Source organism: Numida meleagris, chromosome 1 (assembly GCF_002078875.1).
Source record: "Numida meleagris isolate 19003 breed g44 Domestic line chromosome 1, NumMel1.0, whole genome shotgun sequence".
In the NCBI taxonomy this organism is placed as follows: domain Eukaryota; kingdom Metazoa; phylum Chordata; class Aves; order Galliformes; family Numididae; genus Numida; species Numida meleagris.
This window is the reverse complement of record NC_034409.1, coordinates 139,115,005-139,183,749: the sequence shown is the minus strand read 5'-3', so window position 1 is coordinate 139,183,749 and position 68,745 is coordinate 139,115,005. Positions and strand designations below refer to the sequence as shown.

Sequence of the window (68,745 nt, the reverse complement as noted above, 5' to 3'; positions counted from 1 at the left end):
TGGAACAGGTTGCCCAGGGAGGTTGTGGATGCCCCCTACCTGAAGGTATTCAAGGCCAGAATGGACGTGGCTCTGGGCAGCCTGGTCTAGTGGTTGGCGACCCTGCACTTGGCAGGGGGGTTGAGACTCGATGATCTTTGAGGTCCTTTTCAACCCAAGCCATTCTATGATTCTATGATTCTATGATACTTCTATTGCGAGGATTATGATGGATAAATTTTTCCAATTTTACAGAATCTGTATCTAGAAGAGAAAGGGGATTAAGGTAAGCTTTATGTTGAATCACTGAGGTTGGAAAAGTCCACTCAGATCACCTAGTCCAACCATCAACCCATCACTAGCATGCCCACAAAACCCCATCCCTAAATGTGACATCTACACATTTCTTGAACATCTCCAGGTATGGCTATTCCATCACCACCCTGGACAGCCTGTTCCAATGCTCTACCACTCTTTCTGGGAAGAAATACTTCTTAATATTCAACCTGAACCTCCTCTGGTGCAGCTTAAGTCTATTATCTCTCATCCTCTTGCTGTTCACCTGGGAGAAGAGGCTGACCACCTGATCTCGCAGCAACCTCCTTTCAGGTAGTTGTAGAGAATGATAATGTAGAGAATGAGCCTTCTCTACTCCAGACCTAACAATCCTAGTTCCCTCAGTCTCTCCTCGTAAGACTTGTGCTTCAGACCCTTCACCAGCTTCATTGTCCTTCCTTGGACCTCAATGACTTTTTTGTAGTGAGGGCCCAAAACAGAATGCAGTACTTGAGATGTGGCCTTACCAGTGCCAAGTACAGAGGGACAATCACCTCTCCGATCCTGCTGACTGCACTATTTCTGATAGACACCAGGATACCATTGTCCTTCTTGGCCACCTGGGCACACTGCTGGTTCATATTCAGCCAAGTGTTGACCAACACCCCCAGATCCTTTTCCTCTGCACAGCTTTCTAGCCACTCTGCCCTAAGCCTGTAGCATTGCATGAGGTTGTTGTGGCCAAAGTGCAGAATGCAGCACTTGGTCTTGTTGAACTTAATCCCATTGGCCTCAGCCCAGTGATCCAGCCTGTCCAGATCCCTCTGTAGATCCTTCCCACCCTCAGGCAGAGGGTGTCATAGAAGGAGATGAGGTTGGTCAAGCAGGACCTGCCTTTCATGAACTCATGCTGGCTAGGCCTGATTCCGTTTTTTTTCACACATGCTGTGTGATCCTGCTCCATTACCTTCCCTGATATCAAGGCCTGCAGTTCCCTGGATCCTCCTTCTGACCCTTCTTGTAGACAGATGTAGACTTTGGTAAGTCTACAGTTATCCGGAACCTCCATTATAGACCAGGACTACTGATAAATGCTGGAAAGTGTCTTGATGAGCACTTCCACCAGCTCCCTCAGTACCCTCAAGTGGATACCATCTGGCTCCACAGGTTTTTGATAGTATAGATAGAGTAGCAGGTCTCTGTTTCCTTCTCAATTAAAGAGAGGAGGATTATTCTGCTCCTCATCCCTGTCTTCCAGCTCAGGAGGCTTAGTACCCTGAGGATAAATGATCCGACTATTAAAGATAGAAGCAAAGAAAGCACTGAGTACCTCAGCCTTTTCTTCATCCTTGGTAGTAAGGTTCCCCATCATATCTAATAAAGGGTGGAGATTCTCCTTGGCTCTCATTTTGTTGTTAAGGTATTTGCAAAAACACTTTTTGTTATCTTATGCAGTGGTGACCAGATTAAGTTCTAGCTGGGCTTTCGCCTTTCTGATTTTGTCTCTGCCTATCCTAGTAACATTCTTGTACTTTTCCCAAGTTTCCTGCCCTCTTTACCAAAGGTGGTAAACCCTTCTTTTTTTCCCCAAGTCTCAGCAAAAGCTCCCTGTTCAGCTAGGCCATTCTTCTTCCCAGCTGGCTTGTCTTACAACACATGGAGACAGCCTTATCCTGTGCCTTTAACATTTTCTTCTTGAGGAATGGCTTCCTTGACCCCTCTGCCCTTCAGAACTGTCTTCCAAGTGATTCTCCCAACCAGTGTCCCAAACAGTCCAAAGTCTGCTCTCTGGAAGTCCAAGGTAGCAGTTTTGCTGACCTCCCTCCTGACTTCATCAATAGTAGAGAACTGGTTGCTATGCTCAAAACATCTTCCGACTACAACACCTCTCACTAGTCTTTCTCTGTTCATGAACAGCAGGTCTAGTGGGGCACCTCCCCTGGTAGGCTCTCTTACCAACTGTGTCAGGAAGTTATCTTTCACGCACTCCAGGAACCTCTTGTTTCCTCTCTTCTGTATTATATTTCCAGCAAACACCTGGTAAGATGAAGCCCCCCACTAAAATGAGGTGTAGTGATTGCATGACTTCTGCCAGCTGCTTGCAGAAAGTTTCATCTGTATTCATCCTGATTGGGTAGTCTATAACAGAAACTCACTGGGATATCAGTTTTGTTGGCCTTCCCCTGATCCTCACCCGCAATGACTAGACCTTATCATATACCAGCACTGAGCTCTACAACATCAAAACACTCTCAAACATACAGCACTAATATGAGGATTAATATCAATGCCCCAGGTTCACTTCTTTGAAATGTTGGACGGTATTTAATTGAAACAGTACTATACTACTTTGGAAATGTACAGTCCAGATATAATTAGGACTGTTTTATTTTTATTTTGAATTACAGGGGAAACATATTTCAACTGAAAACAGTAAAGAACCTCAAGGTTTGCTATTAGTACCACTTTCTCTTACTCTATAAAAGGTGAAATGCACCACTCTGTATAACAAACAAATCTATATTTAATAAAATTAATCTTTATTAGAATACACAATTTGATCAAAATAGGATACAGTTAAAATTCTGTGTGATGGCCTTTTACTAACAGAAAATAAATGAAGGTGAAGTCAGACATTGGTAAATTCTCTCTCTAGGAAATGTTTTCACAGCAGATGGTCTCTAACTGTGTAACGTACAAGAAATATATCTCCTGGTAGTAATTTCTGTAATTTAAAAAAAAAAAAGAAGAAATAGACGTATTACAATTATAGACCCTGAGTGACTAGAACACCCCTCAAATGGAAGCAGAACAAAGCAGAGAAATGTGAATGATCTATACCTAAGTAAATAGTGCATAACATATAGTAATTGTATATTTTTCCAAAATCCCATCCAAATATCATATACTTTTCTCATGTGTCTGAAATGACTAAATAACTAAAGAAGACTAAAATTTCTTCTATTTAAGCCCTTGGTTTCTCTTTATGTGTTTGTTTTCTTTTAATTCATTTTATTCATGAAGTTTTTTTCTAGCATCATATAAAAACACTATACTTCAGGTAACTTTGCCAAAAAAACTCCCAACATACACAGCCTTACAATCTTCAGCTGTCTTAAATATTTAATAAGTGCTTTGTTTCCATTCTGACTAGTAGGTGTGGAGCTGAAAGCTTTGAAGACAAGATCACATAACCTGTTATGCTGTTTCTCAGTGTTCCAAAGGAGGGAGAATAAAGATGTTTTCATCATTCCTGTGGTTTGGAATGGTTTCACTGTTGACATCACATTTGTGAACATTTACATCATTCCTGTGGTTTGGAATAGTTTCACTGTTGACATCCCATTTATGAACATTTACAATTATTTACTCTCTTCAGAGTGAAACTGTTTATGTGTCACTCACTCCCATTGTGAATAGAACTGACTGTATTTCTTCAGTAGCTCTCCTGATTTCAACTTTTTAACTTTATGCTTCAAGTCTAAGCCTAAAGCCTCTGCCTTTGATGCTTCCTGTTGTGGTTTAACACTAGTTGGCAGCTAAGTACCACACAGCCTCTTAAGGCTCCCAGGCATTTTAGACAGGCTAACAGGAGCAACTTTAACTAGAGTACAGACAAATTCCTGCACCAGGAGGCTTTGTCTCCTCCTGTCCAAGATGTCTTACTTCTACATCTTGTATGCTCACAGATTTTAAGTTTTCCTTGCAGGGTGGAATCATTTTTACATTATACATTTTTGCTGTGCTCAGTGGGACACTGAGAAGTGTAGCTGATCTCTAAGACCTAATAGCATGTGGTATGTTTTTAAACTATCCAGCCACCTCATTATTCATTACATTTCATGTACCACATTTGGCTCAGTAGAATGTTATGGTAATCTGACAAATATAGAGATATTAAGGTGTTTGTACAGTTAATATTTCCTTTGATGTATGATTTTTAAACTACTGTTATAAACCAGAAAGGCACTAGCAAGATAGACTAGCCCCCTTTCCCTCCCCCCCAAAAAAAAGAAAAGGTATGAATTTCAGGACCAAATACTATGACAACTGGTACAAAAAAAATATAGAAAATAAGATGCATACATTACAACAGCTGCACTATACAAGAGCTTGGTCCAGATTTTAGATGTATAATACGGTAATTAAAATAACTGGCAGGCAGTGGCCAATGAAGACATTTATGAGGAAGAGCATGTAGGGTAGCACAGGATGAAAAGAGGTCTGAAAATAATAATAAGATTACCAAGGAAGAATTTCAGCACAGAAGAAATTTCTGTTTAGCAGCAATGCATGCCTTGAAAGTTAAATATTGTCTTGATAAGGTTTCGCATTTCTCCAGTTCAGTAGCTGTTATCCCATTTTAATAAGATTAAACTGCTTTTAACTTTAAACATACCAAAAACAGAAGTAGAAAACTATCCAAATAACCCTCCCAAGAAAGACTGAAATCAAAGTCTGAAAATATAGGAGTTTTGATGAATTTTTGATGTCTTCCAGACTTGTAAACAATTTTGCACAATTCTACATCTATGTCTAGAAAAGTTTCTTTATTTCTCTCATTTAAAAGGCTTTGATTGCTGTGTGTTCATTGCTGCATTCAAGAATCATGTCTCTAGTCTAGCTACAAGTTGTGCGCTTGCTGTGTGCCCTGGGGCTTCCCATCCCCTCACATGCCCCAGTCCTTCCTGTTGCAGGTAAAGCCCAGATGTCAGCTAAGTACAACACAGCCACTAGCTCACTCTCCCCAGGTGGCTGGGGAGAGAATCAGAAATGTAAAAGTGATAAATATTTTGGGTTGAGATAAAGACAGTTTACTACGCAGAGCAAAAGCCACACATATAAGCAAAGCAAAACAAGGAATTAATTCATTACTCCTACCCTTATCTTTCTGTTGGTCTGAATACTCCTTAGAGATCATTACATCTAAAGACTGTAATGAATAGACATCTCCAAGGGTCTTGCAGATTAGTCTTCTACCCACTACACCTTTTGCAGCCAAAAGCAAATGTGTCTTTGCAAGCAACAAACTGCAGGGATATGATATCTTGTACTGGGGGAGGTGCTATCAGCCTCACAAACTGTTAGTTATTATCATAAAAAAACATGGACAGCAAGTATGTCAACAGATTTGGAACAGGTAGCAACAAACTAACAACCATAAGACTTGAGAACTAGTCATTGTGTATTTCTTTATATATATATATCATTCATTCATTTGTACAAACTAAATGAATCTGCTTTTTTAAAACAAACTGAATAAATTATGGTCTGAACAGCATGATGTAATAGCTGGCACATTTGGCAAGATTATATTCAAATCTCCCAATAGAAAGCAAATGCAATAAAACTTTTTGAACAGATTTCAAAGCATAAATTTCATAGCATTTTCTGCAGGTTTTGTTTCTTTTTTATAATGATCTTCTTATTATACTAAGATATAATTTGCAGTCATGTTAGTTTACTCTTTACAATGAAATCAGTGTGAGACTTTGGTGTTTGTCTATCCAAGATAAACTGTTGTATTCTGGGGGAAAAAGAAAGGTATGAAAGAAAAATGCACTTGAGAATTACTAAATATATATAGGCATTCAGCCATGAATTAAGTCAAGGATTTGACTATAACTTGATTTATAGTTAGGACCCCATCTACATCTAACTTTTGTCTAAATTTTATTTGCCCAGTGCACTGGTCCTACTAAGCAGACTTAAGTTCTTCTTAAGTTGGTGGAAAGTGGATTTTAAAAGCTGCCAAAAGATAAAATTATTTTAGTCTATCATGGAGGATTTAAAACACTTTTTTTTTCAATTTCCTATAAAGTGCTAATCAAGTGATGATACTGTCTGTAGGTGCTGGATCCCTTTGCTGAAAGTGCAATGTGTTACAGCTCCTTCACAGTCTACACATTAGGACAGATTACCATTATTGATTTTCTATATTCTTCTTTCACACGTAATCTCAATAGACATGGGCTCTATAACTATGTCTTTGAAGGGAGAAGCTGATGAATAATCCACATGATCACTGACCTGATAAATAGGGTTTATGTGGCAATGTTTTGGTAGCAGGGGAGCTGTAGAGGTGGCCTCAGTGAACAGAGCGCAGCACTGCCCCATATCAGAGCAGAGCCAACTCCAGCTACTCCAAAGGGAGCCAGCGCTGCCAGAGCTGAGCCATGAGCAATTCTGGGTGTGCTCTGGTAGAGCAGATTTAAGAAAGGGAATACTGCTGTACAGCAGTAGCTGGGAGAGAAGAGTGAGTAATATGGGAGAAGCAGCCCTGCAGGCATCAAGGCTGGCGCAGGAGGAGGGCAGGAGGTGCTCCAGGTGTAGAGCAGAAGCTCCTGCAGCCCAGGAGAGGCCAGTGGAGAAGCAGGCCGTCCGCCTGCAGCCCACGGGCACCATGCGGAGCAGATCTCCACATGCAGCCATGAAGGATGTAACAGTGGATGAGGCCTGGAGGAGGCACAGCCCACGGATACCCCTGCAGGAGCACCCGGCCCAGAGCTACAGCCCTGGGGAGGGGCCTGCATTGGGGCAGGAGGGCTAGGGGAGCTGCCACCCAGGGAGACCCATGCGGAGCAGCGCCTGAAGGGTGGGTCTGGCTGTATGGAGCTGTGTTGGAGCAATTATGTACTGATCCTCATCCCTTCTTCACATTCCGCTGTGGTACTCAGGAAGGAGGTAGAAAAGAGGGGATTGGAGGGAAAGTGTTTTTATTTTACTTTTAGTTCTCACTGCTATAGTCTGTTAGTAAAAGGCAATAAATTATGTTACTCTTGCTTACACCGAGTCTCTTTTGCCCAAGGCAGTAATTGGTGTGTGATCTCTCTGTCCTTATCTCAAACTATCAGCTTTTTTTCATCATATTTTCTCCCTCTATCCATCTGAGGAAGGGGAATGAAAGGTCAGTGTGAGGGAGATTATTTGCCCATCAGTGTTAAACCACCAAACCCGGGGCTATCATTATGCTAATAATAGTTTGACACAGAATGATTGGCCAGATCACAGAACCTGAGATTTTGTTTGGCTTCTATGGTTCGAGATAAAAGCTGTCACATTTTCCATGGCCTGCTACCAAAACTGTCAATATTAGAAGAAAAAGTATGTATTGCTCCACTTGTACTAAGAGCTCTAGAAACACATCAGATTTTTGTCTCAAGTAGATAACTCTTGCTTAGAGCCAATAATAGGAATGGAGGGATTACTAAGTATCCCTCTAGTCCACCATCCATCACAGTGGGTCTAAGTATCCATCTCAAATGTGGAGCTGTCACACGTGTAGACATTTAAAATTGATGAAACAAAGCTCAGAAGCCCATATTCTACTGTATTATTTCTTTTACATTATCCTTTTAATTGCAATTCAAGCATCTTCTCTTATAAAATTGTGCTAAATGAGAGTTGCAGATGCTGGAGGGAGTCTATCCTTTAATGTCTTTCCTGTATCTCTACAACAGGAGTTATTATCACATTACTATCACTGGTGTAGAAAAGACTAGTAATTTTGGTGACAGTGAGTAGATTATAACAGCCTTTCTGGCTTGCTGCACAGAAAGGGGTCCAAAAGAAACGGAAGCCAACTGTGAGGCTTTATCCTATCCTGCCATACTGGGACTTTCCATGCAAAATTTTCATGTATTACATTAACTGTTAGAGCTGCTGTATTTAAAACCTGTTATTTGTTTCTTTCTGGACAATATGTTAAGAATAATTGCACTGTAGACAATGGTGAGATACCTAGTTTTACATGGATTTCTAAATCATCATGCCCTTCAGGCTAGACAACATGGAGATCTTCATGTCTGTATTGCTTAGGAACAAACTTTAATCTCAAACTTGCTGTAACCACACTGTATATCCTTAAGCTACAGCTCCTCTGACTCCAAGCAGTATCTCTGAAACATGAACGTTTTGTGATATTTTATTTCTTTGATTTGTGTTTTTTTTGTTGTTTTTGTTTGTTTTAATGTGTCTGAATTTTTATTGTCTTGTTTGTTTTTTAGTTCGTGGATTCTAGCATAACTATATTATGATTCATTGGTTTTACTGCATGAAAAAAATTGATTTGGTGTGAGCGTATGAGGAGGCTTTTGAAGATGCACACCCTGCTGACGTACATTTTGGGAGACTTGGAAAGGGAAACAAATCCATAGTTGATAAAATACCATCGCAAACAGAATTGGGCACCTCCAGACCATGACCAGCTATTGTCCTGAAGAGAGTTTTTTTGAACAATGCAAATGAGACAGGGAGTAAAACAACAGCTAAGTGGTGTGAAGCAAGAATTTCAGGCTTGGGCTTCTACTCTGACTCTCTTATTTATTACACTAGTACTCATGATGTCTCACTATGTTAACATAGTTCAGTACAAGAAGTCTGAAGAAAAGAATTCTTTATTTCAGGAAATCCAGATAGTAAAATTATTCTTTATAAAAAAGAGTATTTCTCGGGACAGAAAAACATACCATAAAAAAATATAATCAAAAAAATACTTTTTTTTTTTCCCCAGAAAAAAACTCATAATTAGTGATATATTTAGTCCTACAAGCATATCAGTTAGCAAGGTTGTTAATAGGCGAGTACACACAAGCAAAATTACTGTTTTCTATTAATTGGATGTGTTATATTCATTTAAAAAATAATTATTTGTTATTTTTACAGTGGAGTGAGAAGTAAGGCAGTAAGAGACTGAATATATAGGATATTGTGACTTGAACAATTTTGGCCCTTCATGAATTAAGATAACATCAAAAATGTTCACCACATTTGTACTAAAAAAAAAAAAAAACTGACTGAAATATAAGACAAGAGAATTGAAAAATACCAAGGGAATCTTATGAAGCAGTATTTTACATTTATGATTATTTCTTATTAACGGTTTTGTCTACAAATGGCAATATACATTCAATTGTGATTATAAAAGCCATCAGTTACTATTGCACTTGATTATTCTTCTTTGTTATTTCTTAGGCAATAATTATATTATTATTATTATTATTATTATTATTATTATTATTATATTATTATTATTATTATTATTATTATTATTTTCTGAGGCAATAATTGTAAAGATATAAAAGTATTGCAGGAGTTTAAGGCAGAAAAAGATGAATACACTGGTCTGCCATGTCCATTTGGAGCAACAAATTTGAGTGGGTCTATGATAGTCCGATGCTGTGGAGAGTACTATTTTTAACAAGCAAAATCACCTGAAGTCTCTGTTTTTGCTGATTTTCTGCAAATTAGATGGAATGTGTTACTGTAGGTGTTCATCAAACTTCTTGTAGAAAAGATACTTACTAAGCCAAACTCTCCCTTGTTCTATTTGTGCCCAGATAAAGTTTTGCCACAGAATTCATTAGATTTGTGGCTAACTCTTTTAGAGAGAGATTGAAGAGACTGGCAAAGAATATCTCTTTTTGTTGTTTGTTTCCTCATCCCTTTGGTAATATAGGGAGAGAAGGTTAATGATTAATCACTATCACTAGCACACAGGCACACACATTCAGTTGTTTGGTGCATTTATTGGCTTTCATTTAAAAATGTGACTGTGAAACGTAGGAAAGATGATGTGACAATTTAGACTTGTAGTACTGTACTGCCTGAACATAATGGTTCGTTTTTAGTCTGTTGTATTAAATGTGTACTCCTAAAGAGCGGTTGATCAAAAGTACTTTGTAGTTTTAAGAGTAGGTAAAGATTACTAACCGATTAATCTTTTGTGTCATTTCAGCTACATTTTACACATTATTTCTGAACTAACTGGTCATTTTACTCTGCAGTATAGATCTAGTTAATAACATGAAAAAATGAATGCCCCAGGCCAGCCATAAAGTGAGACAGTTTATGATTATAATCTAATCAATAGGATAAATCAATGTGCAAGTATTTCTTATGATTACACACTGGAATAACTATTCAAAATCACATTTAACCTAGCACACATTTAACAAAAGTAGAAATTCCACCTACTTGTTTTTCTTTTTAATTCCTCATTGCCTTGGGGGAAATGCAAACAACACTTTACCATAATCTTAGTTGGAGTTCACTTACTCTTCTGTCCTCCAAAGGACTTTCCATTATTCACCTGTTTTTAAATATACCTAGCAAATAAATGTTTCCATGTGTTTAGAAATGCTGACAACTGCTATAACTTATAAGAGTTGTCCTGGTTTGAAGAACTAGTGATTTTAGAGGTCAGTGTGTCTTATCAGATAGTGAGATGTGTTCCCTGCTGGTCCTAGAATCACTTTCTACTTGGTCATTCCTCTTTTTGTGACCTGCAAAGCTAGTTTCAGCAAGCCTTTGAGAAAAAATAATTGCTTAGATTTCTTAGAAGTCTTTTCATGTCTCTGTATTTGTTACAACTTTTTTTTTTTTTTTTTTTTTTTTTTTGTCTCTATGGCCAGAAGTTGTCAAAAAGAGTATTGCACAGTAAAAAGATTAAAGACAGACCTGCACTGTATTTCTAAGAAAATGCCAACACATTTTTAAGATAGCATATATATCAACAGTTTATAATTAAAATATAGAGAAAACTTCAATATAAACTGGAAAGTAAAATTAAAATACTTGTAATTCTTTTTCTTTAAAAAAAATTAAATACCAATACTGCAAATACACAGTTTTCTTAGTTTGTAAAAGATGAACTCATATTAAAAGTAGACGTAATCTGTCCAAGTAAAAAACTGAAGAAATAAGGTGGAGTTTATTTTCATTACTATCTATTTTAATGCTAAGAAAAATAAATTAAGGTGTCCAAAGAGATGAATTCTTTTCTGTACTCTGGTTATAACATCTAGTAGTTGACTCAGTTTGCATCTCTACTTTCTTATTTTAAACAAACAAAAACATCCAATAACTGAGAGAAGCTGAGATACTGGGTAAAAAAAAGAGAGAAGAATGGAAGTATTTTTATATTTAATCTCTAGTTTTGTGTTTCTTTAGATAATAATTGACATGGATATTTTGCTTGTTATTTTAGTAGACAAAACCCAAAATGATTAGAAGAGCTTGGACTACAAATAAAGATACAAATTTAAAAATTAAAAATTAAAATCTAGAAGATATATACAACTACTTTGAACTACATACCCCAGAGGACTTTGCATTTTTCTGTTTCCGTTTTCCATTCAGAGGGAAAGATAAAAACTGTCCACATGTCACAAGACCGCTTTTTTCCCCTTCTTCTCATCTTAGCTGCATTTCTGCTCCCTAGACATCTCGCCTCCAGCATTAGAGTAAGGCCTTCGGTTTTTGGACACTCTTTCTCTCATTTTATTTGATTTATTAGCTTTGATTCCAATTGTATTGTATTATATTGTGTTATCTTGCATTCCGATATTATATTTAGTAAATTAGCTTGTTTATCCTCAGATCATTGCCACTGTTTTGTTTTTAGGTCCATCTCCCTACCCTTTCCCCTTTTCCCCTTTCCCCTTTCCCAGGGCGTGGGTTCATGGGTCCCCCCACCTCATTAGTCACGGAACCAGGCCGAACCAGGCCGTAAACCACTGACAGTTTTAAAAATACATTAAGAGTTAGATCATTTGACATTTTTGAATTCACAAAACTTCCAAAGTGTTAAGAGGCAGGAAAATAGAACATGTTTTTTCTGTCTTCTCTGTATTGTTTGTTGTTATTATTTCTAAATTGTCAGGAAAACCAGAGACAGATCATTGTGCTAGATATGAAAGATTAGAACAAAAGGACTGTCCCTGGTGCAGTTTATAATCCTACCATAACTGATGAAAAGTCTTTATTTGATTTAGGCCTTCCCCATTTCCAAAAACACCCCCAAACTTTTGTGTCTCTTGATACATGATTTTTCCCCTATTTCATCTCCATTCCAGTCTTCCCTGAGCATTCTTAAATTCTTCAGAAAAGATATGACCAAGTATAAATAATCAGTGTTGTGGAAGAAGGCAGATCATTGGCTTGTGTGATTACATAACTCTATTCCATTTGGAATGAAAATTCAGTTTTGGACCATTCTTGGAGCTGTATTGATGATGCTCCAAAAAATTCCTGTCCTAACGAAGGAAGGTATTTGCAATGAATTGTTGCAGTCTTTGGGTGCTCCACTAGCATCACTTTTCTAATCTCAACTTTCTGTGTCAATGTAGGTGAATGCAGGCTGTTGGCTCTTGAACACTCTCAGGCAAAGTGGCTGCTGGATTTAGCCCTTCACATCCAGAACCCATGTAATCCTAGTAGATGCCATCATGTTGGGTGGGCTGCAGGAAGACCAGAAAGTACAGCAAACAAAAGGGTGTACTAATGCATTCAGCTTCTCAGAAGTATGGTTTATTTCAGCATAACTGGAATGGGAAAGACTGATTTATTTCTTTGTGACTTAGTACTTCTTACATGATTACATGAAGCAATGTTCACTAAAAGTGCCATGCAGCAGGTATTGCTTGTGTATCTCAGACACAGCCAGGCATACACCTTTCTGATTCTTCTTATCTCATATTTATAGTATTTGTAACAAAACACTAACTTCACAGACAGAAAACAAACAAACAAACAAAAAAAAAAACACAGAATTACGTATATCCTCTTACATGTGTTTTCAGTTTTTATTTTTTCCCCCTCCCCAAGTGAGCATCCTGGTAAATCAATAAAATAAATAAATAGAAATCCTTAGACAGACTGATTTTTTCAATTTGCCTTATTTCATTTTTTTACATGTTTTTCTTATTTATAATAAGACTGCATGAGACCTAATGCTACTGTTTGAAGCCAATATGAAACAACTTTTGTTTTCAAAGCAAGTTGGTGTACAAAATTCACTTATGCTATCACCCTACTGCTTTTCATACTGCTGCGTTTTCTCAGCAAAGGACCTGTAACTATCAGTATACCTGATTCCATGATACGTAGAGATACAGTTCTTTTAATTGCTTACCTTGCTTAAAATCTCAGACTAACTCACTTTCATTTTGGAGCACGATCCCTTTTGTTCAGTAATATTGTTTTAAAGATTGTTATATTCCATCCATCCCATCTCCTTCTGAGACAGTTATGTGATTTTACCCTGTTTGCCTCATTTTTAATTTCTGTCTAATGTCAGCTTAGTGAGTTTGTGGCCAAGGAAGCTAAGAAATGCTACTTGTGCAGTTACTTGTCTACAAGTACTATTTTTACTACAGTTACTTGTCAGTAACAGATCTTTCCAGTAGCAAGTTCAAAAAGCCTTTTGAATTAAATCTTAAGGTAATGTTTGCCAAAAAGAAATTTAGAGCACATAATTTTATACTAGAGTGTATATATTCAGTGTGTAGCCATCACTTTTTATCACTGATTATTATTTGAATCTGTCCACAGTCAACTGAGGCTAATGCATTTTGGTGCTGTTTAACATGTTCTGGTGTTGTGAAATACAAAATAATACCAGATTGTAATACTGTATGGTAATTATTATACATATTATTTATTATATTGCTGATCTAAGTCATGTCATAGAAATTTAAACAAATAACAGTAGAGTGGAATGAAATACAAAGCTTAGTAAAAAAATTAAGATAATATGCCAACAGTCTAGAAATTTACTTTTTTGAGGGAAGAAGAAGGAGATGGGGGAAAATAAGAAAAGAAAAAAAAAATCAGCTGCTCAAAAGACCATAAGAGGATAGAGAGTCATTTCTGTTTTTAGAAAAGTATTTCTGATTTCTTATGCTGGGACAAAGGTTGATTTCAGGTGTCGATATTACACATTCTTATTGTAATAGTAACAGTTTGCACATCTATTATTGGGAAATGGTTTGAGGAATATGCATAATTTGAGTACATGAAGATATTTTAGTGTGTAAATCCTTCCATTTTATGGCTACAGAGTGCAAATGCAAGTTTTACCTTTAGTTTAAAAACTTCTTCTGTTTATTTGTTTGGAAATACAGGGCACAGGAAAGATTCACTGAGAGCCAGGAACAAAAATCCAGACTAAACATTTTGGGAATCATTTTCAAAATTTGTAAAAGTCATTAATCTTATGGATGAGGACAGGCATGTACAACCTGTGGGTTGTGGGCCACATGTAGCCCAGCACAGCTCTCACTACAGCACACGCCCCAGGCTGCCAAGTCATCATGGTGGCAGCTCTGCCCTGCCTAGTGATCTGGCCTTGCCCCAGGACAAGAGGAGGGCATAGTGCAGTGCTGACAAATAATATGTCATTGTGCTTAATTTGCAAGGAAATGCTGTAGTTTTCAAAGATTATAGTTTGAAAAGACATTATATGCAGAAATATACTGTCAAATTCAATGCATATCAAGGAATGTTTTGTAAAGACAGAATAGCAGAACTGAAAAATTCTCTCACCTCAACAAAATATTTTTAAAAGTTAGAACTCTGACTCTGTTATAGAAGCTAGTTACGTGATAGCAAATCTGACTGCAAAAAAAATCAAATCCATTTCTTGGTGGTGAGTTTGTTAAGCAGTGTATGAAAAGCAAAACAGACAGAATGTGTCCTGATTAAAAAAATAATAATAAATATTTTTCTAAAATCAGTTTCCCTCACCAGATTACAGCCAGGAGAACTGAAGAAAAAGGAAAAAGGAACATCTATTGGAAAAAACTTGGAGAGTGAAGTTACTAATTTCAAATTTTATGCTTTGGCAGTAGATGAAAGTACTGATGCAACAGATATAGCTCCCCTTGTTATTTTCATTAGAGGTACTGATAACAAAAATAATGTCACTGAAAAAATGGCTTCATTAGTGCCACTGAAAGACACAACTAAATCTCTTGATTTGAATGAAGCAGTAAAAAATATACGGAAGTGATTTTTTTTTAACCTTTGTCAGCTCATCTGGTATAACTACTGATGGTGCCCCAGTGATGGTTGGTAAAAAAGAGACTTAAAAAATTAATAGAAGATCATGCAGTTACCACCAGTAACTCACATTTGATGAAATATCACTGCATCAAACATCAAGAAAATTTATCAGCAAAAGCTTTAAAAGCAGATAACATTATTCAAATTGTCATCAAAGTTGGGATGAAGATGAAAAACGGCTCACAGGTTTAGCAGTTTTGGGGGATTTGAATGCTCATTTAAAGGAGTTAAACATGCATCTTCAAGGTGAAAGTTACTTTATTTGCACTGTGTTTCAGACAATAAGAGCATTTGAAGTGAAACTTAAATTCAAGATCAAGTTCAAGATCAAGTTATGGCAAATAACTTCATGCATTTTGATACACTGGCTAAACACAGTCCTGAGAACAGTGAAAAATATGCAGCCATGCTTTCTGTTTTGATAATTGAAAACAATTTGAGAATAGATTTCAAGATTTCCAAATAAATCATCTTTTTTTTTTTTTTTAAATAGATTTGTGACTCCATTTTCAGTTGGCATAAATACATTACTTGCAGATTTTCACATAGAATGTATAGTGTTTCAAGTGGACACTCAACTCAAGGAAAAATTTGATTGTGTCTCTTCACAAGACTTTCAGAAGCCTTATCTTGCCAGAGATAGAATACCCCTCACTTCACAGTCACACCTTATTTATGACATCACTTTTTGGCAATATGTTCATTTCTGAACAATCCTTGTTAAGGAGGACTCACAGGAAGAGTAATATTTCATCAGAAGTCTCAGACGAACACCTTGAGAACTTAGTGAGAATGCCATCAAATGAGCCTGATGCATTAGTTTCACAAAATGCAAGGCCAAACATCCCCCTGGTTTTGTTTTTGTTGCTTTCTGTATTTTAATAAAAAATACATTAAAAAATAACATTTGTTTCTTATATACATTACATTTATTATATATTTTATATGTGGCCCAAGGCAATTCCTGATCACTTAATGCAGCCCAGGTAAGCCAAAAGGTTTGGCAAGCTTGGACTGGGGTAAGAAAAGACCAAGAAAGGTAGCATAGGTGATACAGATGTAGGTTCAAACACATAATTTCATATATAAGGCTAGTCTGTAACTAGGTTCATGTTTACGTTTTAATTAAATTATGTAGACTTTTTAATAACATTTGTGCTTGCGGATGGCGTAAAGTTGATGCTAGAAAACTTACTGCTAGGTTTTGTTGCATATAGCTGTGAAAGGAGAAAAAAATGTTTTGTGGGCAGCAAAGAGGGAAACACTGAATTTAATTTAATATATAGATATATTAAAAAAGATCTTATGTGCATAGTTATACACAATGGGAAAAAAGCAAATCAGATGCAGTTTTAATTTTCTTAGACTAGCTGCATGTTCCTATAACAATCTAAGGAATTGTTTTTAGACAACCTAGGAAGGGTCAAAGTATACTGATTTTAATTATATGAGTAGCTGAATAGATGGTCATTCCCATAGTTATGTGCTTCTTCAGCTGAATTTGAAGGATCTGTTGTGACTAACGTGGATCAGTCATGAAATGATGAAAGCATTCTCTTCCTACTCTGGGAACTGACAACTGACCTGGCATTGAGCTATCCCACTAATGGACTGTATTTACCTGCAATTGCAACTTCCTCGTCCTACCACTATACCAATATGTTCTTGAATGTAATTGCTGCCTATATGGTTTTGTTATTGGCGTAATGGCCACAAGGTTTGTAGCTGAAGCAAATGCAAAGGATCAGACAAGACATAGGGAGAGATAAACGACCTGAAAAGCTTTTTCTCTTGTCTTTATTGATGATGCTAGTTTTGTATATATCTATCTTTCTGAAATGAAGTGAAATGCAATGAATCAAATTATAATTTTACTATTTTCCTTTGATATATTGTTCCCTGAAAAAAATGTTGCATAAAAGCTGTTAAATTACAGGGTTTTTTAATCAGCAGTAGAATGTGTCAAATAAATGTCAGTAAACTGTCTTCAGAAAGTCAAATTGCTGACTATAAAAGGCTGAAGTTTTTCAAACTAGGAACGTCAACTGGAAAGCCTTTAGGCCAATTGGAATATATATAAGGCCAGAAAAAAAATGTCACTCATCTCACAGAAAAAACTGGAGGCATGGCTTTGCTCAAGTCAAGAGATACTCTTTGTGTTGTGATACAGAGTTGGTAGGACTTGTCAATAAAATTGGTTGAGGGAATATAGTGCACACAACCTGTTAAAAGTTTTCTTAAGAACAAGTAAACCTTAATGGTTTTTGCTTAGTTTTCTTTTTAAAATATTTCCACAGAAGCAAAGTTGAAGCCTAATCTCAGAAACCTTTTCCTAGAATTTTCTAGAGATTATAAAAAATAAATAATGGCTGCGAGTATGTATTGGCTACTTCTCTAGGACACTAGTTCTAGTGTTTAACCACCCTCACTGTAAATTATTTTTTCCTAATGTCCAATCTAAACCTCCCTTGTGCAGCTTTGTGCTGTTCCCTCATGTCCTGACATCAGTTACCAAGGAGAGGAGGCCAGCACCTCCCTCTCGAGTTCACCCCCTCAGAAAGTTGTGGAGAGCAATGAAGTTACCTCCTGTTCTCCAGACTACACAAGCCAACAGCCTCTCAGGTTATCCTCAGCCTTTCTTTCTTCGTAGAACATACCCTCCAACTCTTTTATGTGGTTTGCTGCCCTTGTCTGGGTGATTTCAAGTATTTTTAAATCTTTTTTATATTGTGAAGCCTGGAAGTGAGCGCATTATTCAAAGTGAGGACACACTACAGCTAAATATAATGGAAGGCCTTTTGACCAGCTGGCTATGCTACAGTTAATACACCTCAAAATGTAGTTTACCCTCTTTGCTGTGAGGACACACTGCTGACTCACATTGAGCCTGCTGTCAACCAGCACACCCAGATCTCTTTCTGCTGAGATATCCTCTAGCCACCTGTCTCCTAGATCATAAAAGAACAACCTAAGGATATATGTAGAGGAAGCGAGAATGAAGATGGACAAGAGTTTAAGTGAAAAACAACTAGAAGTTAGTGAAATAAGTACACAAGACAAAATTATGGCTTCAAGATGAACTTGGATTTTGGACAATTATATTGACAATAAAATAAATTTACCAGTATGGTAATTGAATACAATTAAATTTTAACTGTATGTTTATGTATTTGCAGGAAAAATTATTTTTGATCTTGAATCATTTCAGCCATGAATCTCAGTATTTCAAAAGGAAATTTGTCTCTCAAATACAAATACACCATCAAAACATTAGGAGTAAGGCTCTTGCAGATGGATTTACTTTACTGGGGGAGTTCTTGTCCAATGGACAAGAAACAGATTATTGACTGTGGAATCAGAACACCTGATATGAAGGGAAACTGACTGGGAAAGTATGCAGGAGTCTGGGTACCCACCTCATGCATGGAGCCAGGCACATCTCCAAAAGTGAGATTTGGAGTTAGCCAGATTAACTCCATCCAGAAATATAGTGCACATTGAAAAGATAATGATGGGGAAGAATGCTTCAAGGAATACAGTACAGAGAGAGGGCTGCCTAGAAAACACTGGTAACAAGGGTATACTAAAGCCTCCTTTCTCCAAAGATTTGGAGATCTGTTTAGTCACTAGTTCAGGTTCTTGAGTTTGAGAACCTCTATAAAGACATACCCAAAGGGACCAGGGGAGGGATGCAGGTGGGGTGGGAACTGTTCTTTTATAATGACATGGTAATTACAAAAAAAAAAACAGCGTGAGGTTCATTTTCAGTTGTCTTTTGAGCCTGAGGAAAATCAGACTCACATCTGCAGCACTTTAGATAATTCCTTAATCTCTAAACTGGAGAGCAATTAAATGACGTGCAATTTACATTATATAGTGAAAGAATGAGGCAGCTTCCTACCATCTATATTAGTGCTCAAACCCCTCAAGTAAGAGGTTCAGGATTTTTCTTCCTTTTATTTTCTCTCTGGCCGTGAAGCCATTTTCCTTTATGTGAAGAGAAAGAATATCTAATAGTAATGGATTTAAAGTTATCATTCTCCTGCTGATGTACAAGTTACTCAAACAAGCGTAGAAAAGCATTGTGACACTTTCATTATTTTAATTGAATCTCATTGAAGTCAGTGGGATTAATCATGCACTATACTGAAGTTTAACAAATAATACTTATCTTTTTGCAGTTTTCAACCAATGGAGGGAAGACTTTACACTCAGTTATAAATGGATTAAGTTTAAATACCTTCAGAAATCTTATACTGATTCTTTTGTGGCAAGCTAATGAGCTCAGTTCTCACAAAATGGTCTCAGGACATTACTTTTTTTTTTTTAAAGTTAGGAACTAATCAGTAACTGAGTATTGTATGGACAGCTGTTGTTAAGGGTTCATAAAGCCCAATCAAAACAACAATGTTCATCCTCTCCTTTGGAAATCATAAGCTGAAGAAAATTCACTCCTGAAAATTCTGCAGGCAAGGCTTTCAGAGACTGTGTAATTTAGACATCAGAATGTTTGATGACTGAGGCACTTGGTTATCTTCTGGTCTTGTACCCACTGTATTATGATCCACTGTATTTCTGAAAGTGTCTTGCTCTGTAATGAGCTATATTTTTGCTTCTATTTCCCCACCAAAAGTATTATCCATATTGCAGTATGTATTTTGATAGAAAAGACATTGGAAAGTTTCTACCATCACTAGCATTGCCCTTCTTGTACAATGTTTATGGAGTTAAGGTATCCCATTATTGACTGACAAAATATGATATGTTCGAGAGGAAATTAAAATGCCATAGTTTCCACTAGGAACTCTTTACCAATTAAATATGAGACATTTAATTATTCCAAAACAAGAATGAAATGCCAACAAGATGAGTTTTAAAAATACTTAAGATTAGCTAAGCAGACAGCCCATGTTGAACAACTCTCTGTGAGCCAGGTTAAAATACCATATGTCTTTTATAAAAATTCATTTTTGTTCTCAAGGTATATATTTTTGGCAGCCAAGGCTTTACTATGTACCTGTTTCTCTCTTGTTACTTACCACTTATTCTCAAACTATCCCTGCTTTCCAGTTCTCCTTTTTAGACTTTCCTTTTATTGCCCTAGCTTTCACCTCATTTTCACCTTCTGTTTACTGCATGGTTTTCTGTGCACTGTCTCACCCTCACCTTTTAATTTCTTCCATTTCTGTCAATCTCAAACATCTTACTATAAATTTTCTTAACACTACTGAGGCTATAACTTCCCAGGAAACCACCTAAATTACCATTTAGATCTCTAAATGTATGACTGTATATCTGAAATATCTAATTTGAAACATAGTGACATCAAACTACTTATATTATGGGAAAGGCGAGCAAAATACATTGAAGTTGTATGCAAATATAGGTCCTCCTGAGATTTTCATATGTGGTCTTATGCGTTATCATATGCAGTATGTGCATTTTCATATGCAACTTTTTGGAGCTGCAGAGTTAACCTTCACCATAGCTGGAGTTCCAGTGACAGAACACTACGAAAGTGCTACTGTTCTATCTTCTAAATGAACCTCTCAGAAGATTCCACTGCCATACTCTTATTAGAACACAGAACGATCTCCGAGATTAAATTTTTAGTGCGACCTCATGCATGTGTGTACATTGTATTAGGACCCTGAATTGTCTAAAAATATACTGGCACAATACACAACTAGACTGCATACTAGAAAGAAGTTTAGTATGTTAGGGCAAGGTGTACTTTTCCTCAGAATAGCTCAGAGGCATGGAGGTAATTAAGAAATTTCACTGCCAACCAGAGGCTACTGCACTACTTTTGTTGGCATTAGTGGAGTGTTGAAACACAGTTCTTCATTCTGTATGGTAATTAAATTAGTAATGTCACAGAAGATTATTTCCTTGCCATCTGCAAAGCTTTATCTTGAATTTCTCTTACCTTTCTAACTTAATGATGTAACAAATAACTCCAATATAAGTTTTTTTCAGCCCAAGATAACATGATATTTTAAGGAGGGTGATAGCTATAAACATGACAGGGCATTGAGATTCCGCTCCAGTATGCCCGATATCCAGCTTCTAAGAATTAGGCTTATTCAGATTGTCTCATATTTATACACAAAACTGCTGATAGCTAAAAAATGTTTGCCTTTTGAATTCTGTACACATGAAAAATGTCATATTCCCACAGCTCTTAAACACTATATTATCTACATGCTCTATTTGACATGTACTCCAGTGACAAGAGCTTGAAAAGTGTAAGATCAAACAAAGAACAATTCTCTGAAATAAATCTTATTCTTCTAGTAAGATGAACAAATAGTTATTAACATTCTCAAGAGAATGTCTACAATCTGTCAGAAGAGGTGAAAGTCCCAATGATCTTACAAAATACCCACTAATAAAATAGAAAAATTCTAATAATAGTGTTATAAACCATTCTCTCAATTATTTAAAGTATCAGCAGGACTGGGTGCATTAATTTGTGGACTTAAGCATGTATTTTGTGTTGGGACATTACAAAAGTATTAGAACCAGGAAGGTATCTGGTTAAGTATTTCATTTGCTGGGTTACTGCAGGTCAGAAACAGATTGGTGTTTTTTATTTACGATCAAAATTGCTTCAAAGATTATATTTCCATCAAACATATTTCAAGAATTCACTGAAATTGAATAGAACCCACTTACGCCTACAAACAAGAAGCAGTGTCAGACTTTTCCAAACGAGGAAAGATTTTAGAGTGTACAGCTGCTGGCATATCAGCAGTTTTCTTCATCAGTCACACAAAAGTCCTCTCCTTTTTGTACCATCATTTAGAAGCAGCCTGTAAATATTATTTTCACTTTTTTGCTCAATTACTGAGCCATTATGTGGCAGGAGGTGAATGCTTATGTTTTATGAATCTGAGACCAAAGCATAATTACCTTTAAGATCCATCTTTCTGTTTGTATTCTGTTTGCTATCTTAATCTCCTTTCAGGACTGCATTCACCAAGTTTTTTATTTATTGGTTTCTAAATGATTTTTATGGAAATACTTAAGAACTCACAGTCAAAGGGGATTTTCACTCCTGTATAAACAAAAATAACCTTAAAGGAAAAGTCACCAAATTAAACCAAACAGCAGTGTGTCACAGATTTCCCATGGTAAAAGATTGCTCCCGGACACAGAAGTAATATTTTAAACTGAGCTCTCACAAAATACAGTTGCTATTATTAAAATGAATACTAAACCCACTGAAAGTTGAAAAATGATAGATGGAGTTTTATGTATTATATTTATGTAAGACAGATTTGACGGGAAATCTATGTTTATCAGAAATGTGATATATAATTTCATTGTGGTGGTGATTCTACCTAAGAATAAAAATAAAGGACAAGCTGAATAATTGCCTGTTAATTGAACTGCCATATATTTAATGGACACCATTTAATTGCTTACTTTTAAATGTTGATATCTCTACAAGCACAAATTTGGGCATATGTCTGCTGCAGAGGTCATGTTAAAATACAACAATGGTAGGGACTGAAATGCAGCTTATTTTCTATGAGATCTGAAGTACATGTAGAGCAACCATAAGAGAATAAGAAGCTCTTGATCTAGCAAAAAACCTTTAATAAACATAACAAGAAAGGAGAGTGAGGGAATACAGATAAAATACAGATAAAGACAAAATGCTAATAAAATGAAATAGATTATTTAAGAGATCTAAATTGAAAGCAGAGGATGATAACATGGGAAAACAAAGAAATAAACACTATTAATTAATTGATTATACTCAAAGTACAAGGAATAGAGAAAAAGGAAGAGCTTAATAATGACTAGAAACCAAATAAGATTCACTTAAAAAAAACAGGTAAGTTAAAAAAAAGCATAAATATCTGCTAAAGCATATTTTATATGCAGATAGCTTAAAGGAACAATCAAACATGTTTCAACTGAAAAGGAACTTGATATTACTATCAGGAATCTTTCCATTTAGCTTAAATATCACCTTAATTTCATCCTCCTTCGTAGTGAAATCGTAGACTTTTAGCTATGTGTATGGTTCACGTAGATAAATAATTCTCTTTTTGATTGTTCATTAAATTAGTTGAAATTACTCTCCTTGGACAGTTGTATTAATGTTCACTTCTTAATTAAGAAGCAAATACAGTAATTTAACTTTTTCCTTTTTCTTTTTTCATTACAATGATTAATTACTATGCAGTTAATGACAAATTTAAAACAAAAAATCATAAAATTAAAGCAGAAAGCAGTTGCAAACATCATGAAATATCTTTTTATAAATATCTTTAATATAGCATTTAAAGGAAACAGTAAAAATAAATTGCACTGTTTCATTTTATTTGCTTTGCATTAGTTTGATCTAGCATCTATGCATCATTTTAGGAATGTGGTATTACTGGAAAGGTTTGTCACTCAAAACCATGATTTTTTCAAAGTTACTTTAATGTCTGTGAGGGCAGATGACAAATTTAAATATATCTATGACAGAGCACATACAAAGAAATACAGTCTTACATCGTGTAAAATGTCCTTGCAAAGGAGCAAGAGAAATCCATCTTCTTTGCACATGAATCCTTTATTCCCACAAATTTGATGATACCAGAACATTGTTAGCTAATTTAGAGGTCAATGGACATAGAAGATAGTTATCACGTAGTCCTATTCAATACACATCATCCCATATTTAGGAGCTGTGCCTTCTGCTTTACTGGAAGGAAACAAGGATTCATTAGAGTTTAAAAAAAAAGTAATGCTCATGAATGGGACTGACTCCATATCAAGTCATGAGGAAGCTCATGAGAGTGAAGGAAGCTCTGCTTTCCAATTACTGCTTACAAAAAACTTCTATATTTTACTCCATGGTAGTTCAACACAGATTTTAGGTGTCAGGGAATCTATGCCCCTTAGTTATACAATCACGTACCCAACTGCTCCCTCTCCTTCATTCATGAGTCTCAATTCTTCCCCCACATTGGTACAGCTGGCACTCCCTCTAGGTCACTATAGCTTTGCTTAATGTATTCTCCTCTGATATAGATGTGAAAATGCCAATTTGAATCTATTCAGCCTGAAGTGATGTTTTATTAAAATTAATATAAATGCTCATTTTGAAAGGGAAAAGTAAGTTAAGCATCCACACCCAAAGTGATTATTTGTTTTTTTAGCTGTGATCTAATCTCATAGAGCCATCATGCTTGGGACTGGCTAAACACAGTCCTGAGAACAGTGAAAAATATGCAGCCATGCTTTCTGTTTTGATAATTGAAAACAATTTGAGAATAGATTTCAAGATTTCCAAATAAATCATCTTTTTTTTTTTTTTTTTAAATAGATTTGTGACTCCATTTTCAGTTGGCATAAATACATTACTTGCAGATTTTCACATAGAATGTATAGTGTTTCAAGTGGACACTCAACTCAAGGAAAAATTTGATTGTGTCTCTTCACAAGACTTTCAGAAGCCTTATCTTGCCAGAGATAGAATACCCCTCACTTCACAGTCACGCCTTATTTATGACATCACTTTTTGGCAATATGTTCATTTCTGAACAATCCTTGTTAAGGAGGACTCACAGGAAGAGTAATATTTCATCAGAAGTCTCAGATGAGCATCTTGAGAACTTAGTGAGAATGCCATCAAATGAGCCCTGATGCATTAGTTTCACAAAATGCAAGGCCAAACATCCCCCTGGTTTTGTTTTTGTTGCTTTCTGTATTTTAATAAAAAAATACATTAAAAAATAACATTTGTTTCTTATATACATTACATTTATTATATATTTTATATGTGGCCCAAGACGATTCTATGATAACTGTATGAGATGGAAAGAATGTTAGGACAAGTTTAATATGTCATTAGATTCAGGTTGAAACATTTTTTCAGTGGTCATTATTGTGCTCTACATTCACCAGGTTTACCCATCACAGCTGTACTTTATACTCTACAGTTACTTCTGAATTTCCCTCACCCTGTTCATCCCAGCCTCTCTATGTATTTACTCATTCTTTCTTAGTTCGTATGTTCTTTCCTCAAAATGCAGACCAGTATTTAAATATGGTTGTCTGTACCCTTCAGCATCAGTGGATCTTCTTTCTGCTTAGTCCGGCTGTGCTAATAGATATTGCTGCATAAAAAAAAGATTTAATAATATAAAAACATTAAGCAGAGTAGCAGTTGAGAGCAGTTTTGTAACTTTTATATAATGTTTTCTCTTCACTAATGTTTATGTCCATGATTGTTTCCACTGAAACTGTTGCTATGAGTTGGGTCACACTTGCAGAAATGAAGAACAGCTTTTCAATAGACAGGAGAGAGGAATTCTGGGAGGTAAGGAAGTACAGCAAGCCTGGGAAGTGCTTGCTTTTGATTTAAAGATATTGAGTGCACAGAAAGCAATCTTGGTGGTTTAAATATTTCTACTAAGTTTCCATCTTATTTTTGCCACATTTGTTAACAGTTAGTGGAATTTTTCTCTCAGGACACTTAGCCTTTGAGGCAAGGAAGTCAGGTTAACCATGAACCACAGTAAAGAAAAATGTGACACAGCAGGAGAGGATCTTGACAGATATCACTGACTTCATATGTAAGCCATAATGACTGGCATATAACAATAGTAGTACCTAATTATGTAATATTGACACCATTACAGACAGAAGAGGAAGAAAACATTATGTAAATGTGTTAATGGACATTAGAGCATTCAAGGAGTTGTTACTGGTAGAATGGCCTGTATCAAAATTCAAACATAAAAGATCAAATCGGAGCTATAAGTTAAAGACAGTAATGCAAAACATAATTTTCTCATTAGTCCATTATTGTAACTTTCTATTTCCATACCATTGCTTAAAACAAATAATTCATTACATAGCAAGGCACCAGACTTACTGCTTAGCCTACAGACATACACAGCTTCATCAAAACTCTTAAAAGTATGTGTGGACTACCTTTCAATTTCCTAATCTGCATTGATTCAAAGCCATGAAGGTAATAAATAAATTGCATTTGTCAAAATGTTCACTCCCAAGTAAAACAAAAAATCTAGCAAACAAGCAGCAAACTTAAGATGATTTTCTTGAATTGGATTTTTCTATAAGGTATCTTTTTATTAGGACAAGCATGTAAAAGACTTATCAGTTGATGCTGCAAAACCCTGGAAGTTATGAGTAATTGAAATATAAATAAATTAAAATGTAGTTAAAGCTTTCACATTAGCATCTCTGATCATGATAGGAAGTGAGAAGATCTGTTGCAGGTAGGGATGTAATATTGTACACTGCATGAAATTTTTTCCTTAGTTGTTCATGTTCATATAGTTCATCAAAATTTTAAAAGGAAAATAACTTGCTTCTGTAGGAATATAAATATTTGTTATATGAAATGGAAACATAGACAGCATTATCTGAAGAAAAAAGATCATCACTACGGTTCCTATTCTTTTATTTGGTTTCTTAGCTTAAAGCTGTAAGAGTTCCCACAGCTGTTGTGAAATCTGAATACACAGAATGGTAATAATATACAAATCTCCCACCATTTCAGTTATTTGCTTACTGACAAAAAAAAATTATGTCTAGTTTGTCATATTTCTGCATAGATCCAGCTCTTGTCAAAGAGGATGTTCAGCCAAGTGTAAATCTATAAGCTTTACTCCTTTTACTGACTGCAAAAATACTGGCAAGACTCTGTTACCTGATTTCTTCTCCATGACTCCCCAAAACTCTCTGAAGTAGAGGAATGCCACATTGTGTAGAGAACATGACCCATTCATAGCTTTGCTTAAGGACCAATACTCTTTAAGAGCCAAGGAAGTCTCATTGGTCTTACCTGCAAAAGCAGCAGTTAGAGTAAGAAAAAGATGTTGAACAGATTTCTTCTGAAAACCTACACCAAAGGTAGGTAACTTCCTTTACTTGATGAATTTATTCATTGAGTAGATTAATTAATTAGAAAGTAGAAATTAATGTTTCATATTGTCAAAACATATCTCAAGAAGTAAATCAAATCATGTGAGGGAAGTGCTGAAGCTGGGTATTCTTCCTAAGTTTTGCAGACAAAACAAAACAAAAAGTCATTTCCATTCAGTAAAAGCAGATACGTATTAAGAAGTGGCAAAAGATTGGTAATACTTGTTTTCTGTTTTCTTTTCCTGTGACAGTATGCTATGTTTAAATTGCTAACTTGAACAAATCAATCTCTTCTGTTTTTCTAGTTCAGGATCAGTGAAGGTAAGGCTGTCTTTGTGATGGTTCTAGAAAATTAAAGTATCTGGAGTTTATGCCAAGATTTAATGTCCATACTGATTATTCAGCTATTACTGTCAATTAGTGTCCTTGATCACAGCCTAAAATAACATCTCTGAAAAACTGATGGAGTTACTTTAAGTCTCCTGATGTCTGTGCCAAACGTGCACATATTAGCCTGTTATTTATCTTAATAACACCTTTATTTTTGAATGACATATCATTTGGCCTAGGAATAATCATCCAAGCAAGAAGCTCATATTTCCAGGCCCTGGAGATAGAATAGCTAATTATATTAAATCAGACAGGAGCTTATGTGATCCTGGAAAGTAGTTTACCACTGGTCTGAGATGCTCATCCAGCTTCCACTGCAGAAAAGTCAACACAGATGACCAGTAAATAAAATTTTGGATGAATTTATTTGCTCATCTGAAAAGTATATTTTCACATCCTGTATAATGAGATGGTAGTCCTCAAACAACATATTGCTATAACATAGCAAACAAGTCTAAGCTGATGTATATTAGTACTAGAAGTTTTTTGGAGGGACGGAGCGAGGAAAAGTCAAAATATGGAAAGGATTAGGAATATGAGTATCTAAAAGGCAATAATGGATACGTTAGAGCGCTTTACCTTTAATTGTCATAACTTGTATTTCTCTCCATTCCTTTTTTCCTTACCCATTTCCTGTCACCCACTATTGAAATAGTGGAATTCTTAGTTATGATCATCCTATGTACTTTGGGAAGCCATAGATAAAAGTCAGAAGCCTTCCAATTAAGCATTCACTTTGTTTCCTTGACACTGAAATACTGTTTCCTGCAGTGTCTTTGTCCTGATCAATTTTAAGCACCCCGCACCCTTTGGCCTCCACACTTTTCTTAGCAGGCATTTTGTCAACATAATCACACCTCAGTGTCAGAAAGTTCATACAGACATTCAAACTGTCCCGACCAAATTTTCATTCCTACTGTCTTATAGTACTGATATCGCTCTAAATAATTCTTCCTCTATTGTTATTGTATGTACCCTCTAAAGGCTTCAGATGGCAATATCTCTTACTTTACAACTTGAAAACTGAATTCTCTGTAATGCTTAAGCAAATGAATCACTGCTTAATCCCTGAGTTTATTTTTTCTTGAAACTCTGGTGAACAGTCACTATTTCTTCAGCCTTATCTGCATTAGTTGCTGGAGTGGCAAAATGCTATTTACCCTGTGTTGTGGTTTTAGGATTTTCAGTTATTGGTATTCCACATCATAACATCATGTAGTGTATGTACCTAGTTCTCAGAAGAGAAGGACTACTACATTTCCCAGGGGACTTTGCTCCCCGTTACCGTTTTCCAGTTAGAGGGAAAGATAAAAACTCACATATCACGAGACCTTCTCTCTTTCCGCCTGTCTCTTGTCCCGGCAGCATCTCGCTCCCCAGTCATCTCACTGCTGGGGTCAGTGTAAGGCCTAACTTAACTTTGGATACTCTCTCTCACTGTATTGGATTTATCAACTTAAATTGTAATTACATTGTATTATAGTGTGTTATTTTGCATTCCAATATCTTATTTAGTAAATTAGTTTGTTTTCTCCTCAGACTGTTGCCGCTGTTTTGTTCTCAGGCCCATCCCCTTTCCCCTTTCCCTTTCCCGGGGCATGGGTCCCCCACCCCATTCATCACAGAACCAGACCAAACGCCCATAAACCATTGACACTCTGTATAGCGAAACTATTGATATTAACAGCATATTTGTTGTAAAGCAAAATTTCAGAATGACTCCAGACATGCAAACACAAAATTTGTTAGTTCAAATCCATCTCCCTGTCCTGAGTTATGTAAAAGTTTCACATCCAGTTGTGTCTTCTAATATTGTGTCCACTATACAAACCAAAGAGTAATAAGGAAGGATGACTGAGATATTATTTTCAAAGCATGCTCCTATCCCATCTGAGACAGTGTAGGGAAAGCAATAGCAGATGTCATTTTTTTGGTTAATTTTGAACTGGTTGACAGTCACAATCCAGTTAAAGAAAGAAAAAACTTGCTTACCCATCCCAAGGATCAGGGCTTGCCAAATACTCCCAAAAGAGGATTCTCTAGTTAGAGAACTTTCCCTTGTGGCAGGCAGCCCTTAAATGAGACTAAGGGAGGTGAATTGCTTTCACCTGTGCTCCCAGGGCTAGCTGTGTCCCTTCACCAGGTACTCAATAATTGGTTCAGGCTGTGACTTAGCAATTCCCATACAGATAACAGCGTAGACACAGCTGGTTCTAAAGCAGCTAAATTTGAATTCAAACCATGACTGCAACAGAACTACACATAACAAACAAGATTGTTCATTTGCTCTATTACTTATTACCTCTGCAGCCCAAAGTGCCCTTGTCAAAATTCACTGTGGCCAATGGAAAAGCCAAATTCCAATTGAAATTGCTATTCACTATCCCATGGGCTCTTTCATTTTACTGTTTTGTCAGATTTCATTTTTATTTAATACTCTTGCTATAGGTTATACATTCTCAAATGTATTCAATTGCATCTTCTCTGATCAGAATCTTATATAAGGTCCAACTTTTTTGTAATGGTAAGGATTAGCCACTGAAACAATGTACCTAGGGTCATGATAAACTCTCTAAAATGTGAAATTTCTAAATTGAGATTTGATTTATTTCTCAAATAGAGGTCCTTGCTCATCCTGAAGTTATGAAATTGATGCAGGAATCACTTCTTAAAATTCTATGGCCTGTGCTGTGCAGGAGGTCAGACTGTGATTATTATAATTCCTGCTGGTCTTAAAATTTATGGAACTGCAAAACATTTTATATATTTTATGTGCATATTGCTAATTCTGCCTCTTTCTGTACTGTTTCTCTTTCCTTGGAGGTTTTCATAACACCTTCCAAATGAATTTAGTATTGTCTCTGAATTTCATTTACATATAATATATTCAACTGAATATATTGCCATTTATCAGTGCACTGTTTGTGGTCCTTCAGCAAGCTTTCATTCTGTGTGACAGTGTTCATATCCATGCCAATCTGAATTAATTTTTTGTGAGTAGAATTTCATTTGACACTATATGAAATGTTTTAATAAAAAGCTAGATATATTGCATCTACTTCATTCCCCTTGTCAACTGTTTTTGTCACTTCATCAAAGCAAAGTATTCAGATACGTCTGGAATGATTTGTACTTTATAAAACTACTTCTAATTTTGATTGTGGATCACCAAGTGAGAGGTGCTGAAGAGCGCTGGAGATATTTCTTTACAAACCGAAGCCTTTTAAAATGTAGAAGGTGATGAACCTCACCCTAATTCTTGAATTTGAAATACATTCTTACATTCTTCCTACTCATCTTCCACAGCTGGCAGCTGAGTTTCTAAGACACTCTATAATGACCACTGTCCATAAAAGTCTGCAGTGACCTACCTTCAGTTTGTGTAATAAAGTAATGTAATATATACATTTCTTTTAGACTGTGACACAAAAGAACCATAGAGTTAATGTTAAATACAACTGCTCTTTGAAAACATTCTCAGGCATAAACTCCATCTCTCATACCTCTAAATGTGCAGTAAACCAGAGGACTGCTCTTTCCCAGATTCTCTGCCCATCTCCCAGACTCTGCTGCCAAATATACGAAAGACTGCTTTTAACAGTATGTATATACACAAACAAATACAAACCCTTACATATCTGCATTCAGAAGACTGAGGAAAAATGAAGTTAGTAGACCTATTAAAGGTTTAACATAATTATAGAAAGTCAAGTCTGAGGTACCAGTTAGATACACATGTAATTAGTTCAAAAATGTTCTGCTATGTCCAGAATGAAATTATATCAGCTAAATATGGGATCCTTTGATCATTCATGTTCCATGCTAGTGTAGAGGTACATAAAAGTTCTCTTGGGGGTAAAAATTAAAAAAAAATTGAAAAAGAACTACATCGCAAATTTCTATGTGTACTAATTTTTTAAAACATCTTAATGATTTTGTTCTGCTCTAGAACTTAAGCATATTTAGAAAAACAATAATGGCTCCACAATTGAATTATCATCAACTGGATAGATTTATAAAAGGGACAGCTCACTAAGTAAGCATTTTCTTCTAATCATGCTTGCAAATGTTTGTAAAGCCACTGGCTGCTGGCAGCTGTGCAGTCTTGTTGCTTATTTGCTTATAGAGTTTATCACAGAGAGTGTTAGCAGCCTGTTGGGATGCCAAGCGTCTGAAATAGTTTTTTGTACAAAGGCACTTTGAAAAATCCATTGAGTCTCCTAATAGAAATTAATTAACAGGAAGAACTTAAATATGTGGCTAAAACCAGAGATCACGTCAGCAGCTTGTATTTAAAATAATGACTGGATTTCTCAGCCATAGCTTAGAACCAATACAAGCTATTTATTCTTACATACATTTTTTACCCCCCAAAATATGCTTCTCATAATATCAAGCTCTTGCCTATTTGCAAGCTGTTTTGAAAGAAAGATCAATGTAATGTGACAAAATGAAAACCATGTGTCACAGTGCATCATTGGCTTACGAAAAAAAAAAAAAGCAGCAGCACTGGGGTTCTTTAATTCTGCTGGATAGGAATTTGCAATAATAAACAAAAAAACTGTTTCACAAAATTTTATGAGTGCCTCCCCTCAGATAATTTTCAGTGTTTAAATACAGTGGTTTTATTTCCTTATTTCATTATCATCTAATAATGAACAACACTGCCTTGGGTTTGCTGAAGAGATTTGTCATTTATAAGCAACTGTACTTTTTCTTAAAATATATTATTAAAGGGTTGTGGAGACCCAGTATTATTTTGAAGATATCACTTATTATGTTACTCAATGAAACTATATTGTTACATAGAGAATTTAGAGAAGAAAGTTCAGTGAAATGTGTGAGCTTCACAAGGATAATGAAGGTGACAATTAGCTATAATTTAACTATGAAATGTTGCTTGCCAACACTGTAGGCATCTGGAATGTATGAGAATGGTCACTTATACACTATACAGTATCTCTAAATCTGATGGTAGTATGTGCATATGGAATAACTATGTACCCGATGTACAAAATGTAATGACACGAGCCCATCCAAATTGGCATCAGTGCAAGGGAGAAATATAAAGACACAAGGGATACCTTAAGTACTTGCAAGAGAGAATGCAGCTTACAGTTTTCTTTTATCACATTTTTTAAAGCATTGTGATTTTTAGCTTGACATGAGGACTGAGCATAGAGGAAGTCTGCTAAATTTTTTACTCTCTCATAAATTCTTCTTCTGAATTGGGTAGTATATGTAACTTAGTGGTGCAGGTTTTGTTTGTTTTGTTTTATATACTTTCCTTACTTTCAGAACAGCATTTGTTTTTACATAGAAACTGCATTTGTTAGCTAGTTTTCCAGGGTCTTTTCCAGTTAGTTCCTTAGAGATGTCTTCTGTCCTTCTGGAAGCAATTTTTCAGAAAGCTTTCTCAGCAGAATTTTCCTCGGGGTGCAGTTTGACTTCCATCTTAGAATCTTGTCTGTAAAATCTTTCTCCATAGCCCGGAATCTGCAAGGTGCTGCATTGTCAGAGTGCAAGCTGTTCTTCCTGCTCTGCACCATGAAGGTGCCTAAGGATGATGGCCTAAAATGACCAAAATTTTATAACTGTTTAATCCACTTTTGATATTGGAGTACACAGCTGCCCTGAGATCACCCAGTAATAACATGCACTTTCAATATTCCTGTTAAAATTACATTCCTGGGTCTGCTTATGTATTTAGAAGACTCCAAAATTAGCTAAGACAGTTGAGTGTAGCTGGAATCCTCTGTACTCAAGCTAACTTTACTTCGGCTGCAACAACCCCAGGCAATGCTACAGGCTTGGGGCAGAGTGGCTGGAAAGTTGTATGGAGGAAACGGACCTAGGGGTGTTGGTCGACGCTCGGCTGAGCATGAGCCAGCAGTGTGCCCAGGTGGCCAAGAAGGCCAATGGCATCCTGGCTTGTATCAGAAATAGTGTTGTCAGTAGGAGTAGGGAAGTCATTCTCCCTCTGTACTCAGACCTAGTGGGGCCCCACCTCGAGTACTGTGTCCTGTTTTGGGCCCCTCACTGCAAAAAAGACATTGAGGCCCTGGAGCATGTTCAGAGGAGGGCGACGAAGCTGGTGAGGGGTCTGGAGCACAGGGCTGATGAGGAGCGGCTGAGGGAGCTGGGATTGTTCAGTCTGGAGAAGAGGAGGCTCAGGGGAGACCTCATCGCTCTCTATAACTACCTGAAGGGAGGTTGTAGTGAGCTGGGGGTTGGCCTCTTCTCTCTTGTAACTAGTGACAGGACGAGGGGGAATGGCTTCAAGTTGCGCCAGGAGAGATTTAGTCTGGACATTAGGAAATACTACTTTTGTGAAACAGTGGTCAGGCGCTGGAACGGGCTGCCCAGGGAGGTGGTGGAGTCACCATCCCTGAAGGTGTTCAAGAAACGTTTAGATATAGCGTTGGGAGACATAGTTTAGTGGGGTTGTTGGTGGTAGGTGGATGGTTGGACTGGATGATCTTGTAGGTCTTTTCCAACCTAGCTAATTCTATGATTCTATGATTCTAACCCATGTCTGAAAAACAAGCTACTAAAATATATGTGAATGAAGAGATAATCTAGTCTAGAAAAGTATCTCATGAACATGAGATGAAATGTTCCCTTATTGTGAGAGAGTTTTTTAAGCAAAGACAATAAGGTTTAATAAATGGCATAGAACATGCAGAGAACCTCAGTTACTGTACTACTGGCTAGACACTTGAGTTTCATTTCCAAAAGGATTCTCTTTCATAAACACAACAATCAGTTCTGCAAAGAGGTGTTTTTCTTTAGACCTCTGGGATTTCCCTATTGATTGTGATCAGGAGTAAGAATGCTTCTAGTCCTCTGGCACAGAAGCTAGCAGGGAGGTAAAAATCAAGACAATGTCACCCATACGTTAGCTGGAGGAGCAAGACAAATAGTACAATGTAAAGAGTGAGATTTACCTTTACTCCTATACAATGTGAGGATAAAAGAGCAAAAGAGAAGCTGTGAAAGAGTGCCCATCCCCTTTTAGTCTTCTCCCAGGAAAGAGCTACTGTGTGCAGTCGATTCTCAAAAGCCTCCTGGATGCTTTCCTGTGTGACCTGTTCTAGGGAATTTGCTTTAGCAGGTGGTTAGAATATACGGTCTCTGGAGGATCCTTCCATCCCCTCTGATTCTGTGGTCCTTGCAATCAGAGCTTCTGTTGGAAACAGAAATTCCATGTGCTGAGGTTTTATAGGACTAGACCTATAATTTGCTCAATTACTAGTGTTAAGAAAACCATAGGGGACCTGAGTAACAGCAACTTTTAACCAAGCACATTTGCACTTCATTTAAAACCCTATATGATTTATCAGGATCATACCCCCTCCTTCTCCAGGATCTAAAATAATTTGTGTAGCTTAAATCAACTATTAAATGAATAGTTAGGAGATAAAATCACAAACCCAGATCTAATTGGTATAGCTTAAATTAAGTTTCACATTTATTGCTGGGAGATAAAATTGGTATAGAATAACTATTACAACAGAATTAAGGAAAAGAAAATAGATATGGTGTGGGACCTAGGTCAACTTTTATTTAAAACACATGTCTAATGGAGGCAACAGGCTGCAAAAAAACATCTGATACTACTGCACTGTAATCTCCATTTTCCAGAGCAACATCCTTCTGGGTTTTGAGGGGAAAATATTAAATCTTAAACACGCTGATTTTGGAAAATATATGAAAGCACAGGAGGTTTGTTTGACAATGAATGCAGCTTATATATATAGAACACCACAATAATTAGTCTCCTAAGAATCTTAATAGTGTTTTTCTAGTAAAGGTTTAAAAGATACAGTCTAAAGGAAGCAAAACAACAAAGTTAGAAACTGTTAAACATAGCTACTTTACGGAATACTACCATCTGAGGAGGCAGAAAGAAAAAGAAAGTAAAATTAAAAATATCAACCTGAAACAGTGTAGCTCATTTTCATATAGTTCCAGTATAATAGACATCATGCTGCTTGTTTTCATGTTCTCATCCTCGATATATCCTTTCTATCACCTTCTACAACTTCATAGTAGGAAATATTGAGTAATGCTTGTCTATCAGGTGTTCTTGATGAAGAGTTCAACAATTATGTTCAGTAGAGATGATCTATTTAGCTCTTGAATAAAGGGCTATTTTAAGTTGGTTGGGACTTCTGAACTTCAGTACTGTAATGCTGTCTGAAAACAAGACTTACTTCAATGTTAAATGAGGTTATTCAGGGCCTTGTCCAGACAGATTTTTAATCTATTCAATGAAGCAGCCTCTATGAGTAAGCATTTTGCAACTTCTACTGCTTGAGTATTGCCATTATAGATTTTTTTTTCTTAATATCCAAACTGAAATTCCTTTCTGTAGCTTGTGTTCATTGATTTCATTGTGTACTTCTGTGAAAAGTCAGTCTTTGACTTCTCTATAACCACTGAATAGGCAGTTGATGACCCAGGTTAAATACCTCCAATTAACCTTTCCCTTCAGATTTTAATGCAAATATAAAATTGTTTTGATTGCTCATAATTTGCAGAAGGATTGAAGTAGAACAGAACTATAACAAAGGAGAAAATAAAAGGTGAATGGACACTTTTCTCCAAGTTCTATGTTTTTAATTTGTAATAAGAAAAAAAAGTTACTGTGTTTTAACAAAAAATTGTTTGCAAGTATTCAAAGAAATGCCTTTCTCAGCTTTCCAAATCAAGGTGAAATGTGGGTGTGAGTTGCAGAGGTCTGAGAGAAAAGCAGAGAACACATTTTCAGATGCAAAAAATACATATCCAAACAGTTCTTAAGTGAGAATTTTAATCTCTGGAAAACTGCATTTTCACTTATAACAGCAGAGTTTGTGCTCAGACGATCATACAATAAATGCTGGCTGAAAATTTCCAACCTGAGTTGCTCTGTTTAATATACATCATGTCTGTTCAGTGACCTCTGTCACTGTGTATTTCTTATCCTTACATCGCCCAACTTAGCTCTAAGTATTTGTAGTTGTGCAAATACTCTCTGAATTCCTGGTAGATCCCATTGAAATTATGGAATAATAACATTTTAAAACCTTCTCTTTTTTGTTTTTAAAAAAGTTTACGTTGTCTAGGGTTCTTCAGATATTCTGTGTTCTGCCATTTCAAATACAAATTAGGCCTGGAACTTGAAAGGATTTCCAGAAGACAGTTCTCACTGTGCTGGCAGCGGTCTAGATAACCAAAATATCCTTCACATAGAATGGGGATGTGCCACACCTGTAAAGTCAAATTAGATTAGTCCTAGGTTTTGGATTAGTCATGGCCATCCTTATTCCAGACTTCCAAAAGACACCTGAAGTAGTGAAATATGTTAATCTCCTGATCTGAGGCAGTCAGTGCCATCAATTTTGGTGAAAGACAGTTACTCCCAAATATTTGTTACATGGCTTATGAGGCAGATTATCACTGGCTAAAGAGAAATGATATTTGAGTATTTTACATTATACTGTGAATTTCTGAACCAGTTTCTGTTTTCCTCTGGTGTATACACAGTTATTATCACTGTTGTACATTTCCTCTGGAAGGTAATAACTTTTACTTGGACCTCAGCTGCCTTTCAAAATGAAATGCCCTTGCTTCTTCTTTTCCTGACGCTGAAATTGTATTGTTCAAGAGCTGCCTTTAATGACAGTTCTGGAGAAACACCAAGTTTTTAATGCCTTTTGGTCTTCTTTTAGTGCCTCTGCTTGGCTAAAAACCTTCACCCTTCCCGAACATATGTTGTGTGGCCAAATTGCCCTTACTCCTCTTCAGCCTCCATAACACAGGTATGTCAAAACCACTTTGCCCATTTGGTTTAACCTCTACATCTTTTTTTCTGAAAAGACTTGTGACAACAGTCAGTCTAAGGGTTGCACAGAAAATCTACTTTAAAACAAAACATGAGTTATGCAATGCAGAATATATCCTGCAAAAGCAAAGACTAAAAACAGCCTACAGCTACATACACAGTGTTCGGTAGAAATTCCACTGAGCTGAAATTGGTTTCTGTCAGGACTGGAAAGAGAGGATTCACTCATTAAAAACATAAAAATAAATAAATGAATAAATAAATATGCAATCCACCTCTCTGTCATTCTCTCTTTGAAGACCTTTGCTGACCATTCATTTCTTTCTAGGTCTGTGGTCTTTATCTGCCTGATGGCAAATAGATGAGCTGAAAACAAGTAATGCCCCTGGTAACTCTCTACAAATTCATTTTCAAAGGTAAGGACTTCAGCTGCAGAGCAAGCAATTTAAAGATCAAACAAGTCTACTCTAAAGCTTATAGAGAACAGCAAAAAAAAAAAAAGTACTGTACTGATTACTTGGTGTAAATTAGTACAGTTCTGATAAATTAAACATGGATGTATTTGGTAATATTGCTAAAACTACTTTTTTTCCCTTTGTTACTCAAAAAGGTAAAATATTTGCTGTGAGTTTAGGTTCTACATATGCCCTTAAAAAAAAAAAAAACGCCCAATTTCCTTAATTCTTATTAGACTGTAAAACCTTTGACTCAGTCTCAGTAACTCTTCTAAAGGACTGCAGTAATTTGGGACATCATGATATATAAAAACATTCAGACTTCCACCTCACTGAAGCAACAAATTCTTCAAACTGAGCTTAAATAAATATCTAAGAAATATTTCAGTTGCACTAAAAAATAGACAAATTAATACTTCCCAGAGATATATCTGAGCACATATACTGCTTTTAGAGTTAACATTAGTAGATGTATCCTAGTACTGTTTTAGTTCCTTTGTCTTCAAAATCATCTGTCCTTTGGGTTAACAGTGAATTTCATAACATACACTGACTATTATGTTGCTTTGTTTTTTTAATTGCTTATTTACAATAGTCATCAATTACTTACATTAGTTACACTTGTCTTTTTCATATCTGAAAAAGTTATAAGCAAAACAATTGTAAAACTTTACTACCCAACCAATTCCAGAATTTTTTTACATCATTTGAATCATCACTAGACATGAACCACTTTCTAATTTATTTATTTTTTAATAAATCATAGAATGGGTTGTGTTGGAAGGGACCTCATAGATATGGTTTCAAGCGCCCTGTCGTGGGCAAGATTGCCCAGAACCCTATCCAACGTGATCTGAACGCCTCCAGAGATGGGATATCCACTATTTCTGTGGGTAACCTGTTCCAGTGCCTCATCACCATATCAGTAGAAAATTTCAATCTAACATTTAACCTAAATCTCCTTTTTTTTTTTTTTTTTTTTTTTTAGTTTAAAACCATTCCCCCTTGTCCTATCACTATTGAACCATGTCAAAAGCCTATTTCTGTCTTTTTGATAAATTCTTTTCAGCTACTGAAAGGTTGATATGTGGTCTCCCCGGCGCCTTCTCTTCTGCAGGCTGAACAAGCCCAGCTCCCTCAGCCTTTCTTCACAGGAGAGGTGTTCCAAACCTCTGATCATTTCTGTGGCCCTCCTCTGGATGCCCTCTAACAACTCTACATATTTCCTGTGCTGGGAGCCCCAAGCCTGGACACAGTATTCTGAGCATGACCTCATGAGGGCAGAGTAGAAAGGGACAGTCACCTCTCTCGCCCTACTGACTATCCTTTTGATGCAGCCCATATTGCTGTTGGCCTGCTGGGCTGAAAGCACACCCAACTGGCTCTTCCCCAGCTTTTCATTTACCAGAACCCCCAAGTCCTTTTATATAGGGCTGCTCTCTGTGAGTTCTTCCCATCTATACTCATGTCTGGGATTGTTGTTATCCAGGTGCAGCAGTTTGCACTTCAACTTGTTGAAACTGTTTAAGTTCACATGGGCCCACTTCTCAAGCCTGCCTGGTCCCTTTGGATGACATTCCTTCCTTCTGTTGTATTAACTGCACCACTCAGATTGACATCATCTCCAAAGGTGCTGAGAGTATACTTAGTCCTACTGTGTCATTGATAAAGGTATTGAAGAGAACTGGTCCCTGGAAGCTCTGTGTCTCTGGACACAGAGCCATTTACTGCACTGTCTGTCTGTGACCATCCAGCCAACTCTTTATTCACCTAACAGTTTACCCTTCAAAACCATATCTGTCCAATTTACAGATATGGTTGTCGTGTAGAACCACGTCAAGGGCTTTGCACAAGACCAGGCAGATGACATCAGTTGCTCTTCCTCTGTCCACTGATGCTGACACTCCATTATAGAAGGCCACCAGTTTGGTCAGGTATGATCTGCCCTTAGTGAAACTGTGCTAGGTATCTTGGATCACCTACACATCTTGCATCTGCCTTAATATAGCTTCCAGGATTTTTTCCATGACCTTCCTGGGCAGAGAGGTGATACTCATCAGCCTATAGTTCCCCAGAATTTCCTTCCTAACCTTCTTAAAAATGGGAGTGATGATTCCCTTTTTCCAGTTAATGAACATTTCACCTGACAGCCATGGAGAGTGATTTTGCAATTACATTAGCCAGTTTCTTAGGAGCCAGTTCTTTCAGGAATTAATATTCAGTATTAAATAGCTAATCAATTTATAACAAGTTGTTCCCTTATCATTTGTAACTATAAAACAAAATGAATAGTATGAACACTGTGTAATATCTTCTCTGATTTCCAGACTGAAAGCAATGTTTATCTTAAAATCCTATCACATTTAAAATCACAATTTGAAGTGAGTATGCAGTAGGAAATTTAGGAAAACACTGATAATATAACAAACTAAGGTAAATAATTGATATAAATTTTAAGTCTCTGGAGATGACAAGCATGGAAATGTGTATATGTATTTCACTAATCTAAGTACCTGAAGAAGATCATAATAAATTGTGGGTAAGTGATCTTCATCTTCCTGCTGTAGAAGGACTTTATTTCAGGACAGAAAATTCAGTGATATTACCAAAGGTAATGAGTTGAAGTAGAACGGGAAAATGTTGAGTACAGGATTTTTCAGTCATTTATTTTCATGTTAACAGTAGAGTAAGTTTTCAGAATACAATCTCACTGGTGGGTGAAAAGATAGAAATAAATGCTAGAAATGTGACATAAAGAAAACTACAGAAGGACAGGAAATTAGAATAATCATATCTCCTACATTCCTCTCACCAGACCCCCAGATAATAATTATGATAACATAATACAAAGACTAAAAGATATCTAAATATTATTTTTTTATTATATCTAAAAGAAAATGAGAAAAATTAAGAATTGCACTGCATCTCCATCTCTGCTTTCTAATACTTTTAGCACTTATCCCTCTTTTTCCTTTAGCACTCCTAACTATTGAACACATTTTATTTCTGATTGAAAACTTATAACTATAAATTTTGCTCAAGAGAAAAAAAAGACAAGGCTTTGCAAGATGTACTCCTCACTAAAATGTTTTTTTTTTTCCTGATTCTCTTCCCCATCCCACTGGGAATAGGGCAGTGAGCAAATGACTGTGTGGTGCTTAGTTACTCGTCGGGTTAAACCACAACAGATGTCTTTTCCAGGACTAATGAAAATTGTTTGACGTATTGATAGAGAAGAAGCAGTTGAATCTCAAAGAAAATGAAATGTGTTCAGATTCTGTTATGGAATTAGATATGTTTTATAATACATTTACAAAAAGTATTTTGGAAAAATATTCACTAAATTTTGAGTGAAGTATAAAACTGATTAGCAAGTGGGTCAGAAGGGCAATGTAGAGAACCTGTAAACTGAATAAGAAATAGCTGCTAAGAATCATTAAGTGCAGTTACAGTAGTATGCTAAAACTCCACCTTGATGAGGTTAAGATTTGATGTAAGATCTAAATTAGTCTAATCATTAGAGTTGAGAAATACCTCTGCTAACAGTAGTAGTTCATTTTAAAGGTAGCCTGCAGTTTGCATAAGAAACAGTTGGCAAAACTGCTGCCAGGTTTGTAGATAAGTATATCTGGTCATGACCTGGTACTTGGAGTTTTCTGTGAAGCGCTGGTGACTTCAACTGCTCCAGCAAGAACTGAAGAGAGCTTGCTGTTTACTTTGATATTATTGTAATGCTGAAACAGGATATGATGAGGACATTGCACAACTTTTACATCACACAGAAAGCAGAGATTGAAACAAGAATTTTGAATCAACACTATGGACACTCTGATGTCTTCTGTTCCTCTGCTGTGACCAACATTGAATGTGCATTTTTTTGAAGTTGTATTTTGAAGTTACATTAAAAGTCATTTTTTCCCCTAGTACATTTTATTTTTATCCTTAAAACTGAATTTGTCTGCAAACATATGTGTGCTATGCCATTTAACCTATGGCCAAGATTACTTGTTTGAACATTCATCAGCCTGTAATGACATTTTGAAAAATGAACTCTATTCTCGGTCTTGATATGAGAAGTACAGCTACTGTGTCAAAGAATGTTACTCACAGATACTCACAGTGGGCTGGGATTTATGTAATGACAGAAACCTATGACTAGCTAGTGCTAGTGGATTGTTTTTTGAATATCTGACATTCTTACTTTTCTTACATCCTGAATAGGAATCTTTTAACTTGGGACCTCTCCAAGAGTATGTAAAAGTAAGATGTTGCAGTGTGTGATCTTTACTTTTCTACACTATTTAATCTAGCACAGTCCTCCCTCTACCTCTTCCAGTTATGTCTTTGATTTACTTTCTCATTTGACAAGACTGGGTTATTAACAGTATTTTTTGCATGTAAACACTATTTTTTTTTTTTATTTTAGCATGACAGATCTTTCAGACTTGCTGAGTACATACAGGAAAATTTCATTCCTTTATCCTGCTACCCACTTCACACAATTTATTTTGGCAGCTTTCATCATTTTAATGTTTTAGGATTTTCTTCTATAAAGGCGTTGCCTACCACCAGTTCAGCTGACACTGTCTATTTGCTAAACTCCACCAGGCATTCCTACAGGATTTCTGCATGTGTTTTAGGCTTAGTAGGAGCAAGACACTCAGCAAGACACTGTGAATGTCTGAATATCTTAGGCTTGTAGTTACTGTAAATGTGTATACTAACTACAGTGTATGTCAAGCAGCTGGTTAGTCTGATCTGTTTTGGCACTGAATTACTATGTTCACATTGCGTGAAAATACAACTCTTCTTGTGAAATCTTGGAAGCAAGTCTGGAACAACCATCTTACATTCAAATGTTGGAAATATGGCCACATTATTTCCAATATCTAAACTAACTTTAGTAGCTCTGTGCTAGTCTCCACACTGTCACAAAGATGTATCAGGGTACATGTGGTGAGCTGCAGAAAAACAATTTATGTCCAAAAAATAATGTATTATTATGTATCCACTGAAAAAAAAAGAAAATGCAGAACCAGGTTACTACTGTACTTTTCTTATTTTTCTATGAAGTTCTTTCTGGACATGTGTGAGCATAGACATTGAAAAATATGGAATTACAGAGGAAAGTATTTAAAAGTATAAGTCCAAAATTAATTTTAGAATTATTAGAAATAGAAGGGGGTGCCTTAAGCTTCCTTATTTTGAAATCAGTTTTGGAGTCAATTCTCTATCAGTCTGTCCCTTCCTCCAAACTTTTCTCAGGACAAACTATAACTTCATTAAATTGTTTTATCATAATTTGAACATAATATCCAACAACTTTTCAAATTATGAAATGTCTGATGAAATTGACTTCAGTATGGGAAAAAAAACAGCAACAAACAATGACAACAAAATCATGTTTCAGGAAAAAGATTGTGGTATTTTTATACTTGGATTTTGAAAACAACATTTCTATCTTAAGACTGGATCATCTATGTAAAATACATATTTCAAATAGTACTTATGGAATGTAATTGTCCATTTAGAAAATAAATTTACCTGGTGCTATTTCTGTTAATTTCCTGATGCTGATTTCAGACTACTGTATCATGATGTCTCTTTTAATTTTATTTCATACTGGGCATTTTATTGAGATTTTAGAGCATTCCTTTTTCTTATCCTGCTAAGTGGAATTTGTATTTACTGAAAGGTTGTCTCATGTTTTTTTTCCTCCAGTGTTCCCAGCTGTGTCACAGTTTAATAAATTATACCAGAGGTCTTTAATTTTTTTTGTGTTTGTTATCTGCTATAAGTTTACAGACATTTCATTTTAATAATTGTTTTTGAATGCCTGCTTTTTTTCTTTATTTCTTGCTGTGTATGTGGGAAACTCAGTAATATTTCAAATGGGATTTGTTGAGCTAATGAAGGGAGGTTTTTCTACGCTGTCTGTATTGTTTGTGTCTCTGACAGTTTTATGAGCTTAAATGTTCTCCAGTAAATAGTACAAAAATTTTCAGTAGCATTTCTTCAAATTTCAGTGCAATTGTTTTAGGAAAATTATTAAATATTCAGCTTCATTATCTACAAAATAAACTGATGCTGTGTGTCTGGGGCATGAAAGCCATGTCCTGTAACTTTGAGGCCAGGGGAAGTTTTGCTACAAACTTCCGAGAGTCCAGATCACTAGGGAAAGTGAGAAGAAATGAGAGAATACAGTGGGTAGACTGGCAAATACCTGCTGTCAAAATAAATATACTATTTCAGGGTTTAAAACCAGCTTGGTTTATGTATTTCTGAATTCCACTTCCATTGTTTTAAATCTAAATTAAAATTACTAGAAGGAAAACAATATAGCCAATATTTTGTCATGCAGCAACTGAACAATACAATCCAAACATCATGTATAAATGTACATGTACAAATACAAGAACAGTAGGCTCAGAAGAAACTTTGAAAGGAGAGCACTTATGCCAAAAATGATGGGGAAATGTTGCTATCCTAGAATTCAAGCTAGCTTTATTTTTTAAAAATAAAGCAAAATAAAAATACCCCTATGCTTAAGCAAAGCTAATGTATAGGTTTTCTTTACAAAATTAATATTCTGGATTTTGTTCATGTTAAATCCTGATAACTTTAAAATAAGACACAATAAAGGTATGAAAATAAATTCATATGTAGTACAAAAGTTTATTTATTCTTGTCATTGTTGATAATTGTTGCAATTTTACTTTTTTTTTCACATTAATATATCTGCAGACAGAAACACAGGTGCATAAGTTCAATCCTTTTGAACAGAATTCAAGCATATATACTATACAACATACCTCCTTAAAAAAAGTTTGTACTAATGGAATAGTGATATCTAGTATTGTATGTCTTAAATAAAGTTATTCTTACTACTATATTCAAGTGGAGAAGAAAAACAAGAAAAGACTACAGGGGTTATTTGGCCACCAGGTTCTGGAAAAAAGAAAATTTCATGTCATTTCTAGGGAAAGCAGCTCTGCAGTAGTGTGATTCACCATGTTACCCTCATATGAATGAAGATATATTGCTTTCTCAAAAGTTAAATTAAGAAAGCAATTTTTTTTTAGTGGACAAACACAAAGATGAATCTGAGTGGTTACAAGAGACAATGAGAGGTACTCCACTGAAATTATTATGTTTATGTCATTTTTTAACGCATCAAAGAGAGAAAAAAAATAGCTGTTTCAAATGACAAAAAAAACTGTAGATCATTACCTAATTCATATGACTGTTAGCAGCCTGTTTGACTGGGTCCTGCAGGCTTTGCCTGATCTGTAGATACTTGTACCTGTAGAGGTAGAAAGCTCTGATTGTGAGATCCTTCCTGTTTAATAACATATTTGGTTCTATGCAGATATAATGTAATTTCACTACAAGTGAAGAAGTCAAAATACACAGTTAAACACAGATATTTATATCAAATTATGTCTCACATAAAAAAAAAGACAAATGAAATTCAACCTATGAAATTTTTTCTTTATTTCATAAGTAACTTTGTCATACCCATAAAATAGAACCAAAGCAGACTTCTACTAAAGTGATTATGCTATAAAACCTTAACATCCATTTAAAGCTTCACACTTTAGTGTTGTACTTGTCTCCCTCTTGAAAAACAGAATGTATTGCATATTGGCGAATTATGCAAAAAAGATTCTCATAACTCTCTTAGCATCACTTTGAAATGAATCTAATTTACTGTGCAAATATATCATACAAATGCTTACTACACTCCTGGTTTTATACCTCCATTATTATTGTGATAATTTTTATGCATCAGAATATAATTACGCTCCTGTGTACATGCAAGAATTAAAACTATGGTAGTTACAAAGGCTTAAATATTTGCCTCAGTTTGCATTGCTTAGCCTCCATTTATATTTTTGAAATAATTTAATTTATAAAGTCTATACTAAGGTAACATGATATACATGGAAAATGAACTTGTTCATTCAAGTAGAATTTTCTGCTGATTTGAGTCCTTTATGTTTCACTGAGTTAACCTTCCAATAAAATAAAGCATCTGAAAACCAGCCAGCAATTCTACAAGACCAACACTAAATATATAGAGAGAGCTTTGTGCCAGAAAACCCCAATCAAAAAAAAAAACAAAACAACAAAAAAAAAAACAGAAAAACACAGTTCTGTATTATTTCTGTTATTTCTTATTACATATCTAGTTCACTGCACCTTGTAGTGAATCTACTTTATGACAACTCTGAACATTTTATCTTATAGTTGAAAAGTGGCAAACATAATATTACATTAAACATATACTGTAGAAATACAGTTAAAATTGCTTTTTAGTAGGTTTAGCACTTGCATTTCTTTATTTAAAAAAAAAAAGAAAAAGTCAAAAAGAGAGAAAATTACAAATCAGGAGCTCCAGAGTACAAAGGACAAAAAGACAAATTTCATGGTGTTTTATTTATTTATTCATGTGTTTACTTAAAAGGAGCTGCCATAGGTCCAGATTCCTCTTACCTAACCTTGGTATTTAACTTTGTTACTTCTCAGTCTAATCACTCCAGGAATTCATACTGTCAATAGTGAAAAATAGGCTGTGGGTCCCTGCCACACTCTTATTATTTATTTATTTGTAATTAAAGAAGAGTAAAATATTTAGGAACACCATCTAACTGCATAAGTTTAGTAGAGTAATTTCATCATTAGTAAAATTTCTCCAGTAATTTAGTAATGAATATTTAGTAAAATTTCTAAGTTAGTGTACACTGCCTACCAGCTTACATTAAATTGAAAAGGTATTTGTGAAGGAGCAATTACTTGCCAGTACTAGATTATTGCTCATAATATTCGTATCCTTATACAAACAATAACAAAATGCACTAACCAGTGACATAGCTTTTCAGAAAATTGTCTTTTCCTCTTCCTTGTCCTCCAGGATATTGTGGAAAAAACTCTTACCACAGCAACAAGTACCTAGGCTAATGAATACGTTTTCAGAATGCTTACCAAATTTATCTTTTCAGTCACTATAGACAAGGAAGAAACAATAGGTGGGCCACAGTGAGACAGTCTTACAGAATGAATGCCAGACTACCTGGGCATGTGTGCAAGTATAAATTTAGATACAAACAGAAGACTATGACTAAAGAAAAACTGAGCACTATAACTAGAAAAGTGTAAATTTTCTGCAACTCCAGCTTGTTGTACAGTAGCTGGAAGGCATTTTTGGAACAATTTGTGACAGCTGATGACATTAATTCACTGGAAAATCATTTAGTAGATACTTGATACTAAATTATTATCACAGTTAATTCACTCAGTAACTCTGTCTTGTCAGAGGAGAAGACTCCTCCTCAAGTTGCTTCTGAGGTATAGTGCTAGAACAAGGTGTAGATACCTTGCATGATTATCTCCAGACAAGCATAGAATCATAAAATCATAGAATAATTTGAGTTGGAAGGGACCATTAAAGGTCATCTAGGCCAACTCCCTTGCAATGAACAGGGTCACCTACAGCTAGATCAGGTTGCTCAGAGCCTGTCCTGCCTGACCCTGAATGTCTTCAAGAATGGGGCAATCACTTCTTTGGTCAACCTGTTCCAGTACTTTACCACTGTTACTGAAAAAACTTTTTTACTAAAAAAACCTTTTTATTATATCCAGTCTAAATCTCCCCTCTTTTAGTTGGAAACTAAATTTCCTCTTGTCCTATCACAAAAGACTCTGCTAAAGAGTCTGTCCTCTTCTTACTTATAGACCCTCTTCAGACACTGAAAGGCTGTTATCAGGTCTCCCTGGAGCCTTCTCTTGTCTGGCTGAACAGCCCCAGCTTTCTCAATCTGTCCTTGTAGGGAAGGTGTTCCATCCTCTGGGTTGTTTTTGTGGCCCTCCTCTGGACACGCTCCAACACATTTGTTTCTCTCCTGTACTGAGGACTCTACATCTGGACGCAGTAGTCCAGGTGAGATCTCACCTGCTCAGAGTAGAGGGGCAGGATCATCTTCCTTGACCTGCTGACCACACTTCTTTTGATGCAGCCTAGAATACCATTGGCTTTCTGGGCAGTGGGCGCACATTGCTGGCTCACGTCCAGCTTGGCATCCACCATCACCTCCAAGTCCTTTTTGGCAGGGCTGTGCTCTATCCTTTTGTCCCCCAGCTTTACTGATAGTGGGGGTTGCCATGACCTGGAGTAAGACCTTGCACTTTGTTGAATCTCATGAGGTTCTCCTGTGCCCACTGCTCAAGCCTATTTAGGTCTCTCTGAATGGCATCCCATCCCTCAGGCATGTCAACCACACCACACAGCTTGGTGTCATCTGCAAACTTGCTAAGGGCACACTTGATCCCACTATTCTTGTCACTGACAAGGATGTTAAACAGTACAGATCCCAGTACCAATCTCTGACAACGATCGCTTGTAACTGGTTTCCATTTGGACATTGAACCATTGACTTCAACTCTCTGAGTGCAACCATCCAGCCAATTCCTTATCCAGTGAGTAGTTCATCTGTCAAACCCATATTTATCCAATTTATTGACCAGGATGTCATGCAGGACAGTTTCAAACACCTTGCAGAAATCTATGTAGATGGCATCAATTGCTCTTCCTTTATCCACTGATGCTGTAAATCCATCATAAAAGACCACCGAGTTTATCAGGACAATTTGCTTTTGGTGAAGCCACATTGGTTACCAGCAGTCACCTTACCTCAATTTTCCATGTGCCTTAATTGGGCCTCCAGGAGGATGGTGGAGGTAAGCTTTGAGTATGTTTTAGATAAAATGGGAAAAATTGTAGAGAAACTTAGCTACAAATGGAATCTTTACTACTTTCAGATACTTTGCCCGTAAATTCCTACAAGTACCAACCTGCCTTTGACAGTTTAGTGTTGATAGCAGATCTTTTTATCTGATGGATGAATGTTAATGTAAATAGAAGTCATTAGCATGTGCTGAAAGTGTGAAGGTTTTCTAAGCAACAGAATCTTAATGCAATTAACAATCAATAAAAAACTTTGGATTAGAGATAGGACAAGCATTTTCAAAAAAGGTTTTTATAGTCAGTTATTTGCACAGCTAAATAGCAAATAAAAGTGCTGGAGTAGACAAGAGCTTTTAAAACCCTCTATGTAAGGCAAGTTTCTTTTCTCGCCATGAGAAACCAGAAACTGTGAGAGAAAATGGTTGTAAACATTAAAACATACTGAATCCGGCAAACACTAGGGGATCTGACCAAGCAGTGACAGTGACCACTAATCAGTGAGGCAGTGTAGGGAGTAGTCTCCATAACACAGACAACATAGTATGTACCCACAGTTACCACAGGTGAAAGCTGTAATATCTGTAGAAAAGTATCCTTGAAAACTCTATAAGCTCTAAATGAGGATTTTGAGTCTTAACTCACAGCTAATTTCCGTTTTTAAAGGATGGGCTTTCTCTTCAAAGGTGAATTGTATTTGTTTTAGGAATCAAGGCTTGCTAAAAGTCTGGTAAAAATGAACAGTTTGATTGATTCTAACCAGATAGACAAATAAATAGTATGACCTGAGATAAAAATCATTTTAAAATACCTTCAAAGATGAATTGAGAAGTCAGAAACACTTTTCATGACATAATAATAACAAACAGCATCACTTTCTTGATCCACAAAGTCCAACTCAGAATAGAATAGATATTGCTTACATTTCATATTTTCTTGCACTGCTTGACTTGAAAATATACTCTATAGTCAGGAAAATTCCAAAGACCAATTTTCTGAAGCTCCTTTAGTTATTCCTATTAGTAGGAGAAAAAAAAATCTGGAAAGCATATTCTGTAGGTTGACTATTACTGAATTACCAGTGTGAACACTCATAGCATCTGAACTGTTCCAAAGTGGAAACAGTCCAGTGCAGCTCCTAAAATAGGTGACAGGCGGACAGGTGATTTTCAGGTCAAGGCTGAAAAATAGAGACACAACACTTCTTGTAGAATCCCAGTGAAGCAGAAATCTGTAGGTAAAAACAACCTTTCCTTACTGTGAGTTATTTTGGAAAAGTATGACAATAGCTGGATAATTATCTAGCCTTTAATGCCAGTACCAGGAGTTAGAGCAGCTAGCTCATTCCTTCTGTTAACTCAAAAGGGCACTTCTATATCTATAGATTCTGAGATATTCATATTAAATATTAAATCTAATTATATGGTCAGCTGTGATAACTTTTTTTTTGTTGTGGTGGTGATGGTGTTGCTATAATTTTTAAGTAGACTAGTCCTGGACGAATTTCTCTTAAAATACCCGTCTGAGGAAAATAACATCATTATAAATCTCATGTATCCTGTATTCTAAAATAAATGCTGTTAAAGGGAGAAAACAAACAAACAACCAGAATTTTGTTTGTTTTCAAACTTATTTTACATTGTTTGTATATTTTAAGAATTTACTATGAATTTTCAGAAGTTACTGTGCCATTTTTCTGCAAAAGCAAAATTAAAAGAATCATACTGAGTCTGATTTTCAAAAATATGTAACAATGATAAGTTATTTTTTCCTACTGGCAGAAACCTCTATATGGTAAGCATGGTAAATTCCTCAGCATTTATGGTTTCCAATGTATATAATGAGAACTTGAAGTATTTGTTAACTCACTTTTTACTGAAACATTAATTCTATTAAATATATTTTAAATGTCCAAATATTGACAAATACTATTCATATAACAGTCTGCAATGTTAAGGCATCTACCTCTTTTTAAGAATCTTATTTTTATACAGTAAGTTTCACATCTTATGTCAGTAACATGGAAAAGAAATTGAAGGAATGTTTTTTATTTCCATGCACTTAATTGTTTGACAGCGATAGTTGTCCATATGTAGTTCATACGTAGAACTCAAATGGCTTGAGTGATGCATAGTGATTTTTCTACTGGTAAACTTCATGTATGCATATAGTTCCATTTTAAATGTTTCAAGTACATCCTAAATACAATTTATATATAATACATCCCCTGATACTGTAAATGGAACTATCTTAAGCAAAAAAAAAAATAAAAGAAAAAAAAAAAGAATTTATCAAAATATGAGTATCTATGAATGGAAAAGATTTCACAAGACATCACTCACATCTCTAGTTTGACAGGCACTGAGTCATATAGTCCGTCTTTTAAATATTTCATACTTAAAAAACATGAGAGACACTGTGAAAATACAAAGTATGAAATGAGAGTCTCCAATTGAAAGCGTATAAGCTGATAAATATCTCTTTACAGTGCAACAAATAAATTTTAGACAATCTCAATGGCCACTTCTTGGATAAAGTGGTAGATAATCCACAGCTATTTTGTCCAGTAGTTTGTTCAGTGGTGGTGTTCACCACCACTATCCTCCCCTCCAAACATTTTACTGCTAACAGTGTCCATGAAGGAGAAACTAAACATAATGAAAGTGCTATTTAACAAGCATTTGAAGGCAAGATGATTTCATAGAATCACTGAGGTTGGAATTTGATACAAGCCAGAGAGTTTTTCAAAATGTCAGTAGTAGAAATTTAAAATAAATAAATACTGCTGGTCAAAGGAATTCTGAAAGAAATAAGTAAAGCTAAAAGTCTGTAGCTAAAACTCAGCCTGAATAGCTGATTAAGGGATAGAGGTTAAAGTAGAAAAAAATGTATATATTCAACTGGAGGTTATATATAAATTATTGTATAAACTATGGCGAGATTTATGTAAGTGTAGAATACAATAAGATTGAGAACAAAAAAAAAACAAAGAAAGAAAGGAAAAAAAAAAATTTTTTTAAACAAGTTGCCAAATCCGTAAAAACTAAATTTCTTAACATTTGTAGCCCATCAGTAACAGAAACATCGTTCAGTTTTGTCTTACTATGAGTTGTCTGAGAATCAATAGGTACTTAAATAAAATTAGCAGTTACACGTATTTGGCTTATCAATAACATTTTCACAAAGTCTCATGAGGTTTTTAAATGTCTATAAGTCTTTAAAATAGAAAGATAGAAAACAAACTGTGTAGAATATGAACTATTTCCACTTTTAGATAACGTAGAACTTCATGAGGTTCAATAAATCCAAATGCAAGTTCTTCCACCTGGATCATGCTACTATCAGCATATGCTGGGGGACAAAAGGATAGAGCACAGTCCTGAGGAAAATGTCCAAATGGAAACCAGTTACAAGCGATCGTTGTCAGAGATTGGTACTGGGATCTGTACTGTTTAACATCCTTGTCAGTGACAAGAATAGTGGGATCAAGTGTGCCCTCAGCAAGTTTGCAGATGACACCAAGCTGTGTGGTGTGGTTGACATGCCTGAGGGATGGGATGCCATTCAGAGAGACCTAGATAGGCTTGACATTGCTGGACATGACCCAGCAATGCGCACCCACTGCCCAGAAAGCCAGTGGTATTCCAGGCTGCATCAAAAGAAGTGTGGTCAGCAGGTCAAGGAAGATGATCCTCCCCCTCTACTCTGCGTGGGTGAGACCTAACCTCCAGATGTGGAGTCCTCAGTACAGGTGAGAAATTGACATGTTGAAGCAGATTGACCAAAAGGTGGTGAATGCTCTGTCTTTGGACATTCAAGATCATGCTGGACAGGCTCTGAGCAACCTGATCTAGCTGTAGATGTCCCTGTTCATTGCACGGGAGTTGCACAAGATGACCTTTAATGGTCTCTTCCAACTCAAATGATTCTACAATTCTATGTTTCTATACTTGTCTATCTAGCACTCCTTTCCACTGGCAGGTAACTCATGAAGGTATTACCTAATTTCAGCCAAATCTGACAGAATGTTAGAATTTTGAAACCTATTACAATGCCAATGATTTTGTGTTAGGATCAGTTGCTAAAAGATGAATAGGCAAAAGAGAATTCACTAAAACAGAAGTGAGGAATTAGCTGTTCATACAATCTGCCAACAATCAGGTGGCAGCATCTAGAATGCCAGTGAGCACAAAGATGAAAAGGAGACAAAGGGACTCCAATACAAAAGCAGGAATTACTGTCTTTGTTTCAAATTGTAGCTGAAACAGCAGTAGTGAGTTGTGTGGAACAAGCTGAGAGTTTGATGAAGTCAAGATGTAAGGTGCATCAGAAAGCGCCTGAGAGAAGAGAGAGCTTGCAGACGAACTCATGGTATTGTAAAGGAGATGTCTTTGGAAGTGGTGACAAGTTAGATATGCTATGGGCTCTTGGAATAAATAAGAGAACTATTGGTAGAGTCGATGTTATAAATACAGTGGATTTTTGGGAGGTTGCAAATTCATGTGCAACCATTGTTGACAGAAAAATTTGTCTGAAATGTCTTAATTTAACTTGAGTAACTCTTTACAAAACAATGTTAGGAAAACATATAAAGGCTGTATTTAATATGAATGTAACAGATAATCACAAAATTAAATGTCATTCAAATAAATAAATAAATGTAATCTAAAAATTCAATACAAAACATAAAATTATGGCCTGAAAAATGTGACAGACCTGTTTAAAGGTACATGTTTTCATTGTATGGTTGTACACTGTTAAGAAAACATGTTCCTTTTTTTTCTTTTCTTTTCTTTTTTCTTTTTGTGATTGCACACAAACTTCCTTTCTGATACAGACCATCAAGGCATTGCTGTGTATCTAGAATACATTGAACAATTTGGAATTCATAAGCCAATTAGTTTAAGTGGTCAGGGGTTTTGAAAGAACGTAGTCTATTAACACTCAGTGTGAGTTATCTTCCAAAGTTATATTAGTATTAGAAGTATAAATATGTGTGCCAAGGCAAAGGTTGCTGATAATAAAGATATTGGAGTACATATGGAAATCTTTTTCAGAAACAGAAATTGTATGATTCTTGAAAGTCTTCTTTAGGAATGTACCTTTTATAATATCTAGTACTGAAACTAATTATGTCAGATAGCCCAAATAAATTATGTTTGTTTTATTTTTAATTTACCACAGGATTATACTTCTTTATTAGCAATACCAGTAGTCCTTATAAATAGTAGTACTACACCTTAAAATGATGTATCATGTCTTTTCTTTGAAACATTCCAGCATCTTCTGCTATTCAGGTGGATGAAACTGAATGATTTATAATGAAGGCAACTGAGAATACCAGATGATAAAAGATATGGAATATTTTTGGTATCCTTAAAAAAAAATATTTTTAAAAGTCTCTCACTAAAGGTCCTTTTCAAAATGTGAAAAGTAATTAGACATTTCACCAAAAGTCAAGGGGTTTGCTTTTGCCACAGTATCACATTTTTTGCCTGCAAACCTTGTTTTGTTTCTCAACTTTAAGTAATAGGTGGCCAAATATTTTTACACTTTGCATCAGTACAATCCGTACTGCAAATATATGAGTGAGAACCTAACCCACCATGAATGCATCTTTAAAAAGAAGCTGACTATTTATAATAATGCTAAGGTAATTTTGGAATTGTTCATTTTTTAACAGGCAAAAATAGATCATTTTAAATATTTCTGCTTGCTTTTTTTGCTTCCTGGAAAAAAAAAAAGTGTTCTATTCAATATGATAGATCCATTAAGACCCAAATTAAATATTTTGGTCTAAATTTATCCCACAAGTTCTTGAGATAAAATATGAAGCAGGAAGGGCTTTTACAGTTGGTTATTTCAGTCAAACTAAGGTTTTAATTGCTCTCATTACTTTTGTATAAGCCTACATTGATTAGGATCTCACTGTAGAATTATCGTTTAAGTGTCTACACCTTGATGGGATTAATCCATAATTTTAATTTTTTAACCATCGTTACTTGAGCTAAAAATAGAGAAGGAGATGGGAAGGGAATGATTGCACATTTATTGGAAAAGAAAAATTGTCAATCATCTTCAGTTCCAACGTATCCAAAAGTAATGCCTGTGATTTTATTATGTTGGCCCACTAAGTTAGAGTTTGGTGTTGGTGATATGGCAGTAGATGTTGGACCTTCCCACCAATATTCATTTACATTTTGTTGCCATGCAACAGATGGAAGCAGAGGAACAGCCTGACAAAATGATATCTGATATGGAAGTGAGTTTGAAGCAAAAGTGTGGAACTGAATTAGTCCATGTGGAAAATTTGACATTCATCAACACTTGCTGAAAATCTGTGGGCACCAAACAGTGGATGTGAGCACAGTGTGGCAGTGGGTGAGTGTTCCAGCAGTGGCAACAGAGATGTGAAAAACAAGCCACCTCTGGACAGCCATACGCAGCTGTCACACCATGAAACTAAGACCATCTTGATTGTCAGATTATGTCCAGGGAACTCTGTACTGAGCAGAATATAAATTTCAGTGCATTGGAAACTATGGTGACAATGTTGGAATATCTAGAAGCTAGTGTCAGGTGAGTTCCATGAATGCTTACACAGGAAAAGAAAGAACACCATTCAAATTTGTCAGGACATGTTGAACAAACATGAGGCTGAAGGTGACAGTTTCCTTGATTGCGTCATTACCGGTAATGAGATGTGGAGTCACCATTAGCTAGAGTCAAAACAACAGTTCATGGAATGACAACATGTGAATTCCCTCCCCACAGAAGAAAAAGTTCAAGACACAGCCCTCAGCAGGTAAAGTTATGTGCACTGTCTTTGGGAATAGGAAAAGGTTGATCCTTCTGGATTTCCTGGAACCCTGACAAACCATCAACTCTGACAGCTACATTGCAATGCTGACTAAGCTAAAGGTTCGAACTTCCAGAGTCAGGCCAGTAAGGAATCTTTCTCCTGCAACACAATAATGACAGGCCCTGTACCAGTTTGAATACTGTGGAGAGCATTGCCAGTCTAGGCCGGACTGTCCTACCACACCCACTATGTAGTCTGGATTTGGCATCTTCTGACTTCCATCTGTTCAGGTTGATGAAAGATGGACTGCATAGGCAATGTTTTCCCAGCAATTATACTGTCATAGCAGCTGTGAAACAGTGGGTCACCTCTGCTGGTGCAGATCTTTATAAGCGTGGTATGCAAGCTCTTGTTGATCTCTGGTGAAAATGCATAGCTAATGGTGGTGAATACGTTGAAAAAGAGTGTTTTGTAGCTGCTCCATCTAAGAGTGTTACTCTGCTTATCTATCATAGTTTTCATGGAAGTAAATAGGAGACATTCCTTTCAGAACAACCTATGTAACTACGTGGCTTATACATAATTTCACTAGGCACTTGTGAAAAATGAGAACTCAGCTCTGCCATCTCCTACCTAAGTTCTATCTAGAGCTACAGTAAATCATTCTGGCATGTAAATGATAGCTCTTCCTTCTCACTGCTTATTATTGCTGAGTGATTCTTCTGGACAAATACCTCTCTCTGGTTTGTAGTAGCAACTGTAGCTATGTCAAAGGGATTTGGATGCTAGTGTTGACATTTGAAATCCTTTGTTCACTTTTTTAGTATGCTGACTCTTAAGTAAATCATATCGCACCTGGGATAGAGTTCTATCAGTTTTTTCTTCTAATCTTCATTTTTTCCCTTGTATAATTGAACATCTGCTAAAGCACTAGCAGAAGCCTAGTTATCCCATTTCAGAGTACTTTACCATATACCAAGAGGAACATTCTGCTAAGAAGTGAACAATCGTTTCAGATCCACTGTATTTCTGAACACACATATCATCTGCTAGATGCATGTGCTTACAGTTGTGTTGCTTTTGTTTCTACTAACTTTAGAGGACAAATCAAGTCATTAGCTAGCAGGATAACTTCAAGATCAAAGCATAGTATCTGCAAAGACAAAGAAATGATGAACACCTACTCTTTAAAATTACATATTTTAGAAAACTAAAGGATATTTTCTAATTAAAACATTCAAAATTTAATAGGAAATCGAGCTGTCATATTCAATTCAATTTAAACTAAACTATACACTGGCATCTTATGACTGCTATGCAATGGCAAGACATTAAGAAATCCAAAAGACATTTAATAAAATGGTTCTAAGAAGCAGGCTGTTAGATCAAAATTTTTTCCATGGTTTGGAGCTGCTTACTCTTCACAGATACACATGCACATATTCATTAATTAAGATTGCACTAGGTTTGCAATCAAAAAGATTTATAATAGTATGGTTCTACTCTTTATTAGTTTTAGAAAATCAGCTCTCTGTGAGCCAATCTGATTAACAGTATGCAACTGGAAAAGAAGCCTGAATAACCAACTTATTTAATCTTATATATTCTTTCCCTAAACAAGAAATATATCATTTAAAATTTTGTAAACACTATCTCTTGTTGTTAAGAACAACATAAACTGAAAAACGTAGAGAAAAATACCAATTTCAACCACTTGATTTTCCTTGACAGTGATCAGATTAACTAATATACAGGAAAAGATAGAGAAAGAAAGAACCTAAAATTTTTACCCAAATTTTGAACTAAATAAATCTGAGAACTGTGAGATAAAATTAGGTTTCACCGTAGAGACTAAGGTCTATGTAAGAAATTTAATGAGTCAGAGTGACATCCTCAGTTTACACATCTACACGATTTCATGATTGGGAACAGCAAAAAAGAAAAACAAAAACAAAAAATCCCCACAAAGATCATAATAAGTGCCATGCATTCTATTCATTCTAATGGCTCTTAATTCTTACTGAACAATCACCAAAATTCCAGCAAATTTTGGTAAAGGCTGCTATCAGGTCTCCCCAGAGCCTTCTCTTCTCCAGGCTGAACAGCCTCAGCTCTCTGAGCAGGTTCTTATAAGGGAGATGTTCATCCCTTGGGTCATACTTGTGGCCTTCCTCTGGATGTGCTCGAACAGGTCCACATCTCTCCTGTACTGAGGACTCCACATCTAAATTCAGTGCTCCTGGTGTGGTCTTACCAGCACAGAGTAGAGGGGTGGGATCACTTCCCTCACCTTACTGATCACGCTTCTTCTGATGCAGCCCAGGATAATGGTTGGCTTTCTGGGCTGTGAGGGCACATTGCTGGCTCATGTCCAGCTTGCCATCCACCAGCACCTCCAAGTCCTTTTCGTCAGGACTGTGCTATATCCTTTTGTCCCTCAGCTTTGTTAGTGGGAGTTGCCATGACAGATATAAGACCTTGCACTTTGTTGAACCTCATATGAGGAGCAGCTGAATTCCTTTGGTTTGTTCAGTCCAGAAAAGAGGAGACTGACGGGAGACCTCATCATAGCCAACAGCTCCATCACGAGGAGAGCGGAGGGCAGTGCTGATCTCCTCTCTCTTGTAACAGCAATAGGAGCTGTGTCAGGGGAGGGTCAGGTTGAGTGTTAGGAAGAAGTTCTTCAACAGAGGATGGTACACATGCTCCACTGAGCAGTGGGCACAGCCCCAAGTTGCTGGAGACTGAGAAGTGTCTGGTCAACCGTCTCAGCCACATGGTCTGATTTTTGGGTGGTCCTGTCTGGAATCAGGAGTTGGATTCAATGGTTCTTATGGATGCCTTTCAACTCAGAATGTTCTATGATTCTGTTATTCTATTATTTGCTTCAGAGGTCAGTCTCCCTTAAGAGCTGTTAAAAAATGAGATTTAATTTAATTCTACGGAGTTATTTGTGACTGAGAGAAGTGGAAATTTGCCTTTTTGTTGCTGTTGTTTTTAAAATATAGAAGAACAAGTTTTTGATTAATGTTATTTCCAGGTGGTACCAGATTCTGTCTTCATTAGAAATAGTTCGTATATACCACAATTTGAAATTTAAACCAAAGGGGTTTATATCAGCTGATTGAAATCATGACTCAGTGATCCTTTTGGCCTATTGGCTGGCTTTTGATATTATCACCTGTGGAGAATATAGCTGTATTAATGCTACAGTCTCTTTCTGGTGTTATTAAATGAGGAATTGGCACACATGAACTTACCCAATGGTCATTCCAGACTATTGTCAGTGTCATGTGTTAGAACAGCAGATCCTTACGCTAATTTCCAACTTCTAATCAGATTATTATTCAGTGTTTCTCTAACAAACAGTAATTGGCTTGCTCACCTTAATATACTCTGAATTTTGTTTATTCTCTTCTTAATATAAATTATCTCCTTAGGTATGTGCGGGTATAAATAAAGCATTCTATTGTTGCTTAGGTAAGTATGACTTAGGTAACAATCATGTGACATGAAGTAGATAGCCAACCTGATATGGCATACAATCTTTCTAGTTAAATCTACACTAGATAATGAGAATGAGACATGGTAGTGTTCCTAAAGCTACTGCCTTTCTCTACAATAATACCAGAATAACATTACATCAAATAACTGTCAAGTTCTGTGCTACACCTGCCAATGGTACACCTGCCAATGTAATTCTGGCTCAAAACCCTTGAAATATTTTAGATAACAGGTTAATACATGCTTAAATAATTTTAATAAATTTATTAAAAATGGGAAGAAAATTGCACAGGTAAATACAAAAATAACAGAAGTGCTAGATGTAGCAAATCATAGACAATATGTGAAATACCATATGTACCAAAAAATATTTTTCAATACTTCCAGTCAACTAAAATGTAAATTATCACACCTTAAATTAGCTGAGAAAGAAATCAAGTTTTCCTGAAATTATTGTGTGCATTTACAGAGGTGATATCAAGTTAGATGTATACCTTAAAGAACCATGATTCTTGACATTTTTCAAAACAAGAAACAAAAAAAAAGCATTGGAAAAGAGTTTTAGAGACTCAGAATTCACTTCATTCTACCTTTAGAGAATTGTGTTCTTGAGAGAGTATGAAATAAGAAATTCTCAGGAAAAATAACTACTTCTTTAAGCAGAAAATACTAATGAAGTTTTGTTCTCTATAAACTAGTTTTATGGATGATTGACATGAGTGCCTGATAACGTGTTAGATATGATTGGAGTTTTACCAATTTGGGAATATTTGTAAGTTTTCCTTCTTTCTTTCCCTCACATTTATATGAATATAAGTGGAGGAACACAGACATCTTATGAAATAGCTTTACCAAGAAACTAATACTTCTCTATAGTTTAATACTCTATAGCTGAGTAGAAGTGGCTGGGGGAAGTAAGAAGGCTGATTTTCTTTGGTTCCTGGCAGGTTACTTAGGCACCTGACTTTAATTCTAGCACTTAGTACCTTCAGCCCAGCTCAGAGTGTTTTTCTAACTAGCAGCTCTTGTTCCTCAAGAAATCAGTACGGACAGGTTCAATCCCTCTTTCCTCAAAGAAAATCCCACTTAGATCAGCTTCATGCAGACTTCATTGGTGTAGTTCTCCTCCAGACTCTCTCTGATGCCTTTGTGGCCCAAAGACAGTATTAACCATCATAGTATTACTTGGACTTTTTTTTTTAATTGTGTTAAAATGAAATCTCTGTTCAAATTCTCTGGGGAAAAAAATCTCTTTGTCACAGTCTACTGAGATTTGTACATTTGTTTCTATTAGAATATATACAGATATGACTTACATTTAGAGATCTTGGTAGACAGGTAATAAAATCACACATTTTCCTTGTAAAGGATATTTCACAATTTTAAAATGTTACTAAAGATAGCTGTCTGAACTGCTAACATTGATAACAATATTATTAACCCCCTTACCAGGGGATATAACAAATAATATTTAATAAATAATGAAATCCATGGCAAAGAATAACACAATTATTGATGTATACAATATATTGGATTCACTTAGGTTGTGCGTTTGACATATACAGATAGTAAGACTAAGAATTGAATAATTGGGAAGAAAAATGTAAATTGAAGAAATGAGACAGAGTAGACAAAATTGTGAACAAAGGTAATAAAAACAACAAAATGTTTAACTAAACTACAGGTTATCTGTGTTATCACCACCTAATCAATCAGCTCTGGGAAAAGCTGTATAAATATTTCTTTTTTTCTGATTAAATTAGTAAATTCTGATTAAATTAGTAAATCCCTCTCATTCAATTGACAATGATTTGATGTAAAAAAAAATCCAGTAGTCAGTTTTTCCCAAAATATTTAAATGAAACAAAATAAGGAATATTAATTTCCAAATTTAACTATTTATTCATTTATTTTGATTTAAATTAGTATCAAAATAAAATTATCATTTTGCAAGACATTTGGTTAGAAAGAAGTAATAGGAATCATTCTTGCCTCTTTTCTTCCTTTGCATCTCTTATTTCGTCTCCTCCTTCAAAAAAAATCCTTTTTTGACTTGAATCTGTGAACATTTACTGTCACTGTAATACTGAATTTTCAATAAACTGTATATATTTAGGAAGAGATGAGAGGGCGAATCACCAAGTAATGAACATTACCTGCCCAACTGCCATCAAATCATCACAACTTTTTAAGTCAGATTAAAAAGCTAAAAAGTGATGACTTTGTTGTTACTTTTTTCCTCAGATTGAAGTTTGAACACAATATGGAATCATTTTTTGTATTAAAAGGAACACTGGGCAATAAACATGACATAATTTGTAAAGGAAAGCACAATAGAAGGTTTAGAAGATTATGACTGCTACTTCCTGTTTGTTACTGCAAAACTGGTGGAACTGGTACAGATATTTATATGAGTATGATTCAAGAGCATTTATGACTGACATAGTAAAATCAATTAATCTCTATTTTTTTTAAAGGGAAGCAAATACCCTCCTTTTGATATAATTAGATGACCTGAAAGATTCTGATTGAACAAATCTGTAGGTTAAAATAAGGGAGAAGTTGTACTATTCAAATTTGAAGAGATTTCCTCTATGTTAATTTTACATCTGCAATACAATAGTTTTTCTCTAATTTGTTAGCACTGTAAGTGGAAACAACTTTGCTCCAAGAAACACCGAAACAGAAAATTGTTTGTAAAGGAGCACAATGAAGGAAATTCAGTTACATGTTACAGAGCAGCATGTCTTCTAATGTCATTTTCTACTCAATATACTAATGATACAAAAAGTAATCTTACTCCTTGCATACAAGTAGAAAAAAAATCCTTTTAATAGTATTTCCACTAATTTAGAAAAGAAAAAGCTGGGAGATGTGCTGTTCTTGTTCAGGTTTATATAATGCCTAATAGGCATTAAAGTAGAACTTGAGATAGTCACAGCTGATCAAAGCTAAATGTTGTTGCAGCACATGCTATAGAAATCAGACGACGAATATAGAATCCATGAGAGGAGAGTATTGGTCACATTTTCAGAAACTATTTCTAATATTTCCATATGTATAGAAAAAAGATTAGTATTCAAGACACATTAATACTCAAGAAAAAAAATGTAGGTGCACCAAAGATCTCAGTAGCAAGTTTTAATATTTAGTTTACATTAGATAAATGCTTAAGAATTCTTCAGACAGTGATAGCACCAAAAAGTTTAAAGTTGACAGTAAAATGGAGTTCCATGTATCAGTCTTGGAGGAAGGCAGCTGGAAGATGTTTCATCTCATCAGACACTACTCATGGGGTAGAATCAAAATACAGATACAGGGAAATGTACTCATCCTTTCTTAAATGTTGTTAGAAATCCATACTGATTTCTTCTCACTGTTTTTTCATCTGGCTTGCTTTGTTCCTCTCAAGCGTGTCATAGTTTTTTTACAACTGTGAGATGAAGAAATAACAGACTTATTTGCCAATGGTAGAGAAATAAAAGTAATTTCTAGATAGATTATTTTTAAAAGTAACAGAATTTTTTTTTCCCTTAATGGAAAATAGAGTACAAACTGAAATAGAAATATAATCCACTTCACAATATTCATTATGTGGGAAAGATGCATATCCCTTTTCCCTTAATTATCCATTAAAAAATCTCTCTTGTGAATGAAAGAATGTAAATAGACTATTTCAGAATTGTTCCATGAGTTGAAGTGTCCAGATATGAACTGAAGTAGAAGCTGAAATGACCCTTGCTAAGACACAAATTGTTCTAAAATTATTGATCAACAATAAACCTCAGGTTGCCCCTAAATAATTATTACAGAGATTAGAATTTATTGGCTTCCTTTTTACCTATGAAATAAGTGAACAAATTAAGATGATGGTGATAATAAAGTAATCGTGGAATTTCAACCTATGCAATGAAAATTTATATTGGCTAAAGAACTAGAACTAATAGTTAAGACACAGACCAGTAATATTACTGAAGAAGAGAAACATAGGTAGAGAAAAGCAAAATGATACGAAGGGAATGAGCTACAACCAATCTGCAGAATTTAAAGAAAGAAATAGTATTTCGAGCAAACAGAAGCTTTTTATGTTTTAACCTTTGAGAGAGGGCAAGAAGAAAAGGGTAGAACAGTTTGAGTAACTCAGCAAAGAAAAACTTGGGGGCTTCTTAAGAGTAGTAATTCCTCAAAGCATGAATAACTTATATTGCAGATGAATCAAATGAAAATAAATATAATTACACTCACCTACGTTAACAGTGTAAAGAAATATAATTCAACTTGTCTCTGGCTATGAGAAGATAACTATGTAAAGAACAATGGAGAATATTGAGAATATGCATAGGTGATGATGTGAAATGGGGAAGTATCTAAGAGTTTAGACTGAATGAAAGTACTAAAGTAGTACAACAAAGTTCCTTCCAGCCTGGTAACTTTTCAGCGGTATAGGTGATTCTAGAATTACAAAATTTGATCATGTTTATCTACTATGATTCTATGATTCTATGATACTTATTATGTGTTTAGATTTAAAAAAATATTAATAATATTAATATTGACTTCTACGCTCCACTATGACTGTGATAAAATACAATAAAAAGCAGAAAACTTATTTGGATTGATTTCATAGAATCATAGAATGGTCTCGGTTGGATGATTTTTAAGATCATCTGGTTCCAACCCCTCTGCTATAGGCAGGGACACTTCCCTCTAGACCAGGTTGCTCAAAGCTCCATCCAGCCTGGCCTTGAATGCCTCAAGGTTGGGGGCATCCACAGCCTCTCTGGGCAACCTGTTCCAGTGTCTCACCACTCTTAGTAAAGAATTTCTTCCTAATATCAAGTCTAAATCTACCCTCTTTCAGTTTAAAGTCATTTCCTCTCCTCCTGTCACAACATGCCCTTATAAAAAGTCCCTCCCCAACTTTCCTGAAGGTCCACTTCAGGTACTGGAAAGCTGCTAGATTATTTCCCCAGAGGCTTCGCTTCTCCAGGATTGCTCAAGCCCTCTGATCATCTTCATGTCCCTCCTCTGGACTCACTCCAACAGCTCCATGTCCTTCTTGTGTTGGGGGTTCCAGAACTGGGCACAGCACTCTAGCTGGGGTCATGCAAGAGCAGAGTAGATGGGCAGAATCACCCTCCTCAACATATTGGCCATGCTTGTCTTGATGCAACTCAGTATAATGTTGGCCTCCTGGACTGCAAGTGCATATTACCAGCTCATGTTGAATCTCTCATCAACCAACTTCCCCAAATCCTTCTTCTCAGGGCTCCTCTCAAGACACTCTCCACCCAACCTGTACCTGTGCTTGGGATTTCCCTGACTCAGGTGCAGGACTTTGCACTTGGCTTTGTTGAACTTCATGAGGTTGGCATGGGCCCACCTCTCAAGCCTGTCAAGGTCCTTCTGGATGGCATCCCTTCCCTCCAGCATGTCAACTACACCACTCGGCTTGGTGTCATCTGCAAACTTCTCAGATTCTCTAAAGAAAAAAAATATGTAAAAGAAAAAATATGAGTTTTGTCTTCTTTTAATTGTAACTCCATAATCTTAGTGTAGGAGTCTTTAATTATTTAATAGTTTTAATTATTTAAGACTTTATATTAATCTTTAAATTTCTATTATAGTAACAAAGTCGTGAGGCAAATTCTCTAAACAAGCAACATAAAAATATGATTTAGAATAAAGCTTTCAATGGCCAACTAAGAAAATGGACTTAGAGACTGCTTCTGGAGAAAAAAAAAAAAAAAAAAGTTAAACTTGAAAAACAGCAGTGAGGAAGACTTCAATGGATGCAAAATCCCTTTTTGTCACATGATTTTATAGCTTTCTTAACAGTGTGAGCCTGTATTCTAAATCACATGTTAAAAACACAGGGAAAAAAATGCAGTTAGGGGCACAAGGAAAAGCTGATTTACCTGTTCTGTCACTTGCTTTGTACATCTGCAAAGTATCTGATAATTTCATTCTCAAACAAGGTGATAAAAATGGAAACAAAGAATGTTTGAAAAGGGAGGAGTAGGGTGTAGTTAGAGTTTACTGTAACTGTTCACTTGAGCACCTTCTAAAAATAAGTCTGAGTTGAAGCTGGTAAGAAGTTATCATTTAATGTAATGATAATGTAATAATCTTAACAAGAGATTATGTTCTGTTTTTAGAGTAGAGGAAGACAACTAGAAGCCTAGAATAGGAATTAGAAACAATCAGAAATTCAAATCTGTTTCTGTGGAAAAAAACTACTGCTTTATTATTTTAGGTAATAAATGCGAAGTTTAAAAGATAGAATGTAGAAAGAATAAGACTCATATTTTGAAGTGAAATAAATGAAAAATATTGTTTCTGTTTCCATAACAAAATATTGAACTATGCTATATGATATTAAACCTACCATTATGAAAAACAAATAAGTGACATTTCATATAATATGAATTGTCAGTAGTAGTTTAAATTGAATAATATAAAAGGTGTAATAACATATGAAAATATTGTATAACAAAAAAAAGATTCAAAATCAGTTTTACGTTATTGAAATAAAACATTTTTATATTGTCAATTATAAAAGTCATGCTTTATTATCTTTGGATGAATCAAGTTTTCACTCAACATTTTTTTCATAGTCACAGACAAATTGTTAATTATACTAGATAATGTAATACAGTTACACCTGAGACTAAAACATAGTGTTTGTGTTAAAGCATAGTGTACTGTGGACCCCCTTAACAGATTATGAAGTGTGTTTGGAATCTCATTGCCTTTCCTTCTGTTCAATTTTTACCCCACCTTTAAAGGTAAGTTTAAGAGACAAAGTCCAATATAATGACTAGGGGAAAGCATAGTACTATAGTTTCCACTGCTGCTGACAGCCTGTGATGAAGGTCATTTTTTTTTTTTTCCTAGGCTTCTACTTTGCATTTTTTAAGACGATCAATTCTTATCCATTCCGCTGAACAACAATTGAAAGGGTGAGTAAGTAGCTCTTACAGTATAAGTCAAATACTTCTTCTTAAACGCATGTTTAAAAGGTGACCAGCTCTAGCTTTGCTAGCTCTGAACACATTTTCATTAATAGATTCTCATCAGTAACCCTCCAGAAATAAAAAAAAAAAAAAGTGAAGCTAGCTGGATAAAGCCTTCCAAGAAGTTATGGCATTTTTAATGCCATAAAAATAATCTAAAAATCATGCATGAAAGAAGATTTGGAATACTCCTTCTGACTTTGGTTTTGTTTCTTCAGGAGGCATGAAACAGAGCACCTACCCATCTGTGGTCATTAAAAATATAATGGCACATTCTGAAAATGTAGTGCTGTGAACATGCAATTATATTCTACCTGCATATGAAGTGCAGTTCTGTTTAGACAAGTTTGTTCATTTAATTACTTTTTGTTCTTTAACTGCTAGGTAATCATCATGTGTAAGGCTTGAGGTATTTGCTTTTCCTTGTTTGATAAAGCCTAATGTTTTGTATAAAATTGCTTCTCTTTTCATTAGAGTTAGAAGGCTTTTTTTTTTTTTTTAACATAAGCCATACTTTATAAGCTAATCATTTTCCAAAGTCCTTAAAGGTATTTTTAAGGAAGAACTACAGTGCTTAGAACCTCTCAGTAACCTTTCATTTTTGAAGGTTAAAATTTGGCCCCAACTATAATAGCAAAAATGATTAATAGTGAGAAAAACGTGGGCACATCTAAATCTTGAATGTCACTTCCACATCTCACCACCATGCTTCAGATTGTCACAACCACATCTCAGATGTAACCTAATGAGAGGAATAATATAGAAGCTGTTGCCAAAACTGAAGCACTGACCTAAAAACACCTGTCTAAAGTATGTTCTAAGTGCACATAAATTGCTCTAAATGTTGGTCTAACTTTTCAAAATGAAAATGTGAAGTAATAAACCGTTTCTAGAATTTGCCAGTCTACAAAATACCATTCCTTACAAACCTCAAATGCAACTCCAGTTCAGCCTACAAATGGATGCAATTTATCTCTCCTCCTTGCTTTCCTTTGCAGATTGAAACATGAATTGTGAGTACTATTGTATTATATTTGGGAAGGAAAATCTGCTGCTGGATTGACAGAATAATTCTGCAAATAGCTGGCAGCTTTAAAGCAAGAGTAATAGATGGAAGTAGTTCATGAGACTATAATGTTACAGTCTTTAATGTTAAACTTCCCAGGTTTATGTAATATTATAAATGCAACAGGATATTTAAAAAAAAAAAACTCAAATATTGAGAAAAAATCTCTACTAGTTTTCTAAAATCAAAATGGTATCAACTTTCTATGTGGTTCCAATTTTAAGAATATCAATATACTCAATTCCATTGATTTTAAAGGAACAATAAGAATTTGCTTCAGCATTTGTGATTTTGCCTTATTCTGTTCATGACTCATAATCTAAATTCTAGAGCAAAGCAATTGTATTGAGTATGCTCTTAGAGAAAATTATTTCTGATATTTTAAAACCCCATAGCATATCCACTGTTCCAATGTGACAAACAGTCTTTTTGTTAGAAATGGATTTTCCCAGGCTTTTTTTTTCTTCTCCTTTTCTGGTATGATCAAGTAATTACTATTCCTAAGTTTAAAAGAAAACTACTGCATATACTACTAAGTAGTGGCTTAGAGCAAGTCAGTAAATAACCAAGGAGAACATGTGTAGCAGCTTCTAGGATACCTTCTCCTGCTTTCTATCCTGAAAAAAGGTAGGAGAAAATAATAAATATAATGAAGATCATACCCATTCCAAGCTTCAGATCATTTAGTTAGGAAGATGGTTAATAACATGATCAAAATTATTATAATTATTTTATCAAAATATAATTTTATTTTTTATTAGCTGGGTAAAAAAGAACAGAAGACAGGAAAGTATCTGTCCATATTCGGGAATGTAAACTCTCATTGCCTTACCTATCATTAAGACATCCTCAAACTAGAAGGCAAGCCATACCAAAACAGTGAATTGAAGATGTTAAAAATAATGATTTACAATGACTGTAGCAGATATAGAGATTATTTACGTTACATAGTCAGTCTTGTCAATTTGCATGACACAGAATTTCTACCAAGGTTCCAACATCAGCATTTTAAGTACTTAGTATTTACTGTGTCCTGGCCCAAACGACTGACAGTCCATCAGTGCTTGAAGTAGATGCACTCGTGGAAGATATTTTCCAGATCTATTTCATAAAAATAAACTACATACTCACACTCCAGGATTGCTTCTCTATGTGAACCAAAGTCGGGGTATTTGGCAGATCTTTTGAGAAGGAACTCTTGATCTGAAGCAGAGCACCAATAGATAGGTTTAAAGTCAGCTGGCTTGAGCAGTACCAAAAGAGAATTTTTGAGTGGCTATTTTACATGTGTACATGTTTGTGTGTTTTGATCATAAATATTCTTACCCAGTATTATGTACTGAAGTGTGGCATCCACATTGTAGATCTAGTAATAAGTGGAAGATAATTTAACACTTCCAAAGGCTGATTCAACCTTATACCTGAATAGTCAGTCAGTCTTTCTGAGATGCAACTCTGACCATAAACAATCATCAGAAGCAGAAACTGCCGTAACACACCATTTGAGCACTTTTATTTTACATCTGGAGTTAAATAGTATTGCCAAGTGCCAGTGGTATGCAAGGCACTTGACAGGTAGATACTGTATAAGCTGCTGGGAGATATGCCCAGCTAGAAAAACAAACAAACAAACAAGAAGGAAAAAAAAATAAACAACTAATTAGTTCTCTCCCATAGTTGTTAATACACTTGAACTACCTTTATTCTTTCATCACAATGTTTCACCCAGCATTTTTGCTTTCTTAGTCTACTTGGGCATAATTTGTATTCTGTTTCAAAGAGATTCAAAAATTAACATCTTCAGTACCACGCTTTCCATAGACATCATTCTGTTTCCTCACCAGTACATGTATTCACAATAAAAAATTGAGATTTGCATGAAAAGAACACACGCAGACTTAACCTAGAACAAAGAATTTCCTTGCATTGTCATAATCTAATA

The 68,745-nt window shown here is 35.6% G+C and overlaps 1 long non-coding RNA gene across 1 annotated transcript; it reads right to left on the bottom strand.

Annotated features, from left to right (window-relative positions):
- On the bottom strand, positions 24,859-29,447 carry LOC110392888. The gene is made up of 3 exons (XR_002434681.1): positions 29,383-29,447; positions 26,786-26,920; positions 24,859-25,223 (listed from the first exon to the last, which is right to left on the bottom strand). It is a non-coding gene; the product is annotated as an uncharacterized LOC110392888 (long non-coding RNA).